The sequence below is a fragment of the Primulina huaijiensis genome, chromosome 5, assembly GCF_012295235.1.
Source record: "Primulina huaijiensis isolate GDHJ02 chromosome 5, ASM1229523v2, whole genome shotgun sequence".
Lineage (NCBI taxonomy): Eukaryota > Viridiplantae > Streptophyta > Magnoliopsida > Lamiales > Gesneriaceae > Primulina > Primulina huaijiensis.
Window position 1 is genome coordinate 19,545,561 of NC_133310.1, and position 71,470 is coordinate 19,617,030.

General features: G+C 34.3%; 8 protein-coding genes across 14 annotated transcripts in view; 7 read left to right on the forward strand and 1 right to left on the reverse strand.

Annotated features, from left to right (window-relative positions):
• The first annotated feature begins 4,705 nt into the window (after positions 1–4,705).
• Positions 4,706–8,619, forward strand: LOC140976873 (receptor-like protein kinase HSL1). The gene is made up of 2 exons (XM_073441263.1): positions 4,706–7,476; positions 7,830–8,619. Exons 1-2 carry the CDS (start codon positions 4,872–4,874, stop codon positions 8,219–8,221), a joined length of 2,997 nt encoding a protein of 998 aa, XP_073297364.1. The 5' UTR covers positions 4,706–4,871; the 3' UTR covers positions 8,222–8,619.
• An 8,870-nt stretch (positions 8,620–17,489) lies between these two features.
• On the reverse strand, positions 17,490–17,918 carry LOC140977719 (glutaredoxin-C9-like). The gene has a single exon (XM_073442461.1). It carries the CDS (start codon positions 17,916–17,918, stop codon positions 17,490–17,492), a length of 429 nt encoding a protein of 142 aa, XP_073298562.1.
• Positions 17,919–26,255: 8,337 nt separating this feature from the next.
• Positions 26,256–27,896, forward strand: LOC140976874 (UDP-glycosyltransferase 79B3-like). Its single transcript, XM_073441264.1, has one exon. It carries the CDS (start codon positions 26,365–26,367, stop codon positions 27,733–27,735), a length of 1,371 nt encoding a protein of 456 aa, XP_073297365.1. The 5' UTR covers positions 26,256–26,364; the 3' UTR covers positions 27,736–27,896.
• A 9,554-nt stretch (positions 27,897–37,450) lies between these two features.
• LOC140976875 (uncharacterized) lies at positions 37,451–40,403 on the forward strand. The gene is made up of 4 exons (XM_073441265.1): positions 37,451–37,804; positions 38,608–38,742; positions 39,548–39,634; positions 40,181–40,403. Exons 1-4 carry the CDS (start codon positions 37,676–37,678, stop codon positions 40,337–40,339), a joined length of 510 nt encoding a protein of 169 aa, XP_073297366.1. The 5' UTR covers positions 37,451–37,675; the 3' UTR covers positions 40,340–40,403.
• A 1,368-nt stretch (positions 40,404–41,771) lies between these two features.
• On the forward strand, positions 41,772–45,184 carry LOC140976877 (transcription factor VOZ1-like). Of its 5 annotated transcripts, none has more exons than XM_073441266.1 (5): positions 41,772–41,887; positions 42,465–42,740; positions 43,131–43,274; positions 43,665–44,190; positions 44,287–45,184. In XM_073441266.1, exons 2-5 carry the CDS (start codon positions 42,510–42,512, stop codon positions 44,838–44,840), a joined length of 1,455 nt encoding a protein of 484 aa, XP_073297367.1. In that variant the 5' UTR covers positions 41,772–41,887; positions 42,465–42,509; the 3' UTR covers positions 44,841–45,184. The 5 variants fall into 5 exon arrangements, with proteins under 5 accessions (XP_073297367.1, XP_073297370.1, XP_073297371.1 ...); XM_073441269.1 differs by having other exon boundaries at positions 41,778–41,887; positions 42,468–42,740; XM_073441270.1 differs by having other exon boundaries at positions 41,837–42,005; positions 42,468–42,740.
• A 213-nt stretch (positions 45,185–45,397) lies between these two features.
• LOC140976878 (cyanidin 3-O-galactoside 2''-O-xylosyltransferase FGGT1-like) lies at positions 45,398–47,384 on the forward strand. Its single transcript, XM_073441272.1, has one exon. The coding sequence runs from the start codon at positions 45,881–45,883 to the stop codon at positions 47,237–47,239; it is 1,359 nt and encodes a 452-aa protein (XP_073297373.1). The 5' UTR covers positions 45,398–45,880; the 3' UTR covers positions 47,240–47,384.
• A 10,483-nt stretch (positions 47,385–57,867) lies between these two features.
• On the forward strand, positions 57,868–66,832 carry LOC140976879 (uncharacterized). Of its 2 annotated transcripts, XM_073441274.1 has the most exons (9): positions 57,868–58,102; positions 59,460–59,500; positions 65,009–65,080; positions 65,177–65,260; positions 65,347–65,381; positions 65,750–65,835; positions 66,442–66,507; positions 66,585–66,658; positions 66,698–66,832. In XM_073441274.1, the coding sequence occupies exons 1-8, from the start codon at positions 58,036–58,038 to the stop codon at positions 66,617–66,619; spliced, it is 486 nt and encodes a 161-aa protein (XP_073297375.1). In that variant the 5' UTR covers positions 57,868–58,035; the 3' UTR covers positions 66,620–66,658; positions 66,698–66,832. The 2 variants fall into 2 exon arrangements, with proteins under 2 accessions (XP_073297375.1, XP_073297374.1); XM_073441273.1 differs by having other exon boundaries at positions 66,585–66,832.
• Positions 66,833–68,535: 1,703 nt separating this feature from the next.
• Positions 68,536–71,470, forward strand: part of LOC140976880 (negative regulator of systemic acquired resistance SNI1) — a 5,496-nt gene continuing 2,561 nt past the window's right edge. The window contains exons 1-11 of one of the 2 annotated variants that reach the window (XM_073441276.1): positions 68,536–68,833; positions 68,916–68,982; positions 69,166–69,259; positions 69,347–69,433; positions 69,554–69,634; positions 69,798–69,869; positions 70,391–70,472; positions 70,550–70,599; positions 70,715–70,924; positions 71,003–71,073; positions 71,159–71,228. In XM_073441276.1, the coding sequence (XP_073297377.1) occupies positions 68,713–68,833; positions 68,916–68,982; positions 69,166–69,259; positions 69,347–69,433; positions 69,554–69,634; positions 69,798–69,869; positions 70,391–70,472; positions 70,550–70,599; positions 70,715–70,924; positions 71,003–71,073; positions 71,159–71,228 (1,005 nt within the window). In that variant the 5' untranslated portion in view covers positions 68,536–68,712. The remainder of the gene's footprint in view (positions 68,834–68,915; positions 68,983–69,165; positions 69,260–69,346; positions 69,434–69,553; positions 69,635–69,797; positions 69,870–70,390; positions 70,473–70,549; positions 70,600–70,714; positions 70,925–71,002; positions 71,074–71,158; positions 71,229–71,470) is intronic. The other variant, XM_073441275.1, reaches the window with a different exon arrangement.

The following is a 71,470-nucleotide window of genomic DNA, read 5'->3' on the forward strand; positions in this document are numbered from 1 at the left end:
GATCTCATATTTGAAATAATTATAGTATTTCCTTCCTCAAACTCGAAAAACAAAAAATTCTTTTAATTAGCTCTTACATTATATTTCTTTCCACTCTCCCTCTTCAATTATGAAGTCCACTTTGTTTTTGCACACATATTGAAAATGATATTAGAATACTAATATCCATAATTAAACGTGGATATATAGCTCGGAGATGTAAAACAAAAAATACGTTTATTTGCATCAAGCTTTCGAACAAAAAATACGTTTATTTGCATCAAGCTTTCGAAAAGCTCATTCGAGACTTACTCGAACTATCACTCAACAGAAAATAAGAGATTTAGTTTCATCTCATCGGAATAAGGATAGACAAAAGAGAAATTTTCGTCGTTTGTGAATCATAGGATAAACGCAGTAATTCGATAATGGAAGTATCCTATAGTTATAGTAAATTAATACATGATTTATATAGACAAATTATCTAATACATCATTATTTAATGATATTGAGAAAACAGATTAATATACACATTAAATATGAATATATTAGTAAAATATTTTATTAAATGTGGAAAAAAAACTTCATATTTGAGATGAACCAAAAAAATAGAATATATAATATGGATTAAAATATATATTTAGTTATAATTAATTTAAATTATGAATTTTCGAAGAGTGAAAATGAGCCGGCCAAAGTTGACAGCGGACAAGTTGGAAATTGAGCCGATGGGGTCCAACCGATTTCTCCTCAAAGTCTTCGCAAAGTTCCAAAACTTCATCACTCACTATCGACAGGCTTATCTCGCATATTAATATTATCCGACAAAATCTTGCAATGTGTGCAGAATAATTTTCTACAATTATTTGATGTAATGTACTACTGTTTGAAATACATGTATGTTTGAATAGTATTTTATAAAATAAATATATTATAGTTTATAATTTAGAAAATTATGGAGCTGTGGGTGCAAAATATTTGCCAGATTCAAAATTATCAGACAAGTTCTTTTCAAGTCGTATATGTTTCAGTTCTTAATTAACATAATAAGTATGATATTTCAAATTTTAAAATATAAAAATATCAAGTTGATGAAATTCATATGGGAGATGATGCTGGGAAAGCGCCCGAGTCATATTCGGACTTGAACAGAGTAAGAGATCGGGAGCTTAATGTTACCGAAGGAAAAACCATCCCCAGTAAAGAGAGTGTTCGTATATGAATCATCCATGTGCATGCAATAACTAGAGAAACTGATTAAAGCAGCACATGCTCACACGAGCCGGGGCTTCCAGACTAGTCCGGGCTATGTAAGAAGGCTATGATGATGAATCCGGGACCCTATATGTGTCCTCACATTATGACCACTGTTCGAACATCTCGGGACATGCATCGACCTTGAGACTACAAGTATGGATCGTCATGCATCGAAATCATTAGTATATCAATCAACACACGTGGGGGCGATGTGACAATTCTAGAAACAGTATGAGTCGTCAGTCGTTACAATGTCAGTGGACAGTTCGTGGGCAACTATCTGATAATGAGTAGTGGCCGAATACTGAAAACAAGGTCATCATTACATTTTTTCTTATAAATACTCAGGTTTGCTCGATCATTAAGAACATTCACTTAATATTTCTATAAACACCCACTATATATTCCATATACTTCACTTTTCTTTGTGCGAATACTCGACTGACTTGAGCGTCGGAACGGTTACTCTGAAAAAACTTCTGGTGTCTTTCTAACATTCTTTGCTTTTCAAGAGTGCAAAACACTAAGTCCGAGATCTTTCTGCCCGATTCCCAGTGCTCATAGGAAAGAAATATAACCCGACGCGATAAATTACCCACCCAACTCACATGATTTAGCTTAGAAGTAAGAATTGAAAAGAACAATGAACACTAAAATGGGATTGTGTTTCTTTCTTTTTGTTTATTTAAACTTATATGTATATATTTTGAAGGGGAATGATTAAGATTTTACCAATTTTATGTGGCTCCATATAAAAAATCACGCGTGGTCAAATCTTAACAATTTCCCTATAGTGGAGGTAGTACCCCACTTTAGGGTTGACGGACCCGTATGTATTTGATGATGACAGGGTGAATCGAGTAAAAGCTTGGTAGGCGATTGCATCGGGTCGAGTTGATGAGCTGGAGATAATGGTCCGGGAACCTAAACTTGTACTTTCGAGGGAGAAAGAACGTTAATGGGCGCCAGAAGATTCTCCGCGTGACCACTCCAACGCTCAAATCAGTGAAAGGTTTTTAGAGAGAATCTGGTAATAAATGTTGTATGCAACATGAAAAATGAAATAGCTTCTTTAATGCTAAACCAACCTTATATTTATAATAAAAAAAAGTCAATGATAACCTTGTTTTTAGTGTCCATTTATTAATTATGACAATATGATTGACCATACCCTACTTTTCTGACATATCAAACTGTCTCTTTTTGCCTTGTCAAATCCATGCGATTTTTTCAGTAATGATTACCAAAATAAGGTATCACATACTTGTGCACTCGAGTTAAATGCTATTATCGAGGTAACTCGGGTTGAAAACCATAACCCGAGAACTCGTTTGGAAGCTCGGCTTCTGGAAGCCCGGAGATATAATGTCTCGGGCAGTCATTTGCCCGGCTATTATCGAACCGGCCCAAAGCTTGTCAGGACCCAACTCATGACTCGAGATCATCCATTACCCATGACCTTGGATCATCCAGTACCCACGACCCGAGCCTCCCGAGGGTATCAATATGCATTTATGTGTGTATATAATTTTAAGTGTGAGTTAATATTTAAAGTAACTTTTATCCAATTGATCCGATTTTGTGTATTTTCAACACTGGTGTGTTATTTTATTTTTAATATGTATTTTATATTATTTAAAATTTCAATATTCTAAAATACATATTTAAGACACATTTTTTATATTTATTTTTCATAAATAATTATTTTATTTTAACATTTCAAGAATTATTTTAAAATATGTTAAATTGTCAGACAATTAATTTAAGGAATTTGTATATACCATAAGAAATGAATTAAGATTCAAAACACACATGCGATATGAGTGCTTACAATTTTTAAGAAAATTATAAGTTTTTTTGAGATGAGAAATCTATCTTTTTTCGAAATAATGCATGAATATCCTTTTCCTTCTATATTTTATTCAACCAAATATTACTATGAAACATTAAGAAAGAAAATCAGAGACACAAAAATTGATTATAATTGTTCATCCAAATTTTTAATTCTTTTTTTAAAAAATATTATTATTTTTAAATTGTTATGAACTACTATAGACGTAATCAACTCACATCTCATCTGCCTCTGTTATACTTAGTAATCCAAATCATATTATAATTTACTTAAATAAGTCTCGTTTCAAAAAATTATTTAAAAATAAATATATTAAACTTCATGCATAAAGAAAATAAAATGAATCACAAACCAAATATTTCATTCATCTATTTTTAATTTAAAAAATCATTAGAATATTATTTTAATCATTTATCGTGTTTATGTACAATTTATCGTCGATATGTTTTTTAAAAATGGATGATTCGAATATCTTATCATAATTAATTGCATTTTATTCATATCTAATGTTTTGTACTTCAATTTTTCATATCTAATGTTTTGTACTTCAATTTTTAATAATTTATGTAAATAGAATTTATTTGAACAAAATTAGTCCCTTTTGTTACTAGTCTGACACCATTCATTTATAAAGAATGACCGGGTCCTTGAAATTTCTCCGACTTTAATATAGCACATTCAATTTTTACCTGAAATGTTCCTCTTACCTTAAATGTTCCTTTCAAATGACACAAAAACTGGAGAAATTGGTTAAATAACTTCGATCAAATTTTTTTTTTTTAAGAAAATGACATTCTCAAGTGTATTTCAAGTTAATGTATCACGATCACGAGTCAATTTTGTGAGATAATATTTTATTTGAGTCCCGTCACACCCTGGAAATTGGTTTCGCCCCGGATAAATTAATAAGTCGGGCATTTCCGGCCCACCAAGCAAAACCGGTGGTTTCTTGATTCATGAAAAATTATTTTTTTAATACCAGAATCATTATTTTTTATGGCAAAAACTTGTATGAGACGGTCTCACGGATCGTATTTGTGAGACGGATCTCTTATTTGGGTCATCCATGAAAAAGTATTACTTTTTATACTAAGAGTATTACTTTTTATTGTGAATATGGGTAGAATTGACCCGTCTCACATATTAAGATCCGTGAGATGGTCTCACATGAGACCGACTCATTTTTTATTGTAAATATGAACATGATTAATGTGTATCACAAATAAAAATCTGTGAATTCATCCAACAAAAAAACTAATCTAATGTAATTTTTTTATTCTTATGACGCCCTTACATGGGATAACTATTATTTGGCACCATTTTTTTGTTTTGAGTAATTTATCACTATATATATACAAAACATTTGAAAGTATTTAATTTGAGATTGTGCATGTATTGTTAGATTTTGTTTTTTGCAATGATTTTAAAAATGAATTTCAATTCACTAATTTTTCATTTTTTCCAATTTATCTAAAAATTTAAATTATTTCAGTAAATTTTATCTGATCATTATTATATAACTATCATATTATAATAAAATAATATATAATTTTTAACTCAAAAATTTAATTAAAATTAAATATACATGTCACGAAACACTGATATCTTGGTAACTGATTGAAATAGGATAAAGGTGGAGACAATGATTTAACCAACTCCATCGACACACTCTTGTTGCGTTGCCTGCATATACTTTGAGCTTGAAGAATCAGAGACATGCGCGGTTAAGCCAAGCTTTCACTCTCATCTTTCCATTTACCGCTCACTCCACCACCACTGGAAAATGCTCCGCCGCCACTTTCTCCTCCTCCTCCTCCTGGTCCTGGCACCGCATTTTGTTATTTGTTTAAGACAAGAGGTTCTCTATCTCCACCAGGCAAAGCTCGGTTTCGACGACCCAGACAGGGTTCTTTCCAACTGGAATCCTGACGCCAGCTCGCCGTGCGAGTGGCATGGAGTCGTCTGCGACTCAGCTAGTGGTACAGTCACCTCGCTAGACCTCTCGAGCTCTAACATTTCCGGCCCATTCCCTTCCGTTGTCTGCCTTCTCGAGGATTTGAAATTTATTTCATTGTATGATAACTTCGTTAACTCCACCATACCTGAAGATGGCCTCGCCGCGTGTCAGTCATTGGAGCACCTCGACTTGGCGCAGAACTATTTGACCGGCGCACTCCCGGCGAAGATATCTGATCTACCATTGTTAAAGTACCTGGATTTGTCTGGTAATAACTTTTCCGGAAATATCCCGGATGGTTTCGGAAGGTTTCAGAAACTCGAGGTGCTTTCAGTGGTTGAGAATCTGCTGGGAGGGACAATTCCGCCAATTCTTGGAAATGTTTCGACATTGAAGCAGTTGAATTTGTCCTACAACCCGTTTTCCCCGGGTCGGATTCCACCAGAGCTCGGGAATTTGACAAGCTTGGAGGTTCTCTGGTTGACGGACACAAACTTGATGGGCGAAATACCGGATTCACTTGGTCAACTCGGAAGACTCAAGGATTTGGATCTTGCGTATAATTTTCTAACGGGTTCAGTTCCGAGTTCGTTCACTGAATTGAAGAGTCTGGTACAGTTGGAGATTTATAACAACTCGCTTACCGGGAAACTTCCCAGTGTAGGGTGGTCAAACATGGTGTCTTTACGGCGGCTCGATGCATCGATGAATGGGTTGACTGGGCCGATCCCTGTGGAGTTGTGCGGGTTGCCACTGGAGTCACTTAACCTTTACCAGAACAGATTCCAGGGTGAACTACCGGATAACATTGCTAATTCTCCTAATCTGTACGAGTTAAGGCTTTTTCAGAATCAGTTGTATGGACAATTGCCTTCCAATCTTGGCAAAAGCTCGCCCCTGCGGTGGATTGATGTCTCGACCAACGGATTTTCCGGTCAAATCCCAGAAACTTTGTGTGCAAAGGGGGCTCTTGAAGAGGTATTGATGATCGAGAATTCTTTTTCCGGCCAAATCCCCGCAACACTAACCCAATGCCGGAGCTTGTTGCGTGTAAGACTAGGTCACAACGACTTTTCCGGTGAGGTACCAGAGGGATTCTGGGGGCTCCCATACGTTTCATTGTTAGAGCTCGTAGGAAATTCATTTTCTGGTGGAATTGCAAAAACTATTGCAGGTGCATCTAATTTATCTCAGTTGATTTTGTCCAGTAATGATTTTTCGGGTGTTTTACCTGAAGAGATCGGTTTTTTGGGTAATTTATTGGAGTTTTCGGCTACTGATAATAAATTTTCGGGCTCTTTACCGAGCAGCATCGTGAATCTTGGGCAATTAATAAAGCTTGATCTTCATGACAATAAATTTAGTGGTAAAATCCCAGATGGTATTCATTCTTGGAAGAAGATAAATGAGTTGAATCTGGCAGATAATGACTTTTTCGGGGTTATCCCGGAAGAAATAGGAGATTTAGCTGTTTTAAATTATCTTGATTTATCAGGCAATCAATTTTCAGGACGAATCCCCATGGCGTTACAGAACTTAAAACTTAACAGGCTAAATTTATCGGACAATCATCTCTTTGGTGATATTCCACCATTATATGCGAAGGAGATGTATAAAGACAGCTTTTTGGGAAATCCAGGACTCTGTGGAAACATTGATGGTTTGTGTGATGGGGGAACCGACGCCAAAAAAATGGGTAATTTATGGTTGTTAAGATCAATCTTTATCTTTGTTGGATTGGTTCTTATACTCGGTGTGATATGGTTCTACTTGAAATACAGAAAATTTAAGAATGCTAAAAGGTCCATTGATAGATCAAAATGGACTCTGATGTCTTTTCATAAGCTGGGATTCAACGACAGTGAGGTATTAGATTCTCTGGACGAGGATAACGTGATTGGGAGTGGGTCGTCTGGCAAGGTTTACAAGGTGGTTCTGAGAAACGGTGAAGCTGTTGCAGTGAAGAAGCTGTGGCTGAGGTCGAAATCTGCAGATTCAAGTAGCGATGTGGAGAAGGGTAACTATCAAGATGATGGTTTTGATGCCGAGGTCGAGACATTGGGGAAGATTAGACATAAGAATATTGTGAAATTGTGGTGTTGTTGCACCACAAAGGATTGCAAGCTTTTGGTTTATGAATACATGCCTAATGGTAGCCTAGGCGATTTACTTCATAGCTCAAAAAGTGGCTTGCTAGATTGGCCAATGAGGTTTAAGATTGCCATTGATGTGGCGGAGGGGCTATCATATTTGCATCATGATTGTGTTCCTCCGATTGTACATAGGGATGTGAAGTCCAATAATATACTGTTGGATGTGAATTATGGTGCTCGGGTTGCGGATTTTGGTGTTGCTAAAGTTGTTGGCGCCAAGGAGAAGGGCAATACATCCATGTCGGTTATCGCTGGGTCGTGTGGTTATATTGCACCGGGTTAGTAATTTGTTAAAATATAAATATTATTGCTGGATCATCTCCCGGAGATTTTGAGAAACTAGTTTCTAACTTGGCACTAGAGCTAAAGGTCACATGTTGAAAATCTCTTGTTATATTTCATTAAATTGGTGTTGCAAAACCTCAGTTTTCTCCCATTTCCCACTCGCACACAGAAGCTTTTTAAGATATCTGGGGAAAGTGATTGTTAACACTAACTAATAGTCTTTTCCAGTTAATTTACTCAATATATGTGAAGGTACAGGCTTTATTTTTTATTGTTGGAATTATGTTAATTTTTGTTCTATCCTTAGGCTTGGAGACTGTATACTTAATGAACTTCCATTGTGCAGAATATGCTTACACACTTCGGGTGAATGAAAAGAGTGACATCTACAGTTTTGGTGTTGTTATTCTCGAATTGGTCACTGGGAAGCTCCCAATAGATCCCGCATTTGGCGAAAAAGATTTGGTGAAATGGGTTTGCACCACATTGGATCAAAACGGCGGTGATCAAGTACTCGACTCAAAACTTGATTCTTGTTTTAAGGATGAAATATGCAGAGTCTTGAATATCGGCCTCCTATGTACCAGCTCTCTTCCTATTAATCGGCCATCTATGAGACGTGTCGTCAAAATGTTACAAGAGATAGGCGACATAAAAGTGCCTAAAAACACCGGTAAAGAAGGGAAATTAACACCTTATTACTATGAAGATGCCTCAGATCAAGGAAGTGTTGCCTGAAACACATTTACAAGTTTTTACTTTGAGCTTCCAGCAAGAAAGGAGTGGCTCGACTCTTTCCGTTCGTAGGCTGTTGATATGTCGGCTTTTAACCGTCCGACTTGAAGCTGGTTGCATGAGTGGAAGCTGAAAGTAGGAGGTTAAAGTTTGAGAGATTAACCATGGAAGGTATGGTTTTTTAACTTGTAAATTAAATCCAACACCAAAGTCCTTCCACCAGTAAAGCCTGAAAGTAGTTTTGCATTATTACTTTCAGTCATACTTCCCTCCTAAAATTCGCTGTTTCTGGACTGATATTGCCTTGAATCTTATGAATTCTTCTAATTTCTGAGTGTGTTGTTTTAGTTGTTGTTCCAATGTTGAAGTAATGGTGTTAATGATATGTTTGTTCGTGGAGACTCCAGCTGTTTTAGGAAATATGGAGAACTCCTGTAAATTGGGTGAGTGTGTTTGTGTGAATTTTTTGTTGACTTTGTGTGTTTACTTTCGGATAATATAAATTTTGTTTCGGTTTAATCTATACCAGAGGAGATCGTGGTTGGCTCGCTTGTGTTTGGATGGAAGGATTTAAAATCTATAGATTTAAATATATTTTCATTCTTCAGATAAGTTAAACAAAAGAAAAACAAAAACTTGTGTGAGACGGTCTTACCGGTCGTATTTTATGAGACGGATATCTTATTTAAGTAATCCATGAAAAAATATTATTTTTTATGCTAAGAGTATTACTTTTTATTGTGAATATCGGTAGCGTTGATCCGTCTCACAGATAAAGATTCGTGAGACCGTCTCATAAGAGACCTACTCTAAAAGAAATTCAAATTCACCTCTTATTTATTCTACAATTATATTAATCCAACTGAATTTCAATTTATTTTTATTATTGAATGATAAGTTAAGTAGATAAAACTTAAATCCAACTTCTTCTTATTTACATATTCTTATATATATAATTATGAATTTCAAATGATTTCATATTATAAGGATTTAAAAGTAATCGGAATTAGTATAATTGTAATGTAAATAAGTAGGGGATGCATTCGAAGTTTTTTGGTGTAAATTACCCAACAATGGAAATATTTAAATCCATGCATTTCAAATCATTTCATTCAAACCCAACTTAATGAAAATCAGTAGAAGATAAATTTGAGTTTATTCTATTTAACTTATTTATAAGTGAAAGTAAATGGTAGTCGTGGATTTCAAATGATTGAATCCAAATTATGGTAACATTTACTTTATCAGAACACCTAATGATATATGTTATGCGGGAAAATCTTTAAACGCCTCTATTCTTGTCTGGATAGATTCTATGTCAATTACCTCTTGTATTGTAATCAAGGTTCCATCTTTATTTTTTTGAATAAGTCTCTTGTGAGACGGTCTCACGAATCTTTATCTGTAAAACAGGTCAACTCTACCAATATTTACAATAAAAAGTAATACTCTTAATATAAAAAGTATTATTTTTTTATGGATGATCTAAATAAGATATTCGTCTCATAAAATACGATCCGTGAGACTTTCTCACATAAGTTTTTGTCTTAATTTTTCTAGATTGATTTTTGAGTCAAAAAAAGTTCGAAAAAATTGATTCCATATTAAATTCAAAAAAAGAAAAAGAAAAAAGAAATTGATTACACACATATGTAAATGTTGGTCGGGAAACTCACAAGGATGCCACACCCTACCTAGCACATCGTGGTTGGCATATGTGGTATTATCAGCAAGCGGTTGCAAAGGCAGACTACTTCCAAGAATGTTGAGATTATTATCATGTAATAAACCACCAGGAATGGTTAGATATCTCATGTCGACTAAATTAAGTCTTTTAGAATTGTATATAAAGACTTGGACAATCATCTCTTTTGACTTAGCTTTTGGGATTGAATTATGTTCAAAGTGTCAATGTTAACATGATATCAAAGCAAATAGTCACCGTTATGTGTTGAACTGTCTTATGAACCACCCGATAGTGTCATGTAAATTTCACGCACCAGTTGTTTATTCATGGGCGTGAAAGAGTGTGTTAACTATCTCATGTCAGCTGGATTAAGTCATTGAGAGTTGCATGAATGTGCTTGGACGATCCTCTCTTTTGAGTTAATGTTTGAGGTTGAGTTTGCATCCAATTCTTAATCTTAATATAAAGTTATATGTTATTTGAAAAAAACCAGGTCGTTGAATTCAAGTATCGATCCCTCCTATCAAACTTAATTTTAATTTTGCTGCGAGGAATGAATGATACTTGTCAAGTGTCGTAAATCTTATTTACAAAAGTTCCCCTGTTATTCCAGTTTACAAATTGTTATAAAGCTCAAGGAATAAGACTCTATTGAGTTTATAAGTAACGTTGTCCAATTTACATAAGTTTTATGAACTTTGAGGTATGATGTAATGATCAAAGTTGTTACTTTTAAAGTGTTTGATCGAATAAGTACTCTGTGAACTCAATGTTTTGATCTTAAACAGCTAAATATATTCTGAAATAATCTGTGAAAGAAACTCCCAATAAATGCACCAGAAAGTAATAATGATGATCAACTAACCAAGAACACGCAAATTTACGTAGTTCGGCTACTATATACAGCCTACATCCAGCTATCCTTTATTGAACTCAAACAAGGTTCACAAAGCTTTACAACTCGTATCCCTTCTATCAAATCACTTCCTTCCTTTTGCAAGCACCGGTACTTCCTTTTATATATAACCTGGTGCAACCAACTGTCCTTGTTTTGGATATTGTTGGAATATTGGATGAAATGAGATATGAAGTTGTCTCACATTATAAGTCAAACCAAGTCTTATCCTCTTTATTTATTATAAGTTTGAACTATGGGTTTAGGCACTTAAGAGCACCATAAGTTTATGAAAGAGGGAAGACACTGATAAACTGGGTTCCGATGAAACACACTCTTGTGGCTGACCTGCATGATGAGGCCATGTCTCTTGATAGTATTAATCTTTTTGGACAAAATTTATTTGGAAGATAAATTTTTATTTTCGAAATAAAGATTGCACCCATTCGTGTCCCTTGCGTCTGGACTAGGCTGTGTTTGGACCAAACAGTGTATCCCTTGACTTATCACAGAAGTTTGTGTTTCATCTCGCAACTGGTGAAAAAGCTACAAATAATCCCTCCATCTACATTGCTCAAGACTTCATATATTTGCTACATTTCCCTTTTGTTCATTTTATACTTGAAACTTCTGCATATTTTCGTTCGTTGTTATCAAGAATTTGTAGTACTGCATGTGAAACCCCGGTTTTTTTCAGTAGATAAGAATTTTGATGATAAGCCTAATTTTGGGATAAATAAACCAAGATCTAAGATTTGACATGATATTGATACCAGATAAAGATCTAAGATTTGATATGATACTGATACTAGATAAAGATCAAACAAGAGGATAATATGATCCCTAAATTTCGTAATCTTGGAGTATTTAATTAGGATTTTCGAAATTATGGAGATAAGAAAAATTCTGCACGATAAAAAAATACAGGCATGGAAAATTTAAGAGTTTGCTTATCAGAATTTTAGGGAAAATCAAGAGTATTATTTTTGGGATAATTTACCAAAATTCGAAATTACTAAAGTAGATTTTTGGGATTTAAGAGCAATAATTTAATTGTACTGGAAAATAAAAGATCTACCGATTATTGGGAATTAGACGCAAAATTCGAAATCTTGCAGGCTTGGATAGGATAATATTTTGAAAATATATCCAAGGAATGGATATATAGATTTCAAAATTATCTAGTATCATGGATAAGATATGATAATTATCTTAAATTTAAAGTTTGATTCAAAGTTCAAACGCGAGGATAATACATGATCAGGATAGCACCCAACCCCTATAAATAGGAGAGCCATGCCATTAGAAATTCACACCTCTAAATTTTCGAAATTTTCTCTCTAGTTCTCCCTAAGAATTTTAGAGACTTTGCTCTCTTAGTGTGCCGAGTATCGAAGATCTGCAACACTCCAGATCCAGGCTCAGTTTCGAAATCCTATCATCACCAGTTCTTTTTTTCGAATTATTCAAGGTAAGTGGGTTTTTGTTATACTATAATTTGCACACTTCTCCTTCGTAAGTGCGTTTTGTTATGTATATATTCTTTCGTAAGTGAGTTTTTGTTTGCCACACTCGTTCTTTGAAGAGGGCTTGCATTTAAAGAAATTATGATTCGTGTACGAATCTCCATTCAGTTTTTGAAAGTACGTTCGAGCATAATTCCTTGTTCATGATATATTTTCTTCAAGATTTGTCAAGTTATTATGTTCAAAGCACTGTTAGGATTCGATTGGATATGGGAAAGGATTTCCGAACTATGACCCTTATACGGTGGGATGGTAACCGTTGTACAGCTTCACTCCATAGAGGATTAACATATTGGACATGGCCTCGCTCCTTAGAGGATTAACATATAGGAGACTGATATCAGGAAACCATGGAAATGAGATGACTTTCAGTGATAAAAAAAAGTATGATATACGAGTATGATATGTGATGACATGTTATGATTATGAAGTATGAATATTCGTTATTATCAAAGTTATGATATGCTATGTATTCAAGTATATGTATATTTTGCTTCATGTCTCGAACGGCCCTCACTTGCTGAGTATTTCCCAAAATACTCACCCCTTACTTCCTCCCCACTCAGATAAGAACGAAGAACAATTTGATGAAGAAGAGCAAGAGCAATTTTGGGGATGGCAGAAAATCCCGAGTTATTCCAGAAGTTTTAATGCTTAGTTTATGTTAATCGCTTCCGCACAATTAAAACATTTTTTTAATCAGTTTATTTTGCTATTTAAGTTGTAAAGACGATTCTTTTATTGATTATGAGAAATAAACTGGTTTTAGTATATACTGTACTGCAAGGCTTGTTGTTTGACGATTATGTGATTGTTGAGCAAAGCCGTTGTAGACTAACCCCGGTCTCGGGGCGTGACACTACATTCTCTCGATTCGAAGTGGTTGTATCTTAAAGACGATTGCCGTCAACGTAAAACATTGTTATACGTGTAATTTCGTCTTGCGGATAAATGATTCATCTGTGCCTCGATTTTACTGTTTTGTGTTGCTGCACATTGTTCCAGTGACAGAGATCCAGATTATTCACATATATAAAGCCAGCTTCAGAGACACTTTGTCAACAAAAATCTAATATTTTTTTAAAAAACTATTTGCATATGAACCATCTAAAAATTTTAAAATTTTGTGCACTCAATGAAGAATGGTGAAATTTCTAATTTGTCATCAAAAACCTAATATTTTTTTTAAAAACTATTAGCATATGAACCATCTAAAAATTTTAAAATTTTGTGCACTCAATAAAGAATGGTGAAATTTCTAATTTTATGGAGATAGTGCTTAACGTCATCGAATGATCGAACGAATTAATAATAAAAAAATATTCCTGTTTTTTCCATGACAATCGTGTGATGTTTGCGTAGAAATTGTTGGATGTTTATAATAATGGATGTAGGTGATGGCTTGACAAATTACCTGGGGTTACGTAAATCAAATGACAAGTCATTAGAAATTATCGTGCTTACAATTTTGAAAAGTTCCAAGAAAGAAATAAACAGTGATCCTTTTGTTTTGTTTAGTTCATTCAATATTTGTGGAATAAAAATAGTTTGATTATTAATATTTAACAAATTCTCAGTCGATTTTTTTTTTTTATTTTCTTAAATTTGTCTTTAATAAAAGGTTTTTTCAATTTGGTCCTTCAAGCACAAATATTTTTAAAAAATGTTCAAAATAACTCTGGTTTGATTATTTTGGAAAATCTTAATAAAATGTTCTGAAAATGGTATCAGAGCCCAAGTTGAACAATTTTTTAACTTACTTGTCCAAGAAGGAGATATTTCTCAAAATTATAGATCCAAATATATGTTAGAAATTTATTATCTTTACATTTTATTACAACATTTTGGAACATTTAAAACAAAGAGATCTAACCAAAGATAGATATTATGAGCAACTAGGAACATATTAGAATACTGCATTCTCGAATTCTTCTAAAGTCTCATGAGACCTTAGAGAAATCCCAAAAACAGTATAAAGATGTGACAACCAGCTATAGTTTATCCCACAAAAAAAATTTAAGAAATTATCAAAAAACAAGAAAAAATTCTTGAAACATCGAAGAGTATTCAAACAAGAATAAAAAACCTCAAACAACAATCTAGTTCTAGTCAAAAGAAAACGGGAGACAAGGCGCCGCTTAGTCGGTCGTCCACCGCCTCAATTTTTAGAAGAAAGTGTCTCTCAGCGCTGTTAAAAAAAATCGACGCTTATGCCTCTAGACTTCGTATATGCGGCTCAAAATCCATTTAGGCGGCCGTCTAAATTAATATATAATTTTTTAAAAGATTGTTCGTCATATTTTTCAATAAATTTTATCAGATAAAGATAAGAAATATGTCATTAATTTTGAGTTTGAACCCGATGTAGAGAAATTATTGGATAAATAAGAAAAATTAGATATTTAGGCAAAAATAAAAAGCACCTACGTGCTCGGTGGTGCGTGGCCCCCCGTCTAACGCATACTGTTTTTTATAGCACTGCATATTACACCAAACTGGAAAAACCAAAGTAGTGCAAAAACTTTTAACCAATGAAAAAAAGATAAATCTTATCAAAAATGTCTCAAGAAATAAATAATCTGATGACAACCATAAAAAAGAATTGGTATCAATGATCTTTAAAACATTGTTGAACTTTTTGCAAATCTCAAAGTCGTACATCTAAAAATGAACACAGTTGGGGGCGATGAATCTCTATTTACACCTAGAAATATTTCCCAAGAACCACGAAGAGGCAAAGTTGTGGGATCCCATGATACCAACACATGAGAAAACCACATTGACTTCCAAGTCGCGGGGAATCACACCCAGCGAGAATATGGTCAAGAAGGAATCAAAATTCTTTGCATCAAACACCCTATGATAAAACTTTTTAAAACCAGTGCATCATTGCATATGTATGCTTAATATTGATGTGCTTGAAATCAAAAATAAAGAAGATCTCATATATTATTGAACATATGCTATGAAAATCGCAGCAGAAACACTTGATCTCAATAAAGAAGGATTTGCTAAATTTTTAGAAAATGATTTTTATGGGATCAGTCAATATTGTTTGGGTCATGACTTTGACAGAAACCAAAGAATCAGTCATAGTCGAATAATCTCTTAGTGAGATAGCCGAAATAATTTCTACCCGCCTATTTAAGGCACGATTATAAGGTGGATTATTTCAATAGTCAAAATTCATATAAAAAAATAAATATATTCAACTCTTTATAGTCTTGAATTACATGACACGATCTGTTTAATGGATGCATATATTATTTTATTCACTAAATATAGAAAAAAATTTATGAGTCATATAAAGCACAACAATGCAATATTTTTTCGTCAAAATTTCAAGTTCCTAGAGAGAAATGCTAATAACGAAATACATCTCTAGAAATCCAGATACGTTGGTCAGAAAAGCCTACTTCCTTCAAGAAAAATTGACAGAAATGTATCATTTGGCTTCAATACAAAAGAACTACAAAATATTAAGAGGTATTAACAAACGCACTCCATTATGTTGTAGAGAAAATGTTATCTACATCATAATGAAATTAACAATTGATTAAATCTTATACACAAAAAAATGAGTAAAAAAGTTATTGTTCACGTTACCATGTGATCACAAGGTCATAATCTATAAACTAAGAGAGACATTTTATATAAAATATTAATCCAATTTCGTAGCAAGCGTGGTGATGAAGGAAAACTTCAATACCCAAAATTGAAGGATTCTATAAATTTTTTCGAAATAATGCTCCAAATAAGAACATGTCAAAACCTCCAACCACAAGAAATGAAATTGCTCAAGATAACTTTACACTTGAAAGATATAAAGCTTGAATAAAAAATATCATTATAAGATGTGAAATAAAACTATAATGAGGATCCTTTGTCATGGTGGAAAGTTAATCAACTCCAAGCCACCTTAAATTAAAAAAGACAAAAAAATAAGTTCAACAAATGCAAGTTTATCATGATGAATATAATTGATCAAAATGATATGCATATTATTAAAATATTATTTATAATGTAATAATATATAGTATTTTTTTTAATTAAAATCATTAGGTTCTTAACTAAATCATGTTATTCTTATTTCAAATTAAATTTTTCTTTGCGCCTTGAGATAGATAACTAAAAAAACGTTGAGAGGTGTTGTTTAAGGAGTATGTGGCCAAAACCATCTATTGTGATTGTGTGATTACACTGTGAGGAGTTGTCTGCAAAATCCCACATACATGACTTGACAACATTTTGGTCAAAATGTATGAGATTTAATTTATTTTACGAAAGTACGATGAACTAAAAAAAATTTGAAAAATAGAAATAAATAAAAATTAAATTAGAGATAAAATGAGAACTCATAGTAAAATAGGTCAAATGTCCAAAATATTAGGAACTATTTCGGGCCACTAAAAAAAACACTGAATTAAGAATCTCCTAAAATATTGAAGATCAAATTGGGAATTATTTCAATGCATAAGTTTCATTAAATGGCCATTAAAATTATTATATTATATATTAAACTCCGGCAATTTATACGTCATGCCTTCATGGTACAAGTTGATGTTTTAAAATCTCGACTGCCTACTTTAATTTTATTATTTAGACCCATTTAGGTGACATGAAATGAATAGATAAGATTTTTGAATAAATTTTAAAAAGATATAAAATCATATATTGAACACCGATGAGATGACACTCATATATTTAATGTAATATAATTAAACATATCAAAATTATACCTCCAATAAATAAATGTCAAATTATTATCAGATAAATATACAACATATCAAAATTATACATTGTGGAACGTTAATGATATGGTTATATTTGATAAAAGTAAAAAAAAAACAATTGTGTACCACTAAAAATAATTTATGAAATTCAAGAATATGCCTGTGACTAAGATCCAACCCCATCAGAGTTTTGGATCATTGGGATCTTCATTAACATCGATCTTTATTTCAGAGTTATCGATCAATCCAATCTAACTAAAAGATTAAGAAATTGGTGAAGAAGAAATCATCAAACCGAATCTAAATTTGAGTCCAAAAATCAGCTGATTATGTACAAAACCAAATCAAACAGAGTTTGCATGATCTACATCAGATTGTCTATAATTTATGTTCCAAAATTCGAGACATTGATTGATTTGGACCCAGTAAGTCAGAGCCACAGAGCTCGAGCTTCTCTTAATCTGGGCACCAATTCGCCGGATATATGAGCGCCCATCACATTCTCCAGTCCTCCGAACAGTTCTCCGCCCACAAAAACAGCCGGGAACTGCAGCCTCGTGGCGTTCCCCGATCCATCGACGCCGATGATCCTAGACAATTCGTTGACCACGTCGTCTTCGTTAGCCTCGTCGACGTCGAAAACCGTCGGGTTGACGCCATGGCCGTGAAGAAGGAGCTTGACCACGTGGCACATGCAGCAATCTTTTCTAGCGAACACCACCACTGCGTTCTCAGAAACAAGCCTACTGACACTGGCGGCGTCATTGACTCCTGCCGGAGTAGTGGAGGAGCCTCCTCGTCTGCCTCCGGAGGCGGTGGTTTCGGCGAACCAATCTTGGTATGGGAGGGCTTGCTGCATGGTGAGGGGAGGGGGAGGATAACGGAGGAGCTGTGGGGAAATTATATAGTCCGAATTGGAAGGGAAGATGATGGCAGACTCCAACGTCAACGGCTGTGACGGAAGTTAGGACGTCACGGATACTGTTGTGGGCCCACCATTATGTAGTCGTCTGTGGTAGCTCCACGCGGGTTCCATACAAGTTGCGACGTCTGTGACGCCTTTCTAATACTCGATTATTCGTCAGGCTTTTATTTTTAATATTAATATTTTCAATAAATATATAAATAACATGACAAATAATTGACAACGAGCTCTGGAGTTTTGTATATTTGCCAAAAATTAATCAATAAGTCTCGTAATTTTAAGACTTAAATTTTTTGAACTTGAAATTACATAAATATTTGGCAAAAATTTGTGTGAGACGGCCTCACGGGTCGTATTTTGTGAGACGGATATCTTATTTGAGTCATCCATGAAAAAATATTACTTTTTATGCTAAGGGTATTACTTTTTATTGTGAATATCGGTAGGACTGACCCGTCTCACATATAAAGATTCGTGAGACAATCTTACAAGAGACTTAATCTAAATATTTTGGATGAGATTTAGATTTCGAAGCCCAACTATAACAAAATATCTTCACCAACTTAAAAAAATGCATCTAATCCTAAATGGTGATTCAACTTAAAGTAATTAAAATTATATTATTTTTTTTAAAAAAAATATGTTTACACTCACACTGATCATGCTGGATCGTAAAATACGTGATGTTTAATGTCAATACCTCACAATGCTTCATGATTTTTAGAATCTGCCAAAATCTCAAGAACGAATAATGCTCCTCCGATTTAGATTAAGATACCACGAAACATATCATGGTATCAACTATCAATTACATCCATATCATCCGTCGTAATGTAATATAATCAAGTCGTTCGCAAAATATTCGGAACTCGACTCGATAAAAAACTAGTTGGAGATCGTTCGTTAAGCTTATCGATTCGAGCTCGAGCTTAAGAATATTCGTCTCGTAAGCATGTTCGTGAGCTCGAGCTCGTTTATGTCGAACTCGAGCTCGAGCTCGACCTAGAATAGTACTATATAACTTGCATCGCCTCGGTCGAAATCTGAGTGATACCCCATAGATGGGTCCACTAGGGTTAGGCCCAAACAGATACCAAGGTGGAAGGCCAGTCAAGGGCCCAAGTACCCTCTTATAAATACCAGGTTTGATCGTACGATTTATTCATTCACTATATTATTTTTCAGCAGCATCCTTAGCTGCTATCCCTTATATCCTTAGTATCTGAATTGAGCGCCGGAGGGGCTACGTCGGAACACCCTCCTGGCCCCCTCTTTCTAACTGTCTTATTCGTGATTTTAGGCTTAGGACAATTTCGAAACATGCGTCTGGACTAGTGACACTTGTTGGAATCATACCCTAAATTTCCCGTGAGTATCACTAAGTGTAATAAAAGTGATTGAAAGACTATAAAATGATGTATTTATCTCCTTAAATTCGCATATCTCAGTGGACATTTTGTCTAAAAATGCTCAACGAGCTCGAAAACGAGTCGAACTCGATTCAGACTCGTTAAACATAAAAAACGAGCCAAACTCGAGATATTCACGAGCTTAATAATTTTAAAACGAGCCAAACTTAAATCTGATACTGTCCGGCTCGCTCATTTACATCGCCGATCTTTCACAATGGCCACGATGTACTTGGAAAGATCTTTCCACAAAAGGTTAAATACATTAGAAATTAACAATAAAAACATTATCCAAACTGAATCAGAATCCCAGAATTTGGTTAGAAAATATTTTTTTTCCTTTAGGAGTAAGTATTATATGTAATGGTCAAATGAATCTATATTCATGATATGGGTCGAATCAGTCTATATATGCATTGGAAAATAATATTTTTGACAAAAAAGTAATTTTTCACTCAAATCAGCATATGTTGCACAATATTTCTTCATAAAAAAATAACAATCAATGATACTTTTGTAAAATCAACATATGTTACACAATATTTCTTCATAAAATAAATAACAATCAATGATACTTTTGTAATGAAAAATAATATTTTGGACGTAAAAATTAATATTTTTCATGGTCAAGTCGAGTCGTAAATCTGTCGCACAAACTTCACTTATTAGACAATCTCTGGAGCCTTTGAGCTTCTTAAAATTCTATCGTGTGGGAAAATGAGGCGGGAAAAAGTTTTAGTTCCAAAAAATATGTTGTGTGGTGTAAATGTCATCGAAGTAAAATATGTGTTTCAGGCAATGCGAAAATGAAATAAAGTCCAAGGCCGAGGGTTTGACCCAATGATCCCACCAAAATTTCTCATGTATTGACTCAAGTTCGAGTCTTCTACGCACCTATATTAGGATATCGAAAAAAAAAGTCCAACCAAGGCTTGGGTGTTAAATTAGTTGATAATGCTATTTAACTATTCATTGTCCCACCCAAATCCCAATGGACAAGTAAGCGTGGTGGGTAAGATTGATTATTTCCCTTTTATTTTATTTACATTTGTATTTTTGTGCATATAAAATATATTATTTAATCTTTACCAAACATTTTGAATTACAAAACAAATAAAAAGGACTTAGTCGTTGATCCTACCTCGTTTTGCTTTCTGCATGCAAGAAGAATTATCATGGATCTCACAATCGTTACTTTCTCTCAACTTTGAGAAAATTGAACACATTCGTTTAAGCTCGTAGTCGTCCTAAGGTAGCGTTGTTTGGCGTCGATCCATAGTAGACTCAAGATGTTTACAGATTGAGAGGCGAGACATAAGCATTCCAAATGTACGCTACTAAAGTACAAAGCAGTCGAGTCCGATTCAAATTCGATAAAGTAATATATAACTAAAATATTATAAAAATCAATTAAAAATCTAGATTATTCGATTAAAATTCGATAATGTATTTACCTAACTTTAGCTGTTGCAGTCACGTCGAAATAACAGCACGCGTAGCTAGATGATTTAGTGGGCGGTGTAGAGGTTGTTATCAAATTTTATAGCCATTGATTTTATTTTATTTTATTAATTTTGAAGGATAATTGAAGCCATATCCGGAAACTAAGGGGAGGCCCAAAAGGTCTCTACCTCATGCCCACACATCTAATAGGCTGCAAAAATAAAAAATTATATATTAATTTTAATTTTTTTAAAAAAATAATTCTAAAATTTTATATTCTATCTAATTCAATTATCGAAGAAATCTAATGGTAAAAAAAATTTGGGCACCTTCCAAATCATAAACTATATAAAAAGTAAAAAAATATGTTGAAAAAGATGATACAATATAATAGTTAAATGATGACAATGCGATATAGCCGAAACCCAATGCATTTTCAATTTATTAGAAATTTATCTAAATTATAATAAATAGATATATAAAAGGGTAAAAACTTGTGTGAGACGGTCTCACGGGTCGTATTTTGTGAGACGAATCTCTTGTTTGTGTCATTCATGAAAAAATATTATTTTTTATGCTAAGAATATTACTTTTTATTGTAAATATCGGTAAGATTGATCCGTCTCACAGATTAAGATCCGTGAGACGGTCTCACATGAGACTCAATTACATAAAAGTAAGTACGTGTGTGAAGGACGCATGATCTTTTCGAAAAGTGTGATTTTTCTCGTCACCGAAATTATTGGGTGAGAATTTTAGATATTAAATAGTCAAACTTTAATTCTTCTTGCCCGAAAGCCAATGAGACACTTGCCTACATTAATTATTGTATTATTTTATACGTTTTACATTAAATGGAATTATGTAATTATTAATTTTAGGGCTTAAATAAAAAGTCCTATTTTTTGTTTAGATAATTATTATTTTTTATTATAAATATAAATAATTAAACTCGATGGTCTGTCTCTCACAATTGATCTGCTCGTTGTTGACATTATAGATTGTTATATTTATTACAAAGTTTTATAATTGAGTAGGTTTCTTGTGAGACGGTCTCATGAATCTTTATCTGTGAGACGGGTCAATCCTACCGATATTCACAATAAAAAATAATACTCTTTATATAAAAAGTAATACTTTTCATGGATTACACTAATAAAAGATCCGACCCACGAAATTGATCTGTGAAACCGTCTCACAAGAATTTTTATCTGTATAATTTGTACAACTAAAGCGTGATTAATACTCACGACACCATCAATTAATTGTTAGTCTTTTCTATTCATACAATAAATAGAAGATAATCGTTAAATGATTGTACTCCATCAATTAGTTAAAAAATATATATAGAGAGAGTATTAAGCTATTTTTAAACAATATAATTAAATTATGTGATTAAGTTGGTTAAATTTATTAGGTAGTATTTAGTAATACTGAGTCCTTTTCAAAATTGGGCTGAAATCATATTGGATCAAATTTGAATAATAATAAGTATCTATGTGGAAGAAGAATTTTTTATGCCATTAATATTTGGTTCTACAACAAATAAGTACAACACCTTGTTTTCAACTACAACTAGTCATGGAATGGTAGATATAAAATAATCGAGGAAATTTAGAATATAAATAATTAAAACCAGACACTTCAATGCATGTTCAAATCAAACCTTTGAATAATTTTGTGGATTGTATTTAAATCACATTATTTCTACTTTTTAAAATTTTTGCCGTGATTTAATACCTAATTTACAAATAATTTTATTACCCAAATGTGATACCTCTTGTCCCATGTCTTAAAAATTAAAGATTTAAAATGAGTTTATAATATGCTACAGTTGACTTCTATAGTAACTTGGGTTAATCATTTTCGTAAAACGAAGACGAATACTAAGTAGTTGCTATAGAAGCCCATTGTATAGCCTCGCAGGCGCGAGTCCGGGCTCGGAGAGTGACACCAAATCATTTCGTTGAAGTCAGAGAAAGAATTGAAGACAAATAACAGTCTAAAAGTAAAACAGGGGCATTCAACGTTATCTAATATTGATTAAATTTTGGATTTTGCGATTCAGGTAAATATAATTTGACATTCAAAATTTCGCCAGTCTTTATAAAAATAATTCAATTTTTAGCACAAACAAATACTTGTTTGATCATATGGATAAGGTACAGTCAAATATTTGTCTTTTTTATCTAGAGTTTTAGTAAGTGATAATGACATAGCTCAAATATTTTAAATTATACGTTATACTACAATTCAAGTGTTGTTGGTCTCAGATACGGCATCTTGTGATATAAATATAGAAATATAGAATAAAATTGGATACCGAGATTTACGTTAAAAACTTAAAAATTATTAAGATAAAAATCACGTGTAAGATGAAAAGAATTCGACTATAATATTATATTTTATGGAAAAAAACATCCCACCAACCCATGCAAGTTGTGACTGTTAAAAAATGTTATAAAACAATTAGGTAAAAATTTCCAAGTTCCAAAACGAGGAGACAAATCCAATATTTTCAAGTAAATTCATAAATCGAAATTTTTTGGATCGTTTATTGTTTATCTGACACCAAAATCTCGTTTGAGATTTACCAAATATGACATGACTTAGCTTCCTACCTACCCGCCTAAAAAAAATCAATAAAAAATGTTTTAGTTGTTTACATCTGATAAAGATGACTTTATAATTAGGAGGCAATATCAAGATCCAAATTAATGTGATCATAAAGCCATTTCAAGTTTGATACTCGGTTGATAGCAACAGCATCCATAATTAAAAGCAGTAAATTTTCATCTATTTTGATATGCAATATTAATTGCTAAAGCGGGCCAAGATGATAGCAACTGCATGCATGATAAATATTTGGACAGGTTGAAAAATTTTCATTCCAATTTACTTATTTGCATGATCGATCGTCCGGACGGATCGACCCAACAAATCTAACTTATTATGTGATATCTACTGGGAGTGGGGATAAGGTCTCTTATGAGACGGTTTCACAAATCTTTATCTGTGAGATGAGTCAACTCTACCGATATTCACAACAGAAAGTAATACTCTTGGCATAAACAGTAATACTTTTTCATGGATGACCCAAATAAGAGATCTATCTCATAAAATACGACCCGTGAGACCGTCTCACACAATATCAATAAATGTTTTTAAAAACACACCCTCTTTTCTATCCGGCTCCCCTCGAATTTCTTCAGCAGTTTGTTTCCGACCGACCGATTCTTCACCAGCGAAGTGGTGTCGCTGTCGAGAGAGTGCAGCAGAACCACCATAATAACCGACGTGGCGAACATCGGGATCGGGCCGAAGAACCACAGCAACAAGGTCGTCGCGAAGTAAAGGGCCCTCAGGCCCACCGACCAGAAATCGCCGCCACGAATCACCGACCAGTAAAGGGCCCTAAGGCCATTATCTCTGCCTCATCCCTAGCCTAAATGAAAGACAGCTCAGCACGGATCCAAATATTCTCCTATAAATATCAGGTTCGGATGTATAACTGATTCATTCACTATATTATTTTCCAGCAGCACCCTTAGCTGCTCTCCCTTATATCCTCAGTCTCTGATTTGAGCGTCGAAGTGGTTACGTCGGGACACCTTCCGGTCCGCTTTTAACGGTCTTCTGGAATTATCTCAGGACAAATTCGGAACCTGTGTCTGGACTAGTGTCGTTTGCTGGAGACGGACCTTAAATTTTCAGTGAGTTTCATATATTAAAAAATTTCCAAACGATAGTTAGCAATTTTTGGTTTTTTTATTGTCGAAATGACATCTTAATCATATTTTTAATCCTCGTCAGTATCAAATCAAGCAAAATTAACATATTAAATATTATTGAAATTCTGCTGACCCGACATAAAAAGATTTCTGTTTGCTCCCAATCGGTGTGATGGAGTTCCCAAAAAACTAAGTGACAGTGTCTGCTTAACCATAATAATATAACATTGAATTGATTGATATGGAGTGATATTGACATATGACCTACCTTATCTCAACATTAGTACATAGTTATTGTGACTGGTATTGTAATATAATATAATATGGCAAAATATAAGCTATAAGTTTTATAGTTTGTGATATGGTTGTGCCCATGTGGTATTAAAAGTTGTAAACAATGTTGCATGCCCCTTTATTAACAACCCACGACTAAAATAGGAGTGGGCAATCGGATCGGGTTGTCTCGACTTGAACTTGAATTCAATCGAATGTATTTTTCAGATAAATCAAGAAATTCGTCAGATTCAAACAGAATCTATATATCTTAGTTAATCATTGTAAACATTCATTCATTTGATCGTTATATCCTACAATCATTCATTCGATGATTAATCGAGATTTTGTTTTGTGCAATTTATGTGATGATAATATAATGAGAGCAATATAATGAGTCATTCGATAAGATTATTATGAGATATTAAAGAATGAAATAAGTAGAATAAATCTCTAGAAATATACATCCAAAGGCTTAGATGATCATATGTGCATCGAACCACATCCCTGAAATTCTGGTGTTAGCTTTTAAAGATTCAGAGAAATCTAAATACACATGCAAAAATTATGAGATTTCAACAGTTGTCTATTTTTACAGTGTGTCTTTCCTCTCATCGATGAATAATGACATCTTCCGATTACCGATTGCACATTAAAGGAAGTGTTGGGTAAGAAACTCAATCTACATTATGATAGTGATTATATATATATATATTAAAATCATTCATTTATCTCATCTACAACAATCATATAAAAAATAACACTACCTCATTAATATTACATTTCCTTATCTATAATTTTTTTATATTTCAATTATTAATATCATTAGATAATTTCTTGTTACAATGCTATTCATAGTAAAATCAAGGGAAAATTTAAATTTTGGTCTTGGATAGTTCTCTCTAATTTCAGTTTTTCACGATTTTAGTACCTATGTAATCAAATTTTAGTATTAGCTTTTATTTGTGTAGATGGAATTTGACGAGACAAATGAATCACAAAATCGTTGTTACCACTCTTGTAGGAAAAAGATTAAAACTATTAAAAAAATCGGTATACAACCAAAATTAAAAATCTTCACCGATTAATAAAATATAATTTAGATAGTTATCTTCGAGCTTGGAGCGGTTACTGTTGGATTGCGATAAATCGTGGTTACAGAGTTAAAAAACGCGTGTGAGAAAATGCTGTAAAGATTTAATTCGAATCATCATGAATCTCCATTGATGATAATATCTCAAGGAGAGTCTTTTACAGAAGAGAATTGAAAGAGGAAGAAGATAAACTTCCGTATCTGGAATTTTAAGTATAACCAAAGTTCTTAATTGTTATTGTAGAGCTGTTATATTGATTAACTAAATCTATCATATAACTCAAACTATATATCTAACAAATGCTACCCCACCAGTCCGCTTGCCTCGTGCATTCCTTCTCCTACCTACCCGTTTCTCTGTTCGCAGCGCTCGGTGCATGCATATAAATCCCCACATATTTCTTCAACAAGTCTAAACTTAAATCTAAAAAATGGTTCAAATGGATGAATCAAAGCTTCATATCGCCATGTTCCCGTGGTTGGCTATCGGGCACATCATTCCCTATGCCCAACTCTCCAACGAACTGGCTAACAGAGGCCATAGAATCTCCTTTTTCGTCCCAAAAAAGGGTTCGCTCAAGCTAGGAAACCTAGATCTTTACTCACCACTCGTTAAATTTTACACCGTTAAAGTTCCGCATGTTGAAGGATTACCTTTAGGTGCGGAGACAGCAAGCGATATCGATTTCAGCGCCAAGGACCCGCTTGCCATAGCCTTCGACGCCATGGCAGACGAAGTGGAGGGTTTGCTTAGGACTCTGAAACCCGACATCGTATTCTTTGACTTCGCGTACTGGATCACTGAGATGGCACGAACGATTGGGTTCAAAACTGTCTGCTACAATGTCATCTGTGCTTCTGTCATGGCTATTGGGGTTGTACCGTCCAGGTACTTCCCGAAAGATCGACCAGTGACGGTTGAGGAGATGATGGAACTACCTGAAGGGTATCCTTCTACGACCATCGTCCTCCGCGGCCACGAAGCGCAGACCATGTCTTTTCTGTACGGCAGCTACGGAAACATCACTTTCGACGTTCGCATGGCCACTGCGTTGCAGGACTGTGACGCTATTGGTGTGCGGACCGTGAGTGAGTTGGAAGGGTCCATGTGCGATTACCTGGGAAGCCAGTACGGGAAACGCGTGATTCTCTCCGGGCCGGTGTTGCCCGAAGCTCCGAAAACTGATGTAGATGAGAAATGGGGAACCTGGCTGAGCAAATTCAAGCCAAAATCAGTTGTTTACTGCGCGTTCGGGAGCCAAAATACTATGTCGAAGGAACAGTTTCAAGAACTGGTGCTGGGTTTCGAAATGACGGGGTTGCCTTTCTTCGTAGCCCTGTCGAAGCCCCACGGCTCAAACTCCATAGAAGAAGCGTTGCCGGAGGGGTTTCTGAAGAGGGTCGGGGACAGAGGGGTGGTTCATGGCGGGTGGGTATCACAGGCTCAGTTTCTGAACCACCCGTCGGTGGGCTGTTTTGTGAGCCACTGCGGGTTCGGATCCATGTGGGAATCTTTGTTGAGTGAGTGCCAAATCGTGCTGGTTCCATGGCTGGGAGATCAAATCTTGAACGCACGGCTACTGGCGGATGAGATAAAGGTGGGCGCAGAGGTTGAACGAGATGAAAACGCATGGTTCTGCAAGGAGGATCTGTGCCGGGCTATTAAATCTGTGATGTACCAAGATAGTGAATTGGGGAAGATCACCAAGAACAATCATGCTAAGTGGAGGGAAACCTTGGGGAGGCCTGGATTTATGAATGACTACATTGATGATTTTATACAAAAACTGTACCAACTATAAGATATTAATAATGGATTCTCTTGTTCCTGGAGATTTATTATATGTCGATCGATTCAAAGTTTATTGCATGTTGATGAACTGTTGTTTCTGCACTTGAAGATGATAGAGATAAATATATATGAGTTGACTATTGAATGAATGCATGCTAATTTGTGTGGAAACTCCATTTTTTCTCAAGGAAACAAAGCTTTCATTACAGCACCAAACAATCAGAGAGGACATTAATCTTTATTAATACATTCTAAATTCAATTCTGACGTAATAGCTTTACGATCTAACTGGTGAGCAACATCATTGACCGACATTTTCATATGCTTTAATCAGATAAAAACTGGTTTTTCCATCCGTGATTGAATCTCCATTACAAGCAATGAATCAGTACCAAGATCCTTAGTTTTAGGATTCACCTCTCGCTAGTAGAGAGTTCGAGTAAATGCAAATGTTGGTAAATCCTTACCGAATACAAAAATTCATACCTTTGTGTATAGCAATCAATATCAAACAAACAAATCAAACTTTATCAAGTTATATTAGCGATCAAATCTAAAAGAGACGAACTAACATGACTAAAATTTCAACTTGAATAGGTCTCTTGTGAGGCGGTCTCACGAATCTTTATATGTGAGACGGGTAAACCCAACTGATATTCACAATAAAAAGTAATACTCTTAGCATAAAAAGTAATATTTTTTTATGGATGACCCATATAAGAGATCCGTCTCACAAAATACGACCCGTCAGACCGTCTCACATAAGTTTTTGTCTTTCAACTTTGTCCCTACAATCTATAGATACGTGATGACTATGCATAAGTGTTAGAGTAGGTGCCCGTCGAGCCAAGTGTTGGCCGAGTGTTCACAATGAAACTCTATGTATAAGCAATCTTTATTTTAGTAATATTTGAAATTATTGTTTTGGCACATCTTTATCTGCATACTCATGCTAGTTGCATAGATAAAGCCCTTGAATATACAAATAGTAGAAAGAATATGAGATGCTCATATGATGAGTATCATGAAACTCATATTTGGAATACTATATATTCTAAACGGTTTCTAGTCGATTCAGCCGCCGCTAAGAAGGATATAGGCCGCTCGAGCTTGAGACTAGTATCTGCGATGTGAGTACCATGTTTCATTGGTAGGGGACATTGTGATGTCCGAGCATGCAGATAGGTGCTCCTGGTAGAGTGCACTGAACAACCCTCCATTAAAGGACTTTCCAAGTGGTTCTCACTTATCGAGTGGAAAAGTCCTAGTTTATGGTTGTACACCATTAGTCCTTATGACCCGGGACAACATTGAGACTCTATGTGCTAGAATTACACTTTGACTTGTTTACCGACTCTCATGGGGTCATCAGGTGGCAAGGTTGGGTGTTCTGTCGAAACATATAGGAGTCGATGCATTGTAGTCGGGGATTCACCGCTTACCTACGGGTATGGATATCCTATGTGTTTTTCATGTATATGTAGTTTGAAATCTCTGATCAGAGTATGGTAGTAATTATGAAAGGGGTTTCATAGATTACACCATCGATGCAACTACGAAATGACACATAGTATCGATTCATTGACAACTCTCGATATACCAATGGTTGTCGAATCGGTCGGGATATATGAGTTGAAGGGACCGTACTGTACGCTAACCATAATTGAATGGTTCTTGCAGGCACTATCATTTGATACCTAGGGAATCATGTAAGCGATGCTGCTAGACGTTTAACATGATTGGTTGGGTACTATCAGACTTGAGTTATGACGTTCTTATTATCAAGGAGTTGATAAATAAGAATGGAGCAATTGGGGTATGCTCATATAAGGACATGTTTAGTCCGAATCACATAGAGATGTGAACCCACGGCTAGTTGTATCAATGAACCATTGAGAGCCACACAAGTACTAGCTTTCTGGATCCCGTTGAGAAGTAAAATAGTTCAATGTGTTGAACGGCTTATAAATGAGTTTATAGGCGTAAGGAAAAATAGAAGTATGACTTCTATGAGAGAAATATAATTTTAATTTATGAATGTGTTCTTAAATTAAAAGTTGGCCAAATAAATAATGTATTTGAAAATTGTGATTTTCATAAACATTATTATGGACTAAATTAAATTAATTCAAGTGTTGAATTAATTAATCACTAGTGGACCTAGTAGAGTCCAAATAATTAAATTAATTCAAGGGTTGAATTGATTAAATAATATTGAGTCTTGTAGAGCTCAATTTAAATAAATTATTTGAACTAGTGGACTTGAGTAAATTCAAGTAATGTTTAATTAGTCTCAAATATGTTTGAGATAATTAAATTAAGTCCATGGATTTTTAATTGTTAAAAATCAAATAAGANAGAAAACACTCACTTCTCAAAGAAAAATCCTCATATTTTTCTAGTGCAAAATATGAGGGGATCTACCTAGTTGGTGGTGGGCTTTATTTTAGAGCAAGGAGTGCTCTTTGGAAGCTTGTAGAAGTTCTTGCCATACAAGAGCTAAGGTATTTACACCTTAGTTGGAGTCATACATCAATCCTTGTGATTGATAGGTACATTTCTTAACACACTATGAATGTCATTTTGTGTTTATTGTATTTGCTACACAAGAATGTTGGTGGCCGAAAATTTTATGCTAAAATCAAAATTTTTGTGCTTCCATTGCGTTTTCGGTCACCGTAACCGATCCCCTTTCAATAAGTTGGGTATTGTCCCTCTTTTGGCAAAAACAAAAACTTGTGTGAGACGGTCTCACTGGTCGTATTTTGTGAGACGGATCTCTTATTTGAGTCATCCATGAAAAAATATTACTTTTTATGCTAAGAGTATTACTTTTTATTGTAAATATCGGTAGAGTTGACCCGTTTCACAGATAAAGATTCGTAAGACCGTCTAACAAGAGACCTACTCTTTGACAAATGGGTTTATTTGTCACTGGTTTATTGTAGAATGTCATCTACATATAATTATTAAATAATAAATTGTATCATGATTATTGAAACAGTACAAAAAGATACCAAATATTAGTCGATTGTTATTATATTTAATGCCTAAAATTTTGTTCGGGTGCGATTTAATTATGAAGTATAATTATATTTTTTTGGGCCGCCGATCAAAAATAGTTTTTGCTTAATCTTGAAAAACAGAAGAAAAGGAAAAATAATAAATTAGAATGATTCTTAATGAGTATTGAATGTTGATACGACCACTGGTTCAGAGGAGCTGCCGTTTAAAACCTTCGTCGTTGTGCTGCCACATGATCCGCCCATGCCTACTCTCTCTTATCTTTTCTACTTTCGAGGATTTTGTTGGGCATTCATTCATTGATACCCCGACGCAAACCGGCAAACGAGTGTAATTAATGTCCTTGAAATTGTCACATTTGGGCTGACCTAAGCTCATCTTTAAAATTGGTCTGGCCCGTTAAGGGTCAGGCATTCTTACTAACCAGGGGTCGGAAAAGGCTGAGCCCATAGTCTCTTCCAAAATAGACTGAGTTCAAGAACATATCGAATGTGCCAAGCCCATGAAAATTTTGAGCCGAGCCCACAGACCGTTCCTTAAGGGTCCAAGCCTATTAGTGGCGCTGAGAAATCCGAGCCCAATGGTAGCCAGGGAGTCATATCATCTTAAGATTCTACCATGGCAATAATCATATTCCCACAAGGTGATTGGGTAACTAGCCTCTCTCACTTTTATAAATACCATGTTTTAGTCATGGTTTTAGGATATAGACTATCTTGCTCGGTTAGCAATATTAACTCTCTGGACTGATTTGATTATCGGAAAGATTACATTGGAAAACTCTTGGATGGCCTCTAACCATCTTTTTGTCTGTACAGAAACCAAAACATCGACCCGATCCACTTAACCGCAAAGATTTTGAAGACTCAATCTCCGAACCCGAGGTAATTGTTTCTATTGTAAATTTGTGAAGAAACTATCACCTTAACATCCATCAAGAAATTATGTTCGATTTATTATTCTATCAAAGAGCCAAACGAGGCCGATTATTAGCGAGACACTAACAAAGGACTTGGATCTTGATGTATGTATTTTATCTCTTGGAAATTGGAATTTTAGAATGCATAAAACGGGGCCCTATACTTGGGATCGAATGAGGAGCCGTTGAATATATATTTCAAGACTTCCTTTGAAAAGAACAATAATCTATACTCTGGAAGATCCAGGAACAATTGCAAGGATTAACACAATAACATTCCTAAACAGGAATCCTCTAAAAATGCTTACAATGATGAGATCTCCAGAAAATTATTCATTATCAGCACATCTACGTACACAACGTTTGCCTGTACAAATCCAAACTAATTAACTCGCATATGGTTTAGAATCAAGAACAAATATAATTTTGGAGGTGCGTGAAGCTTAATCGGTGAACAGAACCGCAAATCTTCGCATGTCATAAAGGCGTATAGATAAAAATATATGTATCGCCAAACATACTAAGACGATGCAATCTGAAAACCAGTGTTCCCTGCCATGATATATCTTGAAGTAATTTTTGCACAAGGAAAAGGATAATAGCATTCAACCACAATAGAGAGGTGGGAGTAACTGAGGAAACCAATGGATTTAATCATTCATACCTATTTTTAGTAGGTTAAAAACTACCACGAGAAACCTAAGCTATCCATTAGCTTCCCACTGAAATTTTGCACCCACAAATTTAAACATTTTGCATTAATCATATTTAAGAATTTGACTAATTTAACAGCTCCAGTCAACCAGATTTCTCTACATTTATTTAAATAGCACAAAGATTACAAGAAAGAGAACTCTGCCCATCTTCAAAACAAATGCCACAGAGCTTAATAGGCCATCAGGATCCGCACAAAAAATTAAAGTATTTTGGGGGGCATTTTGAAATATGATGAACGAAAAGATTAAAAGGAAGCATCAGTAAAATAGGAGTGTTACTCTACTTTCATTGGATTTCAAATTTCATTATAGAACAGCAAAAATAATGGAAAGCACATCTCCTTTCCCAACTACCATCATTAAATCTATTTACCATCACAATTACATTCTTAAAGCAGCTTATTGGTTAATATCGGACCATGTGTGTTGCGACGGAAAACATGACATTGACAAAGTTGGTGTTTTTATCAAGAAGCTCAAGGATATTGCCCTAATGAATCAAATAGACAAATAAACTCATATTTGAGTTACGCATTGTCAAGAAAACTCGGTACACTCGTTCCAACACTTTTTATTCATCAACAAAAGTACTTGAGTTTGGTACCAACATGATATTCAGTCTTGCCATGGAATTATTTTTTGTGTTGGCATGCTTAGAAATTTCATTACATCAATGATTGTGTTTAGTATTAATAATAGAACATCTTAAATGTCTAATGAATATTTAAGTTGGCAAATATATCTTCATTTTGTGTTACTTGAAATTTTAATTTAATATTGTTTATTCTTTGTGAAGCTTTTTACTAACTTGATGTAACTACGTATCAATATTTTAATTGGTTTTGCGAAAACACTTGCAATGTTGATTTTGATGATAACAAAACTTGTTATTATGTTGCTAACGTACTTCATTAATTGTGTAGCTGATATATGTCAAGCTACAAGAATTGAGAAGCTAGAACAAGAATTTAGTCAAGTTTGAAATATGACAAGCTGAGATATTTTGTTAATATATCACAAATCAGTGATCCATATGACCAGTGGGCAAAAACAGTTGAAAAAAACTCAATTTTATACAAGTCATATTTCGGGATGGCTCAACTAATTCATATGTTATCTATGCTAATCAGACACTGCAATATCGATTTGGATGACTAAAATACAATTGTCGGCTAGACATGACCAGTTATGATATTTTGATCATATCTCTCTTCTAAATTATCGAAATAACATGATTCAAATATAACACAATAATCTATAAAATCATTTTCCAAAGTTGATACCCATGTCGAATCGTAAGATGGTGAAAAATCGCAACAAATTTGCTGGTTCTGCACTGAGTGAAAAAAATTCTATATTGTATATAGTCTGGTTTTTTGAGTATATATCTCTCATAAAAACTTAAAATTGAGAGATTTTTGATTATGCTGGAAACAAAGAGAAATGACTACAACTTTTATGTTCATCACTTTGCCTACAAATCTACTAATCAAGAATTACAATCAAGAGAAGAAAGCGGCTAAACTTGAACCAACCCCAGCACAAACTTGAAACCAGCCCGATATTTAAAAGTAGTCATCATCTCAAATATGAATGTTTTAATGTCAAAACCATACAGAACCATTCCAAACGATAATATTTTTGTATCTAACATCTATATTATTCTTGAAGGTCATAAATACAATATTTTGAGGATCCAAACAACAATTTTCTGATGGAGATTCAAAGTATGTGCAAATTATAAGAAGAAATAAAGTTGGAATAAGATCAAGCCCAATGAGAGTGTGTGAGGATACATTTGAGAAACATACATTGTAATTGATTAAACTCTCACACAAAATCACTCATACATATACATCATGATAATTGTATTTCATAGAATAGTTGAGTGATAGTCTTTACACAAAGACGAAAAGATTATGTTTGTAATCTTTGCATAAGAGACATTAAACATTTTGTGGATTGTGAGGTTACAACCTACAATCGAGAGCGTGCTAGGAGTTTCAATTACGCAAGGGATGAGTCCTAATTCAAATTGAGTTTGTACAAGAATTTGTATCAATCAAAATCTTCTGGTGGATATATTCCTTAGTGGAAGAATGGATGATGTATGAGTTGTTAATCTCCCAACATCTATATGCATGTTTATTTATCGTATTTAATTATTGTTTTTGTTTTGGTAGGCATCATTAAAACATTTTACGTGTTCTTTCAAATGACAAAAAGTTGCATTCAAAATGTTTGATAAAATGATTCAACCAAACTATTTTTATACGTTCAAATTACATATATTTTCAATGTTTTACAAAATATTTAATCGATTTTTAGAGTTTTATGTTGAGTTTCTTCTGTTCGTTCAAGTTTTCTAAGAAATTTTAATAGAGTTTTTTCTCCATCTATAAAATTTTAATATGTTTTACATATATATTAAATCGATGTTATATTAAATTATTTTTTCCATTAAATATTGTTTTTCTTTTAAATATAGATAATATCAACATCGATTAAAATATACTTATATTTTGGAAGATATGAGGGGCTTGTTATGATTTAAAAATGCTCAAATCAGTCTCTATTGAAATATATGTGTATTTTGAAATATATGCATGATTTATTAATTGTTACTCACAAAAACAATCATCCCAAAAATTTGGATTAAGATTTAACCATTTTAAAATAATAATTTTTTAAAAAAATATTCCGCCCAAACAAAACATTTAATCTCCTTGAAACATCATAATAAAATATGTTTTAAGTGTCTTAGACCATAAAAGAATATTTTCAAAACAAATTTAAACATATTTTTGTCAAACAAAAACAAACAAACAAACAACATTATTATTAATTATCTATGTAAACCTCTCACATATTTTGTAATTCATACCACATAAATCATAGAACAAATTAGCTAACAATGCCACCACTATTCAATACAATCTGTGATGTTACTCCGTCGAAGATGCATCGGCCCTTCGAACTCCGTTTGATTCGACGCTATGAGCTTCTTGTTTTTGGGAACAACAAGATTTTTAGCTTGCAATGTGTTTGTATCGTTTGGTTTGACATTGTTTTATATCTTTTGTGCGATGTATCCTTTAAATTGTTGTAAAATCACAATAATATATATAGGAACATATTTACCGTACTCTATTTGATTGTAGAATTACTCTTTTCGTAGAATTTACCAATACATAGACGATAAAGAAGTCAGTACTAAGAATATTAAACAATACTAAAAGACAAATATTTATTTGCAATAAAGATGTGATAGTTGCAGAAAATATTATGAAATATATAACAACAAAAAACTAGTATAAAATCAATTATGTGGTGAAAACTCAAGTATGTGAGATCTTTGATGAAACATTCCCATCGCATGAATATGAATTCAGATCCTTCACAGAACTAAAAACACGCATATATGGTGGAAGAAAGTAAACATTTTGGTAACTTAAATATTTTATTTTTCGAAAAATAGATTTCTTCTCAAAGTTAGTTTAGGCATCTTCAGTTTTTAAACTACTATGTTATGTTTATTTTTCAGATGTCATAAGCAGATTGGTGACCACAGACTTCCCAAAAATAAAGAAATAGGTGTACGTCTTACAAAATTGATCAATGTTGTCTTTGAAAATACGAAGTTAGGTCATTTTATTATCTTTTTTTTTTGTAATCGTTTGTTTTACTCATTTCTTATAAATAATCGATTTTCATGTGTACTATATAAACATATTTCGTTGATGAACTAATGAGTCACTTAGAAAAATCATATGTACGAGAGCAGATTTTCATAATTTCTTCAATTATGTTATGTGAAACAAACATGAATTTAATCATCAGAATATTATTCGACGGCGACAATGGGAAAGAACCAGTTATTCAACAATCAGAGAAGCAAGAAAACAACGTAACCATTTGAATCAAGCTTGATTGCCAGAACGCATCAAAAGAATGAATCGATTGACGAAATCTACTAATTTAAATGGAAAGCGTTGTGAAAATAATACTCAAATAGAGATTAAGTTTTCCAGACATGCTTTTATTTTTATTTTTAAATTTGAAAGTCAAGTAGATTGAATTATGAGTGTATGTTGATATTTACATTTCGTTTCTTGCTATTTGCATTCCATTTGTAAATATATTTCATATATTTTACATATAAAATGAGGTGGAGATAACACAAAATAGATTGTAAATATCAACTTACTTCGTGAAGTCTAGAATTATAAACATTTCTATTACTGTAACTTAAATGAAAATTTTTTTTAAGTCATATTCAATATTGCCTTTGATATTTTTTAGGAGCAGGTATCTTGTGAGACGGTCTAACGAATCTTTATATGTGAGACGGGTCAACCCTGCCGATATTCACAATAAAAAAATAATATTCTTAGCATAAAAAGTAATATTTTTCCATGGACGACCCAAATAAGAGATCCATCTCACAAAATACGACATATGAGACCGTCTCATACAATTTTTTGTCATTTATTAGAAGGGTCAACATGCTTGTACAAAATATGTGGGTCCCACATTATGATAATTAAAAAATTGAGTCTTTATATAAGTTTAGTTTAGTGTCTTAATATACTTATATCTATATATAATCTATATGATTATTTTATTTTAATTATTTTTTTTAAAAATTTACACGAAAATTTTGTTTACATTAATGCATTGTTTGTCTAAGGGCATATATTTTTAGCGTAAGTCTCTTATGAGACGGTCTTCTGGATTTATTCTAAGACGTATCAATCCTACTCATATTTACAATAAAATGTAATATTTTTGACATAACTTACTTATATTTACAATTAAAAATAATATTTTTTAAGGATGACTCAAATAAAAGATATATCTCATAGAATTTAGTTATTAAACTTTATTACAAGAGTTTTTGTAATATTTTTATTAATATATTTCGGTGTTGTTAAAAAGATTTTGAAAATAATATTATATTATAATGATAATAATAGTTAAAAATATTCGTTAAAATCGTTTGTGTTGTAAACGCGAGACACAGCAAAACAAGTAAACGCGTTTCTAATTCCCTCCCGATGGAGCAAACGCCACGTCGAGCACGGTCCACCAACCCTGGTACCAGAAGAGCAAATGCACGCGTTCGCCTTCCTTTTCATGAATCTCCACTCCCTTAAACCCTTGCATTCTCTCATTCTCTGTTCCTCGTCATTATGCGCATTCCACATATAGCCTCAAGACTCAGCAGCCTGGTTCTCTGTAGGTTGATTCAAAGATCGATTGTTTAGGTGGGAGAGAACTATTGATCAGTGATGGTGCTACCTCTATTGAAGCTTGGCACGCTTGCGCTGAAGACTCTGAGCAAACCCATTGCGGCTAGACTCAAGAAAGAGGCTGGTATCCACCCTAAGTTCCGCAATTTTATCGTTAGCATCGCTCAGGTATTTGATTTAATTCCTCGGATGATCATGTATCTATTTACGAGTATACTGGAAAAGGGTCTGGTTGTTTGACCTTTTTTTTGTGCATCTTGTTTTGGGATTTCTTAGTTTAATGCCAATCTATTGTTCCGGGAAGATTTTCTGTTCTCAGTCTCGGGGATGCCAAGTCTTGTTATGAACCCACCCACGCTGGCCTATTTTGAATAAATTTTAATTACCTAATAGCATTCGATGTATACACCTTAATTTAGCCAGCCACATGTCAAGAAGGTTAAATTTGCAATCACCGGGAATCGGGTTGGACTTGGTTTATTGTTTATTCATCATTGTTGTTCTTCTCTTCATTATCATTTAAATCCATGTTTTATCTCCTAATGTATACTCTTATCGTACCTATATTTGTTCTTATCAAGGATACATTGAGTTCCCATGGCCCAAGCTCAGTAGTGAAGGACAGTGGTTTGTATAGGTATTAGTGATCATCCAAATATTTCCTAATGTATTGGACTTCTAATATTTCATCCAATACATTCCAGGGTTTTTTGTATCGCTTTGCCCTTTCCCTCCCATTCTTTCGCCTATCTCTCCTCACTCATAGAAGACTCGAGCCTTTTACGCATTGATGTATGTAAGAAAAGTAAATTGTGGAAAACTTCCCAAATCCATCCACGTTGTTTTCTGTGGATTGCTTTTTATTTGTGATTGTGATAATGGATGGATATGTCCAAGAATGTGCTAGTTGAAAAATCATATTCGATCCATTTTATCTAAAATTTTCTCTTTACTTTGATGATGGAAACCAGGCCAATCACCGTATGACCACAACCATGCAACGGCGTATATATGGTCATGCTACTGATGTTGAAATTCGACCTTTGAATGAAGAAAAAGCTGTGCAAGCTGCAGTTGATCTCCTGGGGGAATTTTTTGTCTTCTCGGTGTTGTATTTCTATTCAGTCGACTCCTTTTTAGTTGCACAAGTTTTTGAGATATCTACGTGATTTTTCACTGTAATTTTTTGTACGTGAATTTCATTTTAAAACAAGATAAGTAGTAGACGACAACTTAATATAACCTGTGCAGATGCTGTGCATGTTTTTGGGACATGCATTTTCACTAGACATTTTTGTAGGTGAATTTCATTTCAAAACAAGATATGTAGTTGATGATATCTTGATATAACCTACCTGGGGAAAACGGTAGATGCAGTGCCGTAATAGAAATTTGTTTTACTTTATATTCTACTGATGCTCTTCACAAGATGATTCTTGGTCGGGTTACCTGTGTTGGAGAAAGTTGAATTTTAGTTGCACAGGTGGAATGTTAAACAGTGTTTGTGAGAATAAAAGAACACTGTAACAATGATGGTGTGTTTAGTACCATACTTCCTCTTCTTCCTTCTGTGTATATACCTGACTTTGATATGTTAAAATACTCTAAAAAACGTTCTTTGCTGATTGATGATCATATATAACACCCCAAAGCTATTGTAGTGTTGATGATTTATCTCCTGGAGCAAACCTTGTCTTTTTCCCCGTATATGGATTTCCTATCTGGTAGTTTGATAGTTTCTGCAATTTTTCGTGATATAGTTTGGGCCATTTAAAGCCTGGCTCCATTTTCGGATTCAGTATTTGTGACTAGCTAGGAACAAAGTGACATTTTTCTGAACTATTAGGACTTTGATTTCAAATGACTAAATGTGCATCCATATATGATCTGAATCGCAAATACTATGATTAGGTTGCTGTAGCTGCTCTGTACTTTGAGGTACAAAGAAATTCTCGATCAGAAGCCAAGAAGGAGGAACTTCGCAGACAAGAAATGCAGGTAACATGTCATGGAATTTCCCAAATCCCACCCCTCCCCCTTTCTGTCCATGGAACCTGTGTTTATAAGTTTTTCTTGAGTACCACAAAATGGGGACATATGGACATAGAAAATTAGTGACATGAAATTTATGTATGTGTTATAAGACAACACTGAAGTAGTGACCATTTATGGGAGGAATGCTTCTGGAAAGAGTTCTGTTCATCAATATTCACTTAGTCCATACAAGCTGTTTTTAAGCTTTATCTAAAGTCATTGTGGCAGACATGATTTATTGCTGTGATTAATTAGGGGAAAACTACGCAATGTGTGACATTCCCTTCATCAATTATCGAGTATCTTACTATTGATAACATAACTTTGCTGCTAGTTAGTTACCACATGAGAATAGTTGAGAACCACACTGTGCAGCTTTGATGATGGAAGATGGAGGAAATTTCCCTTATCTCACTTATCTACACAGTAGTTTTATCATTTTCCTTTTACTTATTTGGGTGTTGTGCAACTAAGAAAATCATCGGTAATTTCGCTCGCAATGAATTCCAGGGAATGAGGCAACGTGATGATGAGTTAGCGAAAGAGGTGGAGCTTCTCAAGCAAAAAATAGAAGAGATCGAACAGCTTGCCAAGGGACGTGGACTTCTTGGTGTCTTTAGTTTCAGGGATGCTAATTCTGAGGAATCCAAGCCGAAAGCTGCTGCTTGAACTGAATATGACCAGAAAATATTCAATTTTGGATATAAAAGGCAATATTTATCCTTCTCATTTATCGGACATAATTGCTGCCCACTATGATTGAGTTTAATTCATTTGTAAAGAATTATGCACACGTTTTGTCGTTCGTGAAACTCGCTGCAAAATATTGATCTTGGTGATATTTGACGAATAAGGTGAGAAGGATCTTCAAGTTTTCGATATTGCTTATGCATACCAGTATGCTATTTCCAAGGACCAAGACTCCCATTTTAGTCATTTTTTAATGATGACTAAATATAAGATATACTTTCCATAAATATAATAATTTTATAATTATAATATTAGAGTTATAATTTTATAACATTATAATAATAATAATTGTAAAAAAGTCAAGGTATTATTTATTTATTCATTTTCTTGGTTCCCGATAAATCTTATTAACTACAATTTGTCTACTAATAACAAGAAATTCTTGATGAATGGTGAATCACAAAGAAAAATGGTTTCTTGGACTTGAAATAAAATTTTTATTGTATTGTAAATATAACCTTAAAAAATAACACCAACATTGAAAATAAAATGTATTTTTTAAAGAGAAAATAAAAATAATTACTAATTAAACTTTAACTAAAGATTGATGCATAGTTGTCGAGAAGTACATACCATTTGTCGTGGAAATGAACTCAATTTCAAACAGTTTTGATTACTTACGAAACATGAATAAAGATCATCTTTTTTTTTTATTTATTATTATTCCATAATATCTTTTAATAAGATAATTATGCATTTCCTTGATCTATCTATCTATTTTCACTCGGAGAGCATCAAGAATTTGATTAAACGAATCTCATCTTAGGAGATATATAGTGGATTCTTCCCTTTATGCCTTTCTTCCACTCCTTGTCTTCCTATTTTTCATTCTTCTATTCTATATGACTCATATAAATATAATATATACATAAAAAGATGAGTTTCTTTGTTGTTTTTATAAAACGACTTCAATTAATCGAGCATGAAAACTCTTTTTAAACTTCTTCACTTATCAATTTTGTGAGACAGATCTCCTGTCAGATCAATGAAAAATAAAAAACTCTTATTAGATTGTCTCACTTATCAATTTTGTGAGACGGATCTCCTATTGGATCAATGAAAAAGTATTATTTTTCGTTCTATATATAGACCAAGTTCATCTTTCGAATATAGATATGTGATACCGTCTCATAAGAAATTTACATTTAATCAAATTATAAGCTATTTTTTCGAGTTGTTCAAGACAATCTCATTGATCTATATATACAAACGAATTTATTCGATCTATATATAAAATAAAAAATTTATATTATTAACTTATAAAATAATACTTTTCATAAATGAGATTATATCAAATTATAAATTTATATAAAAGTTTTTTTCCCAAATCAAATTGAATAAATTTCCAAAAACTTTGAAAAAGTTGAAGATCGATCCCATAAGAATTGCCCACCGACCGACCATGCTTGCCCCAACAAGTACTGCGGGTATCCTTTCCACTCCCTCTCCAGCCTCACTTTTTTACAGGTCCTTCTTGACTGACCTTTTTCGCCTTTCCTTTCGCTTTTTAAAGGGTTTGCTGGGATTTCAGAAAAAAAAAAGGATTTTGGTTTTGAAGGATTTGCGGGGATTTACTTCTGATTTCGTGAGGCGTTTTTTTTTTGTTTGAACTCGTGAATTTCTTTTGCTCGTTATGTATGCCATGTGTGTTTTCTCTGCTTGTTCGCTAAATTTGGACGAACACTTTGTTGTTGCTCCGAATTAGGGTTTGTGAGCTCAATTCATTTGTTACAATAATTATTTTGGTGTTTTGAGGTTTGGAATTTTGGTATGTGATTGTGTTTCTTCAAATTTTGCCGATCCTGAAGATATTGGAAAACATTTCGGTGTAAAACAAATCCCATGATTTGATTGCAAGTTATGACATGGATGTTGTTTTTCATTAGTTACTTGCTATCGTTCAGCAAAAGTTATCTCTATTTGATATGTTCTCTTTTAATAATTGGAGAAAATTCCGCTCTTCGGTTTCCTGTGTGTTTATGAGCTTTCCTTCCCAATATGGCTCTGTGTAATTGTTTGAACATTGCTTGCTTTATGTTTTCAGCAGCTTCTTGCGAGTACTGGGTAATATTTGCTGCTATTTTCTTGGATGAGGAAGGGTTTAAAGAACGGTGCTTGCAAGTCTGCATCGCACCATCTCTTCAAGGACAGGGCAAAGAATCGCGTGGATGATCTGCAAGGCATGTTTAGTGATCTTCAATCTGCTAGGAAGGATAGCCGCACTATTGATGTTAACTTGCTAGAAGAGCAAGTTCATCAGATGCTTCGTGAATGGAAGGCTGAGCTCAATGAACCATCCCCAGCTTCTTCACTGCAACAAGTAATAGTTTCACCGCTAGAATATCTCTACTTTTTTATGCTGAAATTTTACACGTTTCCACTAATGACACGAGATATTCGTTAATAAGCCAATGAAAAATTGTAGTTTAACTATAATATTGTCCATTGCAATTTAGTATGAGATTGTGTTTCCATCCATATTTAGAATCTAGGGTATTACTCATTATAATTCACAAGGGTATTGGAAGTCCTTGAATAATGGACGATTGTTTATGCAATTCATCCTTCGCCTTATTATCTCAACTTACAGTTTTAGCTGGTATTTTATTTTGTAACCTGATTTTTTTGTGCAAGCTAACGATTTGGTGTGTGCATTTATGGTTGAAGTAACTGGGCCTGAGTTTTTCAGTGTATGATAATTGTTGCACAGGGTGGTAGTCTTGGCTCGTTTTCATCTGAGATTTGTAGGCTGCTGCAGATTGGTGAGGAGGAAGATGACGCAACAAGTGCATTGGCTGTACCAAAGCCAGATCCAGAGGCACAAAAGGTTGTGGAGGAATCTACTACTCAAGAGGTTGGCATTTTCTTTGCAAATTTTTTCTGTTAGCTGGATATGTTTGATTACACTTTAATGGAGGTGGTGTATAATTTTTTTTGTGGTTTGCATTCAATTGGGGTTTGAAGCTTTGAATCACTGAATCTCCTTCCTCGGCATCATGCTTTGTGAGGTCAAACAATGCATTTTTCACCAGCCGTGAAATCTATGTCATTTCTGCCATTGACTAACAGCATTGTGTAGTTTGGAATATGTTTTCTGGGAGTTTTATGATTTTTGTCTCTTTTGTTATTGAATTTTATTTAGGCATTTCACTCTCAATTTTATTCATGCCTTTTAGATGAGACTTATTTCTAGTTATCACTGAATGGTTATTATCTGTATGTTTTGTTATTTGGTTTGTGGCAGGGCTTTAATGTATCCAGTGGTCCTCAAGAACAAGCCCTTCAGTTCGTTGATCAGTGCAAAAGCTCTGGGATTGGAGTTAACCAGATTGGAATGCATAATAATATGAATTTGGCCGATTTCCAAGCATTTGATTTCCATCCAGAGCTTGAGCACCATTATTTCCCTGGGTTTAATGGCCACTGTTTCATAGGGGAGGATGGCATGCCTCATATTTCTGGCTATCAACAAACTATATGCCCTCCCCCTTCTGCCTTTTTAGGGCCAAAATGCGCCCTTTGGGATTGTCCCAGACCAGCTCAAGGGTCAGACTGGTGCCAAAAGTCTGATGACTATTGCAGTGCTTATCATGCTGGGCTTGCACCTGATGAAGGCTACCTTGGAAGGCCACCGGTCGTACGACCTGGAGGTATTGGTTTAAAGGATAACTTACTTTTTGCAGCTCTCGGTACAAAGGCTCAAGGAAAAGACGTAGGCATTCCTGAATGCGAGGGTGCTGCCACTGCAAAATCTCCTTGGAATGCCCCTGGTTAGTTGTCTGGTCTTGACATCTTCCTGAACAAAGATTAAATTTTCACGTCCATGTTTATTTGAGATTTACTGATCCACCTTCTATGTAAACCAGAACTCTTTGATCTTATCGTTTTGGACGGTGAAACGATCAGAGAGTGGCTATTTTTTGATAAGCCACGTAGAGCTTTTGAAACTGGTAATAGAAAGCAACGATCTTTGCCAGACTACAATGGAAGGGGCTGGCACGAGTCAAGGAAACAAGTGATGAATGAATTTGGAGGTTTGAAGAGATCCTACTATATGGACCCACAACCAATGGAAAATTTCGAGTGGCACCTCTATGAATACGAAATTAACAAGTATGTTTCATGCGCATTATACAGATTGGAAGTTAAGCGTGTGGACGGAAAGAAAAGTCCCAAGGGGAAGCTAAGTAATGATTCTGTTGCTGATCTGCAAATGCAAATGGGTAGGCTGACTGCTGAATTTCCTAATGAAAAGCAGCGCATGGTTAAGGGGAGGGGAAAAGCCTGTGTGAAGGATGGAACTGGAAGCATTTATTCTGCATCAAACCAATTGTCAAGCCCAGTTGAAGTACTTGATTATTCAAAAGGTTCACCATGCGATTATCTTGTTGACAATATGAACGGGTACTACTTGACATGATCGAGTTATTTGAATGCAACATGAATAAGGGACACTTCCCTTCATTTCACCCGGTTGTCGAGCAAGTGGTGAAGTCTTTATTTACTTGTCGTCATGGGTTTTGTCATCATCTAATTACAACTTATAGATGACTTGGACCAATTTAACTTCTAGAGAAACAGCTATATATATATATACCAAACTGGCTATTCTAATGCATCATTTCTCGACTTTGTACATTTGCACTTTTGGTGCCAATTGTATGGATAATTTGTCCAAGTTCCTCTTCTTTTGGCAATGTATTTTTGTGTATATTTTGAAATTTTTAAATGACAAGTAATTATCATGTAAAATCAATTACTTTTCATATGCTTTTATTTTAAGTCTTTATTTAAAATTTATTGGTCAAGATCACCATTCATCAGTCTAGGTATACATGAGACAATATAACTTGCCAAGATTCTCAATCCTTTTCACTTCCCATTAATGTTCCGTTCCATTTTACTGTAATCAAAACAAAGACTCGAGGGTTATCTCAAAATTTGCTAGCAACTTTCACAAGGTTTTTCAAATTCGGGCATTCAATTATTATGATTACATCCAAACCTCATGAATTTGTTAATAGTCATGCATGTTTTGCCATCTACCCATACTGGAAACTAATTTTCACCTGTTGCTTTGAAAAGAATATACAGATCAAGTTCTAACACATTGTTGCATTGCATGGGTTGTTTTTACCCATCCATATTTATCTCGTCCTAAAATACATTAAATCCTCCACTCGATCCATCTTACCCCGATTTTATGGGTACTCCCCTAATTTCAAATGTCATTGACCCTTTTTTCAGATGCACAAACGAATTAACTAAGTTTGATCTCTTCAACGGCAGTTGAACGATTCAAGGGTAATTTCAGCACAACTCGAACAAAAATCATTGCTGGATTTAGAATATCATTTGTGTGAAATATAAAATTTTCTCAGTAATTCAAGAAAATACTCTCAAGTAGAGAGCATCAATTTCACAAGGATTTTTTTTTGCAGATTTTCTTGAAACCTTATTATGGGTGAAAACAGCCTAAGACTTGTCATGTATCCATGGTTCGCAATGGGGCATCTCACCTCATTCCTTCACATCTCAAACAAATTTGCAGAGAAAGGCCACAAAATTTTCTTCATCCTGCCAGAGAAAACACAGTCAAGATTAGAAAAATTCAATCTTTACCCGGATTCCATAAGTTTCATACATGTAACCGTGCCTCACGTTGAAGGCCTGCCCCATGGGACTGAAACCAGCTCAGAAGTCCCTTTTCCTCTGTATTCACTTCTTCGTCATGCCATGGATCTTACAGAATCAGCCATTGAATCTCTTCTCCAGGAACTCAAGCCCCATTTCGTGTTCTTCGATTTTACCCATTGGCTGCCGGATTTAACCCGCAGGTTAGGGATGAAATCCGTCCACTATTGCACCATTAGCCCTCTGGCTGTTGCGTATCTGTTTCGAGATGAACCTACGGTAGAAGCTTTGATGGATCCTCCACTTGGTTTTCCTACAACAGGGATCAAGATTTACACACACGAAGCTCGTGTTGTGAGTACCATCAACAATATGAAAGAATTTTCCAGCGGGATGACTTATGTTCAACGTATGATCAAGTCAGTTGAAGAGTGCGACGCCATTGGATTCAAATCCTGCAGCGAAATGGAAGGTAAGTATTGTGATTTTCTTGAAAAAAAATTCAAGAAACCTGTTTTTCTAGCCGGCCCGGTTTTGCCGAAGCCACCATCTTCCGCTCTAGACGAAAAATGTGCAAAATGGTTGGACCAATTCAAGCCAAAAACAGTGATCTTCTGTGCACTTGGGAGCGAAGCAAGATTGAAAATGGATCAATTTCAAGAACTGATATTGGGGATCGAGCTCTCAGGATATCCATTTTTTGCTGCACTAAAACCACCCATTGGAGCAGATAGAATACAAGAGGCTTTACCAGAAGGCTTTCAAGAAAGAACAGAGAAAATAGGGGCCGTTCATGGAGGTTGGGTGCAGCAACAAATGATTCTAACACACCCTTCTGTTGGATGCTTCGTTAGGCATTGCGGGTCGGGTTCTTTATCTGAAGCCATGGTCAGCGAGTGCCAACTGGTGCTGATCCCGCAGATGGGAGACCAAATCATGAATGCAAGATTTATGGCTGCATATTTAAGAGTTGGTGTGGAGGTTGAGAAAGGAGATGAAAGTGGTTTGTTCACAAAAGATGGTGTGGCGAAGGCTATAAGATTGGCGATGGATAATGACAGTGAAATTGGAAATGAAATACGAGCCAACCATACAAAATGGAGGGATTTCTTGTTGGGGGAAGAGGGGCTTGAAAATTCTTATATGGATCAATTTGTTGAGAAGTTGAGAGGTCTTTTGGAATAATCGATCGAATATTGGTATCAATATAAACTTGATCGATATTAGATATGTTTAGATCATCAGCAAGGATTTGCAGATTTCTTAACTTTTCATTAACCAAAGTGTTTATGCAACATTTTTTGTAAGTTTGGGTTGAAGAATAATGCCTATATTTTGGTTATATTTCAAGTATCACAATTTAATAACTAAAACCTGTTGGGATATCATCGAACCTTTCAATGAGATCATTTATTTATTAATAACAAATAAGACAACAGAATTGAGAATACAAAATATTTCACTTAGAACACTATGATTTTAGCACTCACTTTCTGAACACTATGATTTTAGCACTCACTTTATGTACACTAATCCTATTCATTCTGAGGATAAACACTCCTTAATAAATCTCACAATAAATCATTTATTTCACTTCTACAACTGTGATTCTAGATGAGATTATTTTGTATTTTGGTGTGAAGAATACAGAATACGTATTTATTGGTAAACTTTGAGAAAGAAAACAAAAAAATATATACAGCATTGTATACATAATCAAACCTAATTTTTTTACCAATTCAAACCATATGTTAATTATTTGTACAAATGATGTGCTATAAATTCAAAGTTGATTTGTTTTAAAATGATTTGATTTCTCACCAATTCTTCCCCTCGAACGTATTTTGTGAATTTGATCAAACCTGCAACAGTCCTACAATATTTCAGCTTCCATTTCGGAAATGTTTTGATCACCATATCAAATCCATTTTCGCCCATGCGAATCTTTTCAAATTTTATCTTCTTTTCCAATACAAGATAATCACATCTTATAATGAAATGGACCAATTTAACTTCTAGAGAAACAGCTATACACACACACACCCCAAACTGGCTATCCTAATGCACCATTTCTCAGACTTTTTACATTTTCGATGGATAATGGCAATGAAATTGGAAATGAAACACGAGTCAACCACGCAAAATGTAGGGATTTATTTTTGGGTGAAGAGGAGATTAAAAATTCTTATATGGATCCATTTATTGAGAAGTTGAGAGTGTAAGTAATTGTGACCCGTAAAATAAACGTGTTGAACATGACGACGGCCATTGCCAACAATTGTTGAAAAAATTTGTACACGGCAGCCTCAAATTTTGAACATTGAGATACGTATACAAATTTGGTTTGAATCTCGAGCTCCCAAAACACTTGGTGATGGTATGAGTGTGCCTATAAATACCGAAGGTATTGAGGTCCCTAAACAAACAATCTCATACAGAAAATACACCATCTACAGGAGTGTTGAAGTGTTTAGAAGGCTTCAATTGAAAAAAAATCAGAAATCTTCAACAAATTTTCAATGGCCGGAGGTAATTCTTGATCCGCTTCCGCATATTATATATCATGTTTATATACGTGCAAAACATGAATTTCTGAGAAAAATTCTAACATTTGGTATCAGAGCAGTGATACCTCTTCCTTGAAAATTTGTTTTCAAATATAGCTTGAACTTTAATAAATTGATTTATGAACTTTAGTTTACGAAAAATTGGAAATATGTATACCATAAATCATAAGAAATTTACCTGAAATTTCTTCGGAGAATTTTTTCTTAATCGGAATTTGAACTCGGTTGAAGTCTTGAAATTTGTAAGAAGTTTTTGAGAGCAAGATGTTTTCGGTGAAGTTGGAGAAGAAAGAAGACTTCGAAGTTAATTCCTATTCCTGCAATTGAATTCATCGGTTGAAATGCATGAATTCAGACACAATTAGATCTCATTTATTGAGACAGAAACTCAATCACGTAAAATGTGTCCAGTTGCATCTAAAATTTGACCCACAAATTTAATGCATTAATTTATTATTATTATTTTTTAAAAAATAAATTATAATTAATGTGTTATTAAGTTATATGTATAATGCGATATATACATATAGCATTTGGTTAAATAATTTGTATGCATTAAAATAATTCCAAATTCGAAGCAATTTCTAATACATGTTTAGAAATTATTTTTTGCATGTTAGATAAAATGTCAAATATTATGAATAATTATTTGATGTGTACATGCAAATTTAATATTATGCTTGCATTTATTCTTGAAATTATGAAATGCAAATTATGTGAATATAATATTATAAAATAAAAAATTTTATTTCAGATATTCACAAATGAACAAATAATCCCCACTTTATCATTACTCTGATAAAAGAGAAAAACTGCTGAGAAGCCCACATTTTCACCAAAATGTGATCCTCACTTTATCACTACTCTGATTGAAGAGAAAAACTGATGGGGAACGTATTTGTTCATATTAAGTAAAAATGTGAATATAAAGCACTAGTAGAATTTCCTTGATTTACTTCGCATATTAAATGAAGTATTAATAGGTAGATAATTGCCGAAGTAGACGCACGTGAAGTAATAGGGTACAATTTTACTTCGCATTATCACCGAAGTCGTATCCAAGAAATTAGCGAAGTCTTTGGCTGGAATTAGACCGTTGACGAAGTAAAACAATGTCTTCTACATCATCGATTTCGTAAAGTACAGAAGTAATAGCTTATATATAACTGCATAGTTTATATAGAATGACGAAGTAAATGTGTTGTATAACTTCATGGGTTTTGTATTTTTGTGAAGTAATTGATATGAATGACTTGGTGTTATAGAACTAAATTAGCGACGGTTTCCACTTAGCGACGGTTTTGGAAAGATAAACTGTCGCTAAGTAGCGACGGTTTTTTGAGTAACCGTCGCTAATTAGCGACAGTTATATGAAATACCGTCGCTAACTAGCGACGGTAGCTTCAGAACTTGTCGCTAATTAGCGACGTTTACTCATAACACTGTCGTTAATTAGCGACCTTTTATAACAAAATTGTCGCTAATTAGCGACCGTATTTATATACCTATAGCTAGTTAGCGACGATGATAATAAAACCGTCGCTAATTAAATTATTTTTTTTAAAAAAAATTATTTTTAGAATTTTATAATTATTCCTACATATTTTTAAATAATATCCTAACACATCTAAATATCATATTTTAAATTTGTAAATATTTTATAAAACAATTTAAATTTGCGATAAAATAAGCTAACAAAATTAACTTCATAATCATAAATTTAAAATTAAAGCTAAAAAATATAATCTAAATCGAAATTAAAACCGTCTGAGAAAAATGGAGGTAGAAATGAAGTGGTGTGGAGAATAAGCCTCCAAGGTGGGGTATTTATAAGGTTAATAAATATGTCGCTAATTAGCGACGGGTTTTACAACTGTCGCCGATTTATTTAGCGACAGGCTGTTTAATTGCGACGGTTATAAAAAAACTGTTGCTAATTAGCGACAGTTCATAAAACCGTCGCCAATTTATTTAGCGACGTACTATTTAAACCGTCGCTAATTGCGACAGTAGAAAATAACCGTTGCTAATTAGCGACGGTTTATACAACCGTCGCCGATTTATTTGGCAACGGATTTGTAAATCGTCGCTAATAGCGACGGTTAAAAAAAACCGTCGCTAATTAGCGACGGTTTACATCTTTTTTTGTTTGTAAATTTTGTTACTTCACAATTTACTTTTAATGACGAAGTAATAAATTTAAAAGACTTCATTTTTTTGTATTGTAGTGAAGTATTTAATAGAGAACGACTTCACAATTATTGAGTTGTGGTGAAGTAAATTCTTTCTTTAACTTCGACACAATTTTAATATGGCAAGTTAATTTGTATTTTATTACTTCATCATTTAAAGAAAATTAATTAAAATTATGGTTCATTTTTTACTTCACTAAATATAAATTTAAAATTTTTTTTAACTTTTCACTTCATCAAAACTACTGTTTCGAAGTAAAAGATTATAAAAAAATTAGAAGTGAAGCCCGTGTTTTTTAAATTGTGAAGTAAAAAAATAATGTTTTACTTCGCTGGTGTTATTATCGAAGTTGATTGATATATACTACTTCATGATTAATAATCGCCGAAGTAACGAGTGGCGAAGTAAAAGCCAGAAATTCTACTAGTGAAGATATTAAATGAAAAGTTTTGGCTTATAAAGATTCACATAAATGTGGATAATTAAGTTAAATAATAATTATAATGTGACGTAACAAAACATGATCTAAGGGAGTTCTTCATAGATCGGTTTCAACTGCCTTGACTAGCCACTGGTCTCCCTGAGGAATGTTGCTCTGTCTATGAGTTAGGTATTTAAAGGGCCTTAGCCCTATCTATCTTTCCTGGGAGCACTCTTGGAAAGTGTTGATTGCGAAATACTTATTATATAAAGCATTAAGTAAAGCCAAAATTTTGTACGGTGAACCGTATAATTTTAAATAATTGAGGAATAGCCACAACATCCTTAATTATGAAAAATTATGCATTAAGTGGATTTGGATCACATAATGGACATCAATTGTAATTAATTATATAGACATAATAAATTTTTCCCCACAGGGATTTTTATTATATTTATATAACTAATTAGGTTAAAATATCAAAATATATTTTTCTTAATTTACCCACAGGAATTAAGGAAAATTCATTTCGATAGTTTTATCATAAAGTTACAGAAAAATCTTATTGAATTAAAATTTTAGCCCACAGGCAAATTTTATGTCATTAGATTTTTAAAACATGAATTACATTGGTAAAACATGATATTGTCTCAAAATTTTAAGCATATGATATTTTGTGCAGTTATGCAACCTGCGAGTTTTTCTGATGTGAAATGTGACATTCCCGAACTAAAGGGCGATAATTATAAAATATGGAAAGAAAGAATTCTTCTTCAATTGGGGTGGATGGATATTGATTATGCTATACGAAAAGACGAACCATCTGCTATTACTGAAAACAGCATTCCTGATGATGTTGATCTTTATGAAAAATGGGAGCGATCTAATCGACTCTGTGTAATGTTCATAAAGACCAAAATTTTTGCTGGTATGCGTGGTTCTGTCGATCAGCATAATAATGTCAGAGAATTGTTGAAGGCTATTGATGAACAATTTCAGTCTTCAGATAAGGCACTTGCAAGTACCATAATTATGGAATTCTCTTCATTAAGGCTCACCAGTGTGAGAGGTGTGCGAGAGCACATAATGAAAATGCAGGACATAGCGGCTCGGCTAAAGACACTAGAAGTGGAAATGTCTGAAACTTTTCTTTTGCACTATATTTTATGCACTCTTCCACAGCAATATGGACCCTTCAAAATTTCCTACAACACACATAAGGATAAATGGTCAATTAATAAATTAATGACCATGTGTGTTCAAGAGGAAGGAAGGTTGTTGATGGAAACGAGTGATAATATATTTATGACTATACAAGGAAAGTATAAGAAGCAAGCCAAAGTCAAAGGAAAAGGGAAAGGAATAATACCACCCCAACCTGACATTAAGAAAGAATCCAAGTGTTTCTTCTGTAAAAAGACGGGACACATGAAGAAGGATTGCAATAAATTTAAGGACGCTTGAAAAGAAAGGTATTCCTACTTCATTTGTCTGTTATGAATCTAATATGGTTGATATAATTTATAACACATGGTGGATCGATTCTGGTTCTACAATCCATGTTACAAATACCTTGCAGGGTATGCAAAACCTAAGGAAGCCAATAGAAAATGAGCGGAGCATCTATTCAGGAAACAAGATGTCTTCGCATGTGGAGGCTATTGGGACTTGCTGCCTTATATTGGATAGTGGTTTTATTTTAAAATTGGAAAAGACATTTTATGTTCCTAGTTTTTCTAGGAATTTAATTTCAGTTTCAAAACTTGTACCCCTTGGTTATTCATTTCAGTTTTTGGATAAAACAATAAATTTGTTTTATAAATCAAATGTTATTGGAAATGGTACAATGGTTGATGGTCTTTTCTCTATTTCTTTACAAAATAATAACACCACTATGCATGTTCAAGGAGGTATCAAAAGATGTGTTATAAATGAAGATTCCTCTATATTGTGGCACAGGAGATTGGGACACATCTCCATAGAGAGAATTAAAAGATTAGTAAATGATGGAGTACTCAGTACTTTAGATTTTACTGATTTTGAGACATGTGTGGACTGCATAAAGGGAAAGCAGACCAATAAGTCTAAAAAGGGTGCCAAGAGGAGGACAGAAATATTAGAAATCATACATTCAGATATTTGTTGTCCAGATATGGACATTCAAAGTCCGAAATACTTCATCTCTTTCATTGATGATTATTCACGATACATGTATATCTACATGCTTCATAACAAAAACGAAGCACTAGAAGCCTTTAAGATTTTTAAGGCTGAAGTGGAGAAGCAATGTGGAAAACATATTAAGATTGTGAGAACAGATAGAGGTGGAGAATATTACGGTAGATACATTGAGAATGGACAGGCACCTGGTCCGTTTGCGAAATTTCTCCAAGAACATGGGATTGTTGCCCAATATACTATGCCTGGTTCTCCGGACCAAAATGGAGTAGCTGAGAGGAGAAATCGAACATTATTGGACATGGTAAGGAGCATGTTTAGTAGCTCTAAACTTCCTAAATCCTTGTGGACTGAAGCTCTTAAGACAGCTGTGTATATATTAAATCGAGTTCCAACTAAGGCTGTCCCAAAGACGCCATTTGAGTTATTTAAAGGTTGGAAACCGAGTTTGCAACATATACGCATTTAGGGTTGTCCTTCTGAAATAAGAGTGTACAACCCACATGCAAAGAAACTGGACCCAAGAACTATAAGTGGATATTTCATTGGGTATGTCGAAAAATCCAAAGGGTACAGATTCTATTCCATCTCACAACACTAGAATTGTAGAATCAAGAAATGCAAAATTTCTTGAAAATGACTTGATTAGTGGGAGTGATCATGACATAGTCTTTGAGAATGATCACATTAATACACAACCCTCTTATTCAAATGACAGATTGGTCGTTATTCACACCCTTCAAGACCGAATGGGTGTTAGGCAACCGATTACTGATGTTCCACAAAGCACTGATGAAAATCCAGTATATCAAGTTGTTAATGAAGAACAACAAGAAATTGTTGATCAACCAAACAACCTAAGGAGCTCTACTAGAATAAGAAGATCAGCTATTTTTAGTGATTATTTTGTGTATTTACAAGAATCGGACTTTAACATCGGAGTCGAAAATGATCCTGAAACGTTTTCACAAGCCATGAGTTGTAATGAGTCAAAACTATGGTTTAATGCTATGAAAGAAGAGATGAATTCTATGGCAGTTAATGGAGTCTGGGATCTTGTTCAGTTTCCTGATGGTGTAAAAGCCATTGGATGTAAATGGGTCTTCAAAACAAAAAAAAGATTCATTAGGCAACATTGAAAGGTATAAAGCAAGACTCGTTGCTAAAGGATTCACTCAGCAGGAAGGAATCGATTATAAGGAGACTTTTTCTCCTGTATCTAAGAAAGATTCTCTCCGTATCATTCTAGCATTAGTTGCACATTTTGACTTAGATTTGCAACAAATGGATGTGAAAACAGCTTTTCTCAATGGAGAACTAGAGGAAGAAGTTTATATGAAACAACCTGAAGGATTCTTCTCTAGTAATAGTGAGCAATTGGTTTGTAAGCTTAACAAATCTATATATGGATTGAAACAAGCTTCCCGTCAATTGTATTTAAAATTTCATGATGTTATCTCTTCATTTGGATTCGTTGAGAACCTCATGGATCAATGTATATACCAGAAGGTCAGTGGGAGCAAGATTTGTTTCCTTATTCTATATGTGGATGATATATTACTTGCAACCAATGATAAGGGTTTGTTATATGAGGTGAAACAATTTCTCTCTAAAAATTTTGATATGAAGGATATGGGTGATGCATCTTATGTCATTGGCATTAAGATACATAGAGAAAGAATTCGAGGTATTATATATCTGTCTCAAGAAACCTATATAAACAAAGTTTTAGAGAGATATCGGATGAAAGATTGTTCACCAAGTATAGCTCCCATTGTGAAAGGCGATAAATTCAATTTGAGTCAATGCCCAAAGAATGATCTAGAGCGGGAACAAATGAAAAACATTCTTTATCCTTCTGCTGTCGGAAGCTTGATGTATGCTCAGGTTTGCACTAGACCTGACATTGCATTTGTTGTTGGGATGTTGGGAAGATATTAGAGTAATCCAGGTTTAGATCACTGGAAAGCTGCAAAGAAAGTAATGAGGTACCTTCAAGGGACCAAAGATTATATGCTTATGTTCAGACGAACTGAGAATTTGGAAGTAATTGGCTACTCTGATTCAGACTACGCTGGCTGCATTGATTCAAGAAAATCCACTTCAGGATATATTTTCATGTTAGTTGGTGGAGCTGTATCTTGGAGAAGTGCAAAGCAGACATTGACTGCTACTTCCACTATGGAAGCTGAATTCGTATCTTGTTTTGAGGCAACCTCACATGGTGTATGGTTGAAGAGTTTCATTTCAGGGCTTAGAATTATGGATTCTATATCTAGGCCATTAAGAATATATTGTGACAATTCAGCTGCTGTTTTTATGGCTAAAAATAACAAAAGTGGTAGTCGAAGCAAACACATCGACATTAAGTATTTAGCCATACGAGAAAGTTTTAAAGATAAGAAGTTACTTATCGAGCACATTAGCACTGAATTGATGATTGCGGATCCTTTGACTAAGGGCATGCCACCATTGAAATTTAAGGATCATACAGAAAGAATGAGACTTGGTTCTTTTATGTAATTTTGTTGTAAGAACAAATTTAATGAAACTATGATGTGATATTTTCTCATATTTGTTGTGTACACATTCATTGATTTGAGAAATATAAATAAAGTTGGACCTCGAATAAACATTGGGTTTATTCATTAAGTTATACAGATTTGAGAGACATAATGCATTGTAATACATGGAAGATAATATTCGTTTTAAGATGACCTATCGCCATGATTCATGTATTTTGTTTTCTACTATGATAAATGAGATATACGAGTCAAGTGAGAGAATGTAAGTAATTGTGACCCGTAAAATAAACGTGTTGAGCATGACGATGGCCATTGCCAACAATTGTTGAAAAAATTTGTACACGGCAGCCTCATATTTTGAACATTGAGATACGTATACAAATTTGGTTTGAATCTCGAGCTCCCAAAACACTCGGTGATGGTATGAGTGTGCCTATAAATACCGAAGATATTGAGGTCCCTAAACACACAATCTCATACAGAAAATACATCATCTACAGGAGGGTTGAAGTGTTTAGAAGGCTTCAATTGAAAAGAAATCAGAAATCTTCAACAAATTTTCAATGGCCGGAGGTAATTCTTGATCCGCTTCCGCATATTATATATCATGTTTATATACGTGCAAAACATGAATTTCTGAGAAAAATTCTAACAGAGAGGTCTTTTGGTATTATCGATGTCGAATATTGGCATCAGTATAATTTTGATTGATATTAGATATGTTTAGATAATTAGCAAGTATTTGCAGATTTTTTAACTTTTCATTAACCAAAGTGTTTATGCAGCATTTTTTTTGTAAGTTTGGGTTTAAGAATAATATTTCAAGATTCACGTACAATTTAATACGGATAACAGAGAATACTTGAGATAATATTGTGATGGAACATCACAAGTAATATCACCAATTGAATATGATGAACATCAATATTTGTAGTGGTTCACCCAAAATTTGGTTACGTTTATTCTAAACCTCCCAATGAGATAACTTATTTATTAATAATAAAACAAACAAAAGAATTGAGAATACAAAGTATTTCACTCATGACATTCTGATTTTAACACTCATTTTCTTTCCACTAATCATATTCATTCAAAGGATAATAAACATTGCTTAAGAAGTCTTATACTAAATCTTCTATTTCAATTCCACTCTTGTGATTATAAATGATAGAATTTTGTGTTGTGGTGTAACGAAGAATGAATAACGGATGAATATTTTTAGGTGGTGTTTGGGAAAGAAANTATTTGTCATAAATGATGTGTTTTGAATTTAAAGTTGGCTTATTCTGAAAAAATGACTTGATTTCTCAGCGATATCTTTTATTTTTTTACATTATAAACGTATGGATGTAAAAATATCATGTTTATGATACTTTGATAGGTTGACGAAATTGTTTATAAAATTTTTTATTGGTTTTATGATGAGCTTGAAGCTTGTACGAGCTTAGTGTGTATAAAAAATTGGACAATTTGGCTATTAGATAGATGTCACAAACCTAGAACTATGTCATGGATTTTTATTGCAACGATATAATAACTCTGTATATGTCTCATCTCAATGAGTGAAAAACTTTCAAAAAAGGGTATATCACAACCTCTTTCATTTTAAATTGGCAATTCATTGTTGAATTAGTTATGTAATATATTCTCATGAAATTTGTAATATTTTATCTTTAGTTAATTATACTATAAATTTGTCGTTTTGTTATGAAAATCGATCATTTATATCTTTTTATCGATTGTTGTAAAACAACTGTCTATAACTTTATTTGGCTATGTCAAGATTGATAATATTAAATAAAAAAACTCTTATTAGATCGTCTTATCGTCTTGAAAAAAAATAATTTTTAAACATTTCAAGTCTTGAAAATGCTAAAAATATTTATTGAAAAGTTATCTATTAATATTGAATAAACAAATTAGATAGAGAAGGGTTCACACAGAAAGGTAAATTCGATTCAGTTAAAAGGGAGAGAGAATAAACCATTCGAATCTGCTCGCTTCTTGAATCCAAAGGGTCGTGAATTTGTTTTCTGCTTGATTATTAAGCAGATAAGGAATCCTTCTCTTTGGATCGAGGAGAACATACGTGCCGACATGGGAAGAGGGAAGTTCAAGGGCAAGCCCACCGGCCGCCGCCAGTTCTCCACGCCTGAACAGATGAGTATGTTTTTTTGCCCCCCAATTCTCATTTTCTTTGGTGCCTCTATTCGTTTTCTGTTCTATCTATCGTTATATTGGGGGATGTTTTAAGATCTATAATTGATTTAGTATCCGCGACTGGTGAGGGAAGACGGATGAGTCGTGATTCTTGAACTGGTGACGGGTTCTTGACTAGTTGTTCGTGGATTATCCTGTTGTGTTCTGTATTTGTGGTTTTTTAGGTTGTGTCTTTCTCTATCTTTTTAGTCCTGTCGCGCTTCTTTCATTTATACTTCTTTCATTTATGCTTTGGAGGTTGTAGTTTGATGCGGGATCTTGCTAGTTGTTTTGGAGTCCTCGTAAGCGAGGACTGGCTATACTAATATCTGTGTTCAAAATTTGGTCTATCGAAATGTAACAAAAATAATATAGCTGAAGGCTTATTAAATTTATTAATTTTCTCGTTCTGATAGGTTTTGAATGGATAACTTTAATAGTGGTTTTTGAACGTGCTGTAGTTTGTTGATGTTGGATTAATCGAGTAAGATGCTTTTATGTTTGAGACCTGTTGATGTGATTGGGGAACGACAATATTATTACAGTACTTAGTTGTATAGATTGGGCTTTCCCAGAGATATACCTTAGACTAAACCTCTCTAGAACTCAAGGAACAATAATATTTTAATGTAGTTATTAGTACAGAAGATATACCTTTGTCAAATGATCCTCTCTAGAACTCTCTCTTTCTCTCTCATGCACGCAATATCTCTCATGCACGCACAATTTTTTTAGTTTGTTTTCTCCATGTATCCACGAAAATTAGATAAGGTGTGCGTGGGCATGTCCCCACATTGATAGTGCATGGAGTTGGTTAGTGCTGGTGTACATGGAGAGAGAATAATGTGAACAAAGATGAATTCTATTTAACTTAGAAAATAGATTGTACTAAATACAATAATTTCAAATGAAATTGACAGCGAAAATTAAGAGAACCTCATCTTTTCTGTTTCTTGCCCAAACCTAAGGTCCTAAAGGTACGTAAATTTCAAAAATAACTTCTCCCAACTCCCTTCTCACAATCTTCACTCACTTTAACCGCTCTCCCCTTGTGAATGCAACTGACCCCCATCCCTAATCGGGCTTTCGGCCTTCTAGTGTAAACCCTGTTAATTGGGCCTCTTTCTTGGCCCATTGTGATTGTATTAATCGGGCCTTCTTTTGCTGCTATATCTCCTCTCTATCAGGGAAGCAGTGGAGAAATGGATGTGTCTGATGGTGTGTGTGTTTAAGTTGTTTTTGCTCATGATGTGTAATGTTTTCTCATAAAATGTTATCGTATGTAACTTTTTTTCCTTCTTTTCTTTTTTTGATTAATTCAGTGGCTGGTACATCTGCATCTCGTCCTCGCACATTTAAACAGGTGAATTGTATTGCTTTAGATTTCCCTCTACGTCTGTACTTTCTGAGATTGGATATATTACGTTTGATTTATCCAGCTTTGCTAGGAATACATTGGGATGTTATACAATGCTGAGGAAATTAATATTACTTTAAATCTAACCAATGTAGTTGATATTAGCTGTTTATAGCTCTCATGTGCTTGGCAATTCACTTGGTTATTCATTGATTATGTTAGAGAATGGTGAAATGTGCCATGTCAGCCTAAGCACGCTAGATATTAAAGAACCAGAGTCAAGGTATAAATGGTGTCGAATGCAGTAGAGATCTTCTCCATGGATAACTCGTAATTAACTTGGTCATCAGGAGGCTAATATCGAACGAGCTTTTAGGATTTTGGTAATCTGCAAATTATAAGAGCTCACTTAGCCAAGTGATGGACTTCTATTGATTTTTAATTATAATTAATATATCCACTCTTTAATATATTTGTAGTTTGTGAAGAGAAACTCGAGAGAAGAAATTGTTCAAAGGAATACACTAAGATTATTTATAAAGATCTATCATAACTTTGTCTCAACAAATCAAGAACAAATCAGAAAATAAACCAATCTAATCCTACAATTTAAAATTCAAATAAATATATAAATGTCTATCCAACTAGATGAGCTAAGGTAAGAGTTTTTTATTCAATAGCCCCATCAAGCTGGACCATATGAATTGATCATGTCAACCTTGGAACACAACTTTTCAAAATTCGGCCAAAGAAGAGCCTTTGTTAAAATATCCGCAATCTGCTACTGAGTAGGAATGTAGCTGAGGTTGATAATCCCACTTTCAATCTTCTCACGGATAAAGTGACGATCCACCTCAACATATTTGGTACGATCATGATGAACTGGGTTCTTGGTTATGCTAATTGCTGCTTGATTGTCATATAGGAGTTTCATTGGATAATTGTCTTCCACCTTTAATTCGCTTAGCAGTCTCGTGATCCACATTCCTTCACAAATTCCATGGCCAAGGCTCGAAGCGACTACTGGTTGTTTCTTGCTTCGCCAAGTCACCGAGTTTCCCCATACAAATGTGCAGTACCCCGATATGGAACGTCTATCTGTAGGAGAACCAACTCAATCTGCATCACTATAAACCTCGCTTTCTCGGAGTGAACGTTTTCTGAAAAGCAATCCTTCCCAAGGGTTCTTTTTAGATATCTTAATACCTGATATGTAGCTTCCATATGTTCCTCAATTGGACTGTTCATGAATTGACTGATTACACTTACGACAAACCCAACATTTGGTCGTGTATGTGCCAGATATATTAGTGTGCCCACTAGCCTTTGATATCTTCCCTTGTCAACTGGAGGACAATTTCTTTTAATGTCATGTTTGGATCCATTGGTTTATCCGTAGGCTTGCATCCCAACATACCGGTTTTTTTCAAAAGGGCAAAGACATATTTTCTCAGTGAGATTGATATGCCTAGGGAGGATATTGCCAAACTTATATTCCCAAAAAATACTTCATGTGTCCAAGGTCTTTCATCTCATATTCCTTTGCGAGCAAGAGTTTCACTTGGGCTATTACATCCACATAATCACCTGTAAAAACAATGTGTGATCAGATTGACATTGGGTGTAACAGTCTCTTTTTAAAACACTAGTGAATCGATAGAACCATGCTCTATGTGACTCTTTGAATCCGTACAGAGATTTCCATAGTCAGCATACCTTATTCACTGTGTATATTTTTCATGTATACTTCTTCTTCAAGGTTGCCATCGAGGGACGCATTATTGACGTCGAGCTGGTATAAAGGGCCGATCTAAGTTAGCCGCAATTGACAACAAAACTCGGACTGTATTGAGCCTGGAAACAGGGGCAGAAGTTTCTTGGTAGTCGATGCCGTATGATTGCGTGTACCCCTTGGCTACAAGTCTATTCTTGAACATTTCTATTCTTCCATTAGACTTATGTTTTATCGTGAAGATCCATCTGCATCCAACGGGTTTCTTCCCAGGCGACAAGTCGGTGATTTCCAATGTATCGTTCTTTTCCAATGCCCTAATCTCTTCAAAGATGGCAATTTTCGACTTTGGGTCTTTCAGTGCCTCGTCAATGGTGGATGGAGCCTGAAATTGGTCTATGTCGGAAAGAAATGCATGATATGCAGTAGCAAAAACATTCAAGTGAGACAAAGTTACCTATGGGATGCAATGTACAGTTTTGGACTCCTTTCCTCAATGCAATGGGTCTGTTATCATGTTCCATATTCTCAATCACAGGAGTATATGAATCAACTACATCTTGTGTGTTTTAACCTGAATTTTGCAGTGGGGAACATTCTTGGATAGGTTGAGTTTGCACATGAGTTTGTATATTCTCTAGACGAGGATGGTCTCTTCATGAATAGGTAAGAGGTGGCTCATTGATGTTTAGTTTACGAGGGACTTGTGTTGGAACATGTGAAGTATCGAGTTCTTGTGGTTCGATGTGTGGATTGGATTGTGGTATGGATTCCCAATTTTGTGTTTCAATATTGGAAGTCTTCTCCTGAACCAAGGAATTGGGGTAGGATGGTCCGGATTCAAAAAAGGTGAAATCCATGGAGCTGTAATAATTTTTGTTGACGGAGGAATAACATTTGTAGCCTTTTTGGTTCGGAGAGTCACTAGGGAAGACGTACTTGATAGGACGTGGTTCAAGTTTGACGCAATTATGGGAATGTTTGAATGAATGATGAACATCCAAAAACCTTGAAAGAGATATTGTTATTGAGATGTGAGGCAGGAAAAGATTTAAAGAAAGTTTGAATGGGAGTTTGAAAATTGAGTACCCTTTGAAGGCATCCTATTGATGAGATAAGTGGCTCTCAGAATGACATCCCTAATGGTAATTTAGGGCGATTTTGGGTAAAAAGTAAGGAACAAGTGACTTCAAGGAGGAGACATTTTTTGTGCTCAGAGACCTTATTTTGTTGCGGTGTGTCAACACATGAGCTCTGGTGTATGATTCCAGGTGTTTGTAGGTACCCACCCAAAATAGAATTGAAGTAGCCACGTGCTCTATCAGTTTGTAAGACTTTAATTTGGGTATAGAATTGGGTTTGGATCAATGAATGAAATTGTTTGCAAATTTGAGCTGTTTGGGATTATTTTTCATTCGGAAAACACAAGATATTCACATATGATCGTCAACAAATAGGATAAACCAGCACGTGCCACTAAGATTTGTTACGTTTGAGGGACCCCAAATATCACTGTGTATAAGGGAGAAAGATGTAGATGGTTTATAACGGTGAGGCGTGAAAGTTGTACGGGAATGTTTAGACACTTGACAAATATCACACTTTAGAGAAGGACTTTTATTATTGAATAATAATGGAAATAACTTTGAAAGGTACAAAAAATTCGGATGTCCTAAACTGTAATGGCATAAGGCCATAATAAAATATTACTATCCTTATTGAATTCAAAGCTGAAACAAAGTGAGACAAGGAGGAATTAGGAACACTCTTGGGTAGGTTACTCTCGGGAACCTTCATCTTGAAAAGATATAATCCTGCACAAAGCTCAACACTGCCGATCATATTTTCTGATGCCAAATCCTGGAAAACACAAGAATCAACCCCGAATTTAGTGCAACAATTGATATCCTTATTGAGCTTACTGACTAACAGAATATTACAAGCAAGGGCAGACACAAATAAAACCAAATGTAAGCAAATATCTGCAGTTAACTGAACTGATCCATAACCAGCCACCTTAGACAAAGACCCATTCGCAATGCGGACTGTATTGGAAGCATTATAAGGACGGAAATAGTAAAAAAAATACCAATCCCCAGTCATGTGATCGGACGCACCTGGCCCGACGAGTCGAAGTGCTAGAGATGAAGTCTTATTTCTCTTTCCGCATATAAACATCATCACATATTGAGACCATTGTAAATAGTTATGGCCATTCAGTATGTACAAGAATAGTTGTCAATAGCGAGCGTAGCGCTCGCTATTGCTCGTAGCGACGCGAAGCGAAGCCCCGTGGCTATGGGACATTATGCGCATTGCACTTCGAAGTAGCGAGCGCCATCGTCGCTATCATCAAAATAGCGTTTGAGGCGATAGCGTCGCTATCGTAGCAAAGCTACAAAACATTTTTTTTAAAGTAACACGTGTTTTGTAGGCATATTTTGCACAATTTTTAGGCTCAGTTCTAGTTTGATTCAACACTGCTTCTCTTTTTCTGTTTCAATCTTCTCCGTTTCTCTCAATCAACCCTAACATAAACCCCCTACAATTATCCACTGCTTCTCCTCTTCTGTTGTTCGTGGCTTGCCGGACTTATATAAATAAATGCAGCTTCATTCCAAGAAAAAGAATAGATTGGAGCAAAAATGCCTGAATGATTTGGTGTTCATCAAGTACAACAGAGCTCTGAGGCGCAGATATGATAGTCGTGATACCATCGATCCTATCATATTGGGTGAAGTAGATGATTGCAATGAATGGTTGGTAGGGAGACTGAAGGATGAAAAGCCTGACTTTGTTCACGATGGTGATGATTTGACTTGGCAAGATGTTGCAGATGTTGTTGGAGTAGATGAAGCTCCTCATACAGCGAGGAAATCCAAAAGGGTCTTGAAGGCCTACATTTACGCGGGCCTCAATGACGACCACATGGGAAAAGCCAATAAGAACATCTGTTACACATAATCTTATTGATGAAGAGGATGAATTCGACTTTGATGAAGAAAGTGAAGAAGAGAAAGATGCCGAGCCTTGTGCAATTTCAAATGAACAAGATTATCTCGATCTTGATGAAGAAGATGAGGTGAATTTTAGATTACGTTTTTCTAGTTTTAGAATTGAGGTTTTATGTACTTTGAACTTATATATTTGTTACTCATGAAGTGTTACATAGATGTTACTATATGCTATATATTATATATTTATATACCCGTGGTGCTTTACGCTACGTTATTCGCTATAGCCACGGGCAATCTTTGCACTATGGGCTGCTGCGCGCGATTGACGACTATGGTGACAAGTGATAGGGACGGATTAGACATCGGCAGCGGCTGGAGTGATAGGCACGGTTGGAGGTGTTGTTTCAGAATCGGTTTTTGAAGATTGGGATGGTGAGGCCATGCCGTATTTTGTCCGGCAAGGTCCTGTACATCTGATACCATATAGTTTGTGAAGAGAGAGTCGAGAGAAGAAAAATCTGTATTCACATATCGTTCAAAGGAATACAGTACAATTATTTATAAAGATTTATCCCAACTCTATCTCAACAAATCAGAAAATAAACGAGTCCAATCCTACAATTTAAAATACTAATAAATAGGTGTCTATCCAACTAAATGAGCTAAGTTAAGAGTTTATTGTTCAACAATATTTATTGCTTTTTACTCCATCCTTATTTTTATACACATCTTATTTATAAATGTTTTCCTCCCCTTTTTGTAAATCAATAGATCTGCATAAATTGTATTTGTTCTTGTAATTTAGATATACGACTATTGTTACAGGAAGTGGCTGAAGTGGAAGAAGATGAGAGATCTGATGTAGAATCTGAAGAGGAGTCTGAGGATGAACCTGAAGTTAGTACATTGTGATTTGATTTTGTTGAGACTTTTGGTTTCGGTTGAAATGACTAGACTGCTAACGCATGCTTACTCATTTACTAATGTTGACAGAAACAAAAAGGTGCAGAGGGTGTCATTCAGATTGAAAATCCTAATTTGGTGAAGACAAAGAACTTGAAAGCACGCGATGTTGATGTATGTTACTCCAATTATTCATTCACTAACTTAAGAGATGTCCTTCTATAATTTTCTAATTGTTGTTTTTTTTTATTGCCTTGCAGATGGAGAAAACAACTGAGCTTTCAAGGCGGGAAAGGTTGTGAATATTTGTTATTTCTATTATTAATCTGCTATTAGATTTCTGAGACAAGATTATAAATATTCTCTCTTTAATTGGTTTTTCCATTTCTATTTCGCTTTTGGCCTTTATATTTTCGGTAAAATCTGTAGAAGGTAGCTTAAAGAATGTATTTTCTAGTGAACTTCCCCTACTACATTGTAGCACTTTTTTTTTTAATCATTCCTTGTGGATCCCTGACTATATGAATAGTTTAAAAACAGGTGGTGGAGCGAACTATGTTATACCGAGCTTTAGATTTTCATTGCAGGGTATATAAGCACTCTGAATAATCATACTCCCAACTGTAATAACCTGTATATTCTTCATTTTGCCATTGTTCTCAGAGAGGAGATCGAAAAGCAGAAAGCTCATGAGAGGTACATGAAGCTGCAAGAACAAGGGAAAACTGAACAAGCAAGGAAAGACTTGGGTAATGTTTTTCAACGTGCTACCCGGTTGTACCTTATCCTTGTTTGAGTGTTGGAACTCTCTTTCTTCTTATCTCTGAACAATTTTGCTTGTTCTAACTTGACACATGAGCCTTGGAAACTCATGCAATAATCGTTGCTTCTTTTTTTTTATTAAATAATCTTTTTCTTCTGTTGCATTGTCGATTGAAGCTTTTTTGTTAAATGTGTCGTGTGTAGTAGCACGTTTTTTTACCAACCTTTGAACTGGTATCTTTTCTATCTTGGTATTTGTTCTCGTTATTAACTGACAAAAAAGGTTGATCTTGCATATGAGTTTCAATTCAATATCTGAATCAATAGAATGCCTATCTTTTACCATACTCAAGCCTCAACCTTCCTTTTTGTCTCGAATAATCTCTCTACCTCTGTTGCTACCTCAAATGGACTGATAATTTGAAGTAAAATTGGCTTTAATTGTTTTTTTATCTAATCTTAATATCTGAAATGGAGCCATCTACTCACCAAGATGTCCTCAATTTTTAAGTTTAAATAATATTCACCTTTTATCGGTAAAGCTAATAATAGTTTTTGTCATGGGGTGTATTCTTCTCTTCTATAATTTGCAGATCGCCTGGCCCTTATACGACAGCAAAGGGCTGAAGCTGCTAAGAAGCGAGAGGAGGAGAAAGCTGGTTAGTCTCCAAAACTCGCTGATATCTTCTCCCCTTTTTCTCTCCAACTGATCTCATTTTACTTATATACCATGCAGCAAAGGAACAGAAGAAGGTGGAAGCTCGCAAATAATCATATATATATATATATATATATGCTGGTAGAAGATGACGATAATATGGTTTTGGGTATTTGAAACCATATTTAGCTCGTAATCAATATTATATTCTGATGCTGCTAGTTATGTCAAAACCTTTTTCCCATTTCAGTTCTCTTCCATTGTATTGTATTTGGACAAAAACCATACCCACTTATTCTTCAAGTTGTAGCATACCCTTTTTCCTTTGATGTGGGCAACTTGTTCAGAATTTTTTCTACGCTGTTCTTTATATCATCATCTCATTGATCATTAATGTTGAGATAAGTTTGTGGACCAATCCATAGATCATTGACATGGGATTGCCAAATTATATTTATATTTGTATGAATTATTAATCGTAATCTATATACGTAAAATATTTAATAAAATAAATTTTTTGAAAAATAACGTTCTAGTGGATCTTCTAGAGGCTTTGCGTTTGTTTGTTTATTTTTTTTTAAAATTTTATTCGATGCACAGGGCTTACTCCAAGTGAAGTGTACATTTTGAAATTTAAAATCTAAATATTATTAATACTAGTGATGTGGCACACCCATGGCTAATATTCAATTTAACATCTAAATATTATTTATCGCTTATGAACAACAACATAATCAAAGAGAATGACAGGGAGCACTCACCTATTGACGTTTTCTGGCTCTCAGGCAAGAAGAACAAACAGCAAACCAAAGTTTCAAGGAGGAATGAGCACAAGCATATGGAGAATTGAAAAAGTCCGAACAACAAATGCAATAACCGGAGAAAAAGAAAAGCAAAAAAATACAGGGGGGAAAAGAGGAAAAAAGTGGGCAGTACCGCTTAACCTCTTATTGACAGCACAAACTTTTGATTGTTAGAGAAAGAAGCATACGGCACGTGTTCTTGCTTTTGACCGGAAACTGTACACAAGCAGATGGAGAATTGAAAAAGTCCGAACAACAAATGCAATAACCGGAGAAAAAGAAAAGCAAAAAAATACAGGGAGAAAAGAGGAAAAAAGTGGGCAGCACCGCTTAACCTCCTATTGACAGCACAAACTTTTGATTGTTAGAGAAAGAAGCATACGGCGCACGTGTTCTTGCTTTTGACCGAAAACTGTACAAAAACTGACCAAATACAAATTATTGAGGCTTTCATATAAGTAGATGTATTTTTATTTTTCAACTAATTATTTTAAAAATCAATTTTTTTTTTGTAAAAATGATGGTTAAATATATAAAAAAAGTGATTTACTAAATCATTAAAAATTAACTGAAAATGAAATATTTATTTATATTAATTATTTTAACCAAATTAACCTTATTAGGTTAAAATAATGAACATTTGTATTAAAAAAAGGATAAAATTTAAGTTTATTTTCTTTAAAAAATATATATAAATTTTGATTTTCAAGATATTTGAATTCACAAATCACGATAAATTTGCTTGTTATATCTCCAAAACCCAAATACATTTTATCTGAATTCTGAACTAATCAATAAAAATCATTTAAAAACAATAGAAAAGATAAACGAAAAAGACAAAAACTTGTGTGAGACGGTTTCACGGGTCGTATTTCGTGAGACGGATCTTTATTTGGGTCATCCATGAAAAAGTATTACTTTTTATGCCAAGAGTATTATTTTTTATTGTGAATATGGATAGGGTTGACCCGTCTCACAGATTAAGATCCGTGAGACGGTCTCACATGAGACCCACTCTTCGAAAAAAGGCATAGAACAATATAATATAATTTATAAAATATAAGAAAACATATTTTTAAGATAAAATTTAAAACACTTAAAAATAGATGTGCTCAAAAAAAAATTTTTATTAAAAAATTGTCTTAAATATATTTGAAATATAATTTAGAAGATTATTATTATTTTTTTTAAAAAATAATAATTCAGAAAAATACCCAATTTCGGCAGCTCTACTTCAACAGTTGAACCACAGAAAAGTTTGTTCCACTTGAGTAGCCATGGCGGGAAAATTACACATCAAACCGCGTTTGGTACCAACGATAAATGAAGCACTACAATCCTTGTACGACCACTCTCACCCTCTGTTAAGGTTTCAATTCTGAGAAATCTCTGGAAATTGGGATATGGAGATGCGAAGGATTGCTGGCGAAGGGGCGTATGGAGGAATGGAAGAGAACACTATGGCCATGCTCGACAACTCCGGTTTCAGTCGCTCCAAATTCTGTCATCACCTCAAGGATGACAGTGCGTTTTTTCCTTTCTTTCTTTCCTGTTAAGATTCTGATCGTCTTTTTCCGCTGGGGTTTTGACTATTTTTCTTGGTTAGGGCTTGCTTTTCTTGAAGCTGTTCGGACTGCTTCTCTTCTCTCTGATAATGGAAGCGCGCCTACCAGGTATTTGATGGGGAATTATTATGAAGTTTAGTCTCTAGCGAGAAGTTGATTCGCATGTTTGTGTATTATACAACTCTTTTGGGGAAATGGTGAAATACGCACAGAGAAAAGAGAGAAGATAGATAGATAATTTATGAATTTGCTACATGCATCCACTGGCTTATTTTTCATTTTGGTGAACAGGAAAATGTTTGAGGCAATTTTTCATATTCTAAAGGACGTGGATTCACTAGATCTAATAATGGAAAGTTATCAGCTTCTCATTGAATTGCATAAGGTGGTGCCTTTTTTTACTTCTTTTTTTAATTCCTAGTTTCCTATATTCTCTTTATTTGCATTTGGTTTAATGATCTCTTTGATGTAGCATTTTCCTCGGGTTTTCTTGTCGAAAGTACAGTCAGAATCATCTTCATCTTCAAACAATCTTTTCAAATTATCTGTAGTTCAAGAGGTAATTAATAACACTATGATTTTGTTTTTACACTATGATTCATGAACCGATTATTTTGTTGTAAATATTACAATCTACTTTAAAGGAAGACCAATGAATGACTTCTCTGCTTTATAGCAGGTGTGGCTGCCATTTACTTTTGGGTTGGACCCTTACAATAATGAAGCCAACAAACCCTCAAGAGGGTCAGTGGACTCCTTGGTGTGTAAATTTGTTCGTCTCTCTGATGCTGTTTTTTAAACGTATTATTGTTAAGAAGGAAAACAAACTTCTTCACGTTCTATATTTATTTTGGTGGCATTCCATCTCAATAGCTTAATTTTGCAATTCTTGAAGCTAGTAAAATATCAATTGTCAATTTCAGGGTTTTCATTCTCTGATACAAGAAGTTGCTACAGTGGATAAAGTGAGAAAATCTGAAGTAATGGAACTTATGGTTAGTGACTTTTGGGAAAATAACTTTTAAAGATAGCTGACACGGGGGTATTCTTCTTTCATTCTCAAAGGTTGTTAATGTGTGAAGTAGAAAATCTCTAAATATGATAATATAAAGCCGTTGACATTTATTGCCTGGTGTCTGCACGTGCTTCTGATCATCTCTCTGGCGTTGGTCTCATAATACTTTGGAATTCTCCCTGCTTCAATTACTGAGATTTATATCTGCATGGTGTTACTAGAGCAACCCATGGCTTTCCTCAATTCCATCTTCCCTGTTAGTTCCAGTTAGTTCACACGTCAGCTAATGCAAGTTCTCCTTTTGTACTTATTTTTCAGATGTCAATGATGATTGTCAAGTCTTTTAGTCCTCCATTGTTTTGAAACTTCTATTTATTTATTTATTTGATTTTTTTTTGTGGGGGGAGGGGACAATTTTTTTTCTAATAATGAATGCAGTAGAAAAATTGTGCTGAAAATTAGTGCGTGTATTGATCACCAATTGAATTGTTCTGATTCTAGTTCCTGAAGAATATGCTACTGCTTCAGTATCTCATCATATTCCTTGAAGGAGATTTTCTACCTCGAAATTGTGCATTTAAAGGTAAGTTATTCTTTGTTTTCCTATTTTATTTCATAGAAGTTCATATAAATTCCACATTTATTGTTTGCGATTAGCAGAAGAATCGAACTGGACCTTTTTGAGGGAGTCACTTTTGAACATGCTTCTGGTAAGCAATCCATGGTCTTGATCTAGATATGAATTACGTGATATTTTAGTTGTAGTAAGTGGTCAGAGACATTTTTTGCTTTTCTTTAGACTGTTTTATACAAATCTTATTGCAGGGGTCAAGGAAAATTCTGTACAAAAGTTTAATAAAGGACTGCTTGTCGCTCATGCATGTCTTGTCTCGAGAGGCCATGTCGTTTGAAGATTTGAGCTACCACGAGAGTTCTTCAATGGAATCATCACAAGAAAGCAATACAGCCGTGGCATTAGCATTGCCTGAAGCAAAAAAGTCCACATGTGCTGCCCTGAATAAATTTTTCTTGATGGTGAATTTTTAAACTTCTCATTCTAGACATGGTTGGATGGGAAACTAATCTTTTATTGAACAAACTTCATATATACAGGTCATGGAGTTGGATTCATCACGCAGCAGTGCTGATATGCAAGGGCTTACCACCAGGGCTGATGGTGTTAGGTACAAATTTTGTTGATTATTTTAAATCTATTTTTGCTGAAGTTTTAGAGACACGGGGTACATCTTAATTTTGGGCGTAGTGCAGGACTCCAGTCGTGGAGATCATTTTAGATGAACTTATTTATGACAATGACATCCGGTGCTCCTTTCTTCAGGTGATCTCTCCCTCACCACCCGCTTTAGTTCACACATCCGTTAGAGAAGTTCAATTTGCCACTGGTGCATGTTGCAACCACAATTTAAGAAATGATATTGTATTGCAAATGAAATGTAAATATTCCGAGAGATAAACTCTCTGTACAACCGTAGCCAAATGCTAGTATTTTCCTTAGTCAAAGCTACTGAAACCACTCAACAGATAAAAAAAATAATCCTCTTCCCCACTCAAACCAACTTC

What these genes read in the sequence shown, in the direction of transcription:
- LOC140976874 (XM_073441264.1), top strand. Translation starts at nt 26,365, where the DNA reads ATGGTTCAAATGGATGAATCAAAGCTTCATATCGCCATGTTCCCGTGG.
- LOC140976879 (XM_073441273.1), top strand. Translation starts at nt 58,036, where the DNA reads ATGGGAAGAGGGAAGTTCAAGGGCAAGCCCACCGGCCGCCGCCAGTTC. An exon ending in GTCCTCGCACATTTAAACAG is followed by an intron (nt 59,501 to 65,008) that starts GTGAATTGTATT and finishes CTATTGTTACAG; the next exon opens with GAAGTGGCTGAAGTGGAAGA. An exon ending in TGAAAGCACGCGATGTTGAT is followed by an intron (nt 65,261 to 65,346) that starts GTATGTTACTCC and finishes ATTGCCTTGCAG; the next exon opens with ATGGAGAAAACAACTGAGCT.
- LOC140977719 (XM_073442461.1), bottom strand. Translation starts at nt 17,918, where the DNA reads ATGCAGCAAGCCCTCCCATACCAAGATTGGTTCGCCGAAACCACCGCC.
- LOC140976878 (XM_073441272.1), top strand. Translation starts at nt 45,881, where the DNA reads ATGGGTGAAAACAGCCTAAGACTTGTCATGTATCCATGGTTCGCAATG.
- LOC140976875 (XM_073441265.1), top strand. Translation starts at nt 37,676, where the DNA reads ATGGTGCTACCTCTATTGAAGCTTGGCACGCTTGCGCTGAAGACTCTG. An exon ending in TTATCGTTAGCATCGCTCAG is followed by an intron (nt 37,805 to 38,607) that starts GTATTTGATTTA and finishes GATGGAAACCAG; the next exon opens with GCCAATCACCGTATGACCAC. An exon ending in TTCGCAGACAAGAAATGCAG is followed by an intron (nt 39,635 to 40,180) that starts GTAACATGTCAT and finishes AATGAATTCCAG; the next exon opens with GGAATGAGGCAACGTGATGA.
- LOC140976873 (XM_073441263.1), top strand. Translation starts at nt 4,872, where the DNA reads ATGCTCCGCCGCCACTTTCTCCTCCTCCTCCTCCTGGTCCTGGCACCG. An exon ending in GTGTGGTTATATTGCACCGG is followed by an intron (nt 7,477 to 7,829) that starts GTTAGTAATTTG and finishes TCCATTGTGCAG; the next exon opens with AATATGCTTACACACTTCGG.
- LOC140976877 (XM_073441266.1), top strand. Translation starts at nt 42,510, where the DNA reads ATGAGGAAGGGTTTAAAGAACGGTGCTTGCAAGTCTGCATCGCACCAT. An exon ending in CAGCTTCTTCACTGCAACAA is followed by an intron (nt 42,741 to 43,130) that starts GTAATAGTTTCA and finishes ATTGTTGCACAG; the next exon opens with GGTGGTAGTCTTGGCTCGTT. An exon ending in ATCTCCTTGGAATGCCCCTG is followed by an intron (nt 44,191 to 44,286) that starts GTTAGTTGTCTG and finishes TATGTAAACCAG; the next exon opens with AACTCTTTGATCTTATCGTT.